The sequence below is a fragment of the Dendrobates tinctorius genome, unplaced genomic scaffold (genome assembly GCF_039654945.1).
Source record: "Dendrobates tinctorius isolate UK_male_01 unplaced genomic scaffold, ASM3965494v1 ptg000019l, whole genome shotgun sequence".
Taxonomy (NCBI): Eukaryota; Metazoa; Chordata; class Amphibia; order Anura; family Dendrobatidae; genus Dendrobates; species Dendrobates tinctorius.
In genome coordinates, this window is record NW_027361687.1 from 64,897,792 (window position 1) to 64,958,739 (window position 60,948).

The following is a 60,948-nucleotide window of genomic DNA, read 5'->3' on the forward strand; positions in this document are numbered from 1 at the left end:
GGGATCCTGATGGCGTCGCCCTGGCGGAATCCCGACTCCGTAGGTATAAGCAGGGAGCCCGAGTTGCTGAGGAGGAGTACTGCTCAGAGTTTAGAAGGTGGGCCACTAACATTCAGTGAAATGACCCTGCACTTAGGAGTCAATTTGTGCAGGGTCTGTCTCCAAAGATGCAGGATACTCTGGTGCAGTACGCCGCCCCCAGGTCGCTGGAGGCCGCCATGTCCCTTGCCATCCGGGTGGATAGACACCTTAGGGAAAGACATTCACAAAATGTGCCCCCTGTAGTCCTCGTAAGGGAGGAGGACCCACCAGTGCGGATGGAGGAACCCAAGCAGCCCGGTGTTGTTGGTACACAAAAGGGGTTGTCTGCGGTTCGCCGTGGTGGGGGGGCATGCTTTTCCTGCGGGAAGCCGGGCAATTTCATGAGAGCCGGCCCAGTGCGTGCCAAGTCTCCAGGTGAACCTATGCAAGTAGGAGGTGCTAGTGTGTGTTCAGGCCTGCCTACAGTTCAGGGAGTGGTGTCGGCATGTTTTTACTGTGGGCAGACTGGTCATGTCCTTAAGGCTTGCCCAATGCGCGCCAAATTATCTGTGTCATCTCAGAAGCCGCCTTCCCCTGGTCGTTTGGAGGGAGATGACCAGGGAGTGTATATTTCCTCCATTTTGCCCTCCCAAGGTACTATGCCAGCAGAGGTGTAGGCTGGCGGCGTACCGGAGGTGATAGATTGGCGGGCGAGGGAAGTAGTCAGCTGGGGGCAGTCGTGTGAGGGCTGCTGCCTAGGGACTACTGTCTCTGCTGTCTCTCTTCAACCGACCCCTTTCTCTCCAGTGAGAGCAGCAGATGTGCTGCAGGAGAGTAGGGGCAAGTCTCAACCCTCGCCATTAGCCAACCCTGGGAAGCGCAGACCTCGTGGTTGAAGGGGTTGGAGGGTGGTGACACAGGGGGACGCCTCTGTTGTCAATCCCAGAAAGAGTTCACCAAATTGTAACAAACGAATGTGTGGCAGTAAACGTTCAGGTCCGGACCTGTGTGTGAAAGAGCATGTATGGGTGGCTACAAAAAATCATCCAATGGAATTGTGTTGCGGAGTCTTACCAGCTCGAGTTACCCCCCCAAACATACACATACACAACTCGTTCCCCAGGTCGGCGCTTCGGAGAAGTGTGATGCCTCCAGAACATACATTGCCAATACCAGTGGTGCTCGTTTGTCATCAACCTGACGTGCAGGTAGTTGCAAGGGTGAACTCTGGATCTGGGAGTCCCCGCTATAGGTGGTTCCCTGATGAGGAGCGGTCTTGAGGGTCCAGAGGCCCCTCATTAAGGGGAGGGTACTGTCATGATCCATGCTAGATGAGGTTTCAGTTCAATGTCTTTCTCCTTCTTTCCTTTTCCGTGCCAGCAGACCCAGGTCACTGAGATCTGCTGCAGTACCTCCTTCCTCCATCCCTCTTCCAGGGATCTTCTTTCCTCACTCCTCTCTGAGTGGCTTCCTCTCTCAGACTGACCTCTAATCCTAAACCTTCCCGCTCTTTTATGCATTCTAAACTCCACCCGCCTCCCAGCACGTTTCGTGTTCCAAGCAGGAAACCACCAAAGGTGCTCTGCTACTCTCTAAGCAAGGAGCCGCAATGTGGCTTTGCTGAACTACTCTGTTAAGTGGGGTGTAGGTGTTGGAGCGTGGTCAGGAGCCTCCAACTTACCTGGATGGTGGGGCACCACACCTCAGGAGGAGGTGCAGTACCTCTGTGGCGACTGAGCCTCAGGGGCGCTACACAGCAGCCAAGTAATTTTTTTCAGGGGTGTTTATGATGCCCAAAAATGTTTACATAGTATGTTGACGTGTACCCCCAGGGGGAAAAGGTTTTTAAGCCCATACACTTAGTGTATGGGCCTTACAAGTATAGGAGACCCGCTCCTTTAAACTGGGAAAACATTTTTCGGAGACCGTCCTCCAAATTTCTTCCTTGGGGGATTGGAGTGTGTGCAAATTTTGGGCAGACCTTGCATTCACTTCATGGGCAAACTTTAGGTGACTTAAAAAATCAGAATAATGGGAACTTTGGTTTCCTGTGGCCATCCAGTACGTGGGTTTAAAGGCTTATTGGGGTGCATGTAACTTTGGTGCAGGGCAGGCCTTGCATTCAATGCATAAGCAAACAGTATGGGAGTACTAAATGAATAATATGAGCTTGGTTTTCCTGTGGCCATCCAGTGTGTGGGTTCAAAGGCTTATTGGGGTGCGTGTAACTTTGGGGCAGGGCAGGCCTTGCCTTCAATGCATAAGCAAACAGTATGGGAGAACCAAATGAATATTTGGAACTTTGGTTGCATGTGGTCATCCATGATGTCTGTTCAAAGGATTGTTGGGGAGCGTCCAAATTTTGGCAGCCCTGCCACTGACTGCATATGCAATAACAGTATAAGGGACCTACTGTTTCATAATGGGAACAGCAATGCATAGCCGGCTTATGGCTGTCTAAGAAAAGTGAGGTCCAACTGCTGTCTCTATAAAAATAGACTTTGTGACTTTCAGAGTCCCTCCTTCATAAATGAAACAGGATGTGTTTGATGATGTGTCACACACCACAAGGCCAAATAAGGTTGTAAAATGTTAAAATGACATTTCCCAGTGAATGCATTTGTCTTGGTTGAAAGCAATGCTAAAGTTGAAAAACACATCAAAAACGCTACGTGTGAACATAGCCCAAGTGGTGGAGAAACATTTTTATTTTGGGTATTTATTCTGTCTGAAATAGAAATAATTACCCTGGAAAGGATGTTCCTTAACATATTTCCCAGGAAAACTGTTTTTGGTTTTGTTTTTGTATGTTTTTTTTGTGCACCTGTAAAAGTGGCATAATACTCTGACAACATTGTTCACAGCTGTGACCTGGAAATGCTTCCAGGGGTATTCCCCATGATGTTGCGATGTCATTTGAGCGCTGTTCCCATCGATTTCAGACGTTTTTAGACCCTAAAAGGACCTCCGGGGATATTGCGGCAAAAATACTCGGTTTTCCCATAGATTTACATAGGGCTCGTTGCTCAGGTCGAGTACCCAAGCAGGGCTGGTTTTAGCAAAGTGGGGCCCTAGGCAAAGTTTAAAATGGAGCCCCAAATGCTAACATATTGCACATCACACAGAAGCATTTCGATTGTATTTACATGCGCTGAGTTCAGACCGCTAAATGAGTGTGATCGACAATATTGAAGTCGTTCAGCACTTGTTTGCCTGGCTTCTTTCCACCATCTGAGAAAGAATGATGGAGACAGAGCAATCACTAATAGATCTGTGGCGCCCCTGAGGCTTCAGTCGCCACAGAGGTACTGCACCTTCTCCTAAGGTGTAGTGCCCCACCATCCAGGTAAGGTGGGAACTCCTGACCACACTCCACAACTGCATTCCACACACAGGATAGTTCAGTGGGGCCACCTAACAGCTTCAGGCTGGGGGTTAGCAGAGCACCCCTCGTGGAACCCTGCTTCGTAACACGAGATGTGCTGGGAGGCGGGTGGAGAGAGATGATACAAAAGAGTGGGAAGAGTGAGAGTTAGTTGGTTAGTTGGAGAGGGAGAGAGAAGAGAGAAGATGGGTGTCTGAAGGACGTGCTGCAGCAGGTCCCAGTGATCTGGGCTGCTGGCACGAGAAAGACCAGAGAAAGAGACTGATAAGATTGGCAACCTAACATTTCATAAGAGAGATAGAACAGATCGGAACGAAGGAGAATAGAAGGACGGTGGAAAGCTGGTTGAAGAAAGATAGAGAACCCTTCCAGTCCAAAGCGCAAAGGCTGGGGCCCGGTCCCCGAGGTTGATTGGATCTTTATGTCCGGCAACAGACACCGGAGGAGTAGTGAGCCACTAACGCCTTGCTCCCATCATAGACTTGGGACACAACAGCAACTGAATAGAGAGCCGGGACGCAGAGAGGAGTCCCCGAAGCAGGCTACAGCTGTCTGTCATACAAGTAGAGACTAGGAACACCTAGAGAGAGGCATTCCAGGGTAACTAAGTACTGGAGTGCTTTGCACCTAAAGGCGCATTGGAGGAGTCGTTCAGTGAAGGTACATATTGGTGGAGTGTGGAAGGGAGAACCCTATCTGGCCTGGAGGTTGGCTGGAGCCCTGACCTGGAGAACACAGTACGGAGGCGGGCGTGTGTGCGAACTGCAAACAGTGAGTAAAGCTTTGGAACCGCACACCCTGGTGTACTGCAGTTATTCCAGCACCGCTACACCTGGGTAACAACATCTATACCATTCTGCGCCTCTCCTCATCCATTGCACCTACACTGCCCTGGGACTACAGCTCCACCTGTGGGGAGCTACACCATCTTTGCTGCACCACACCATCAGTCCCAGCGGATCTGCATGCAACGTTGGCTCAACATCTTACTTGCCAAACACCACAGGTGGCATCACAAACTATCCATATAAACTATATTACAACATCAACGCCATTGATATTGGGCTCCCAGGGCCGCGGACCGAGTCACTGCTGCTGTGACGCATTCCCCCCCTTGACACCGGCCCGGTACTGAGTACCCCGCTGCCCTGGGTGTGAGAGGGGCGACCCAGATCAATCTGTCCCCATACAGTATGATTTTATCAGCAGCATATCTACAGTTTACACCCCATAGTCCTCCATATAATATAATGTGCCCCATAGTCCTCCATATAGTATAATGCACTCCCTATAGTCCTCCATATAATATAATGTGCCCCTTAGTCCTCCATATAGTATAATACACTCCTCAGTCCTCTATATAGTGTGATACACTACTCATAGTCCTCCATATAGTATAATACACTCCTCATAGTGCTCCATATAGTATAATGCACCGCCAGTCATCCACGTAGTACAATTCACTTCCCATAGTATAATGCACCCCATAGTTCTTCATATAGTATAATGTATTCCCCATAGTCCTCGATACAGTATAATGCAGCCCACATATAGTATAAAGCAGCCACTCCATAGAGCATAATGCAGCCACCCTACAAAGTATAATGCAGCAACTCCACAGAATAAATGTAACCCCCCATAGAATATAATGCAGCCCCCCTCATATAGTATAATTCAGCCCCTACCTAGAATATAATGGTGCCCCTTATATAGTATAATGTAGCTGCTTCACAGAATACAATGTAGCCCTCCTCATATAGAATAATGCAGCCTCCATAGAATATAATGTAGCCCACTCATAAAGTATAATGAAGCACCCAGACAATATATTGTAATTTAGCCCCCCATAGAATTTAATGCAGCCCCTCCCAGAGAATATAATGTAGCCTACTCATATAGTATAATGTAGCCCCCTCATAGAGTATGATGCAATCACCACCATAGAATATAATACATATTATACAGCCCCCCATAGAAAATAATGTAGCCCCGAATAGAATATAATACAGCCCACCTCCCCATAGAATATAATGTAGCCCCCCATATTCTATAACACAGCCTCCGCCATAGAATATAATGTATAATGTACCCCCCATTGTATATAGCACAGCCACATAGTATATAGCACAGCCGCATAGCATATAACGCAGCCTGCATAGTATATAGCACAGCCCGCATAGTATATAACACAGCGCGCATAGTATATAACATAGCCTGCATGGTACACTACCGTTCAAAAGTTTGGGGTCACCCAGACAATTTTGTGTTTTCCATGAAAACTCATACTTTTATTATTCAAATGAGTTGCCAAATGAATTTAAAATCTAGTCCAGACATTGACAAGGTTCGAAAAAAGATTTTTATTTGAAATAATAATTTTCTCCTTCAAACTTTGCTTTCGTCAAACCTTTGGCATTCTAGCAGTAAATTTGCTGAGGTAATCTGGAGAAATTTCACCCCATGCTTCCAGAAGCCCCTCCCACAAGTTGGTTTGGCTTGATGGGCACTTTTTGCGTACCATACAGTCTAGCTGCTCCCACATCAGCTCAATGGGGTTGAGATCTGGTGACTGCGCTGGCCACTCCATTACAGGTAGAATACCAGCCACCTGCTTCTTCCCTAAATAGTTCTTGCATAATTTGGAGGCGTGCTTTGTGTCATTGTCCTGTTGTAGGATGAAATGGATCCAATCAAGCGCTGTCTACAGGGTATGGCATGGCATTGCAAAATAGAGTGATAGCCTTCCTTATTCAAAATCCTTTTAACGTGTACAAATCTCCCACTTTACCAGCACCAAAGCAACCCCAGACCATCACATTACCTCCACCATGCTTGACAGATGGCGTCAGGCACTCTTACAGCATCTTTTCAGTTGTTCTATGCCTCACAAATGTTCTTCTGTGTGATCCAAACACCTCAGACTTATATTCGTCAGTCCATAACACTTTTTTCCAATCTTCCTCTGTCCAATGTCTGTGTTCTTTTGCCCATATTAATCTTTTCCTTTTATTAGTCAGTCTCAGATTTGGCTTTTTCTTTGCCACTCTGCCCTGAAGGCCAGCATCCCGGAGTCACCTCTTCACTGTAGACATTGACACTGGCATTTTGCGTGTACTATTTAATGAAGCTACCAGTTGAGGACCTGTGAGGCGTCGATTTCTCAAACTACAGACTCCTAATGTACTTGTCTTGTTGCTAAGTTGTGCAGCGGGGCCTCCCACTTCTCTTTCTACTCTGTTTCTAGCCTGTTTGTGCTCTCCTCTGAAGGGAGTAGTACACACAGTTGTAGGAAATCTTCAGTTTCTTGGCAACTTCTTGCATGGAATAGCCTTAATTTATAAAAACAAGAATAGACTGTCGAGTTTCACATGAAAGTTCTTTTTTTCTGGCCATTTTAAGAGTTTAATGGAACCAACAAATGCAATGCTCCAGATTCTCAACTAGTTCAAAGGAAGGTCAGGTTTATAGCTTCTCTAATCAGCCAAACTGTTTTCAGCTGTGCTAACATACTTGCACAAGGGTTTTCAAGGGTATTCTAATCATTCTTTAGCCTTTGTACACAGTTAGCAAACTCAAAGCACCATAATAACACTGGAGTGATGGTTGTTGGAAATGGGCCTCTATACACCTATGAAGATATTGCATTACAAAGCAGACGTTTGCAGCTAGAATAGTCATTTACCACATTAACAATGTATAGAGTGTATTTTATTTCTGAATCATTTAATGTTAGCTTAATTGGAAAAAACTGTGCTTTTCTTTCAAAAATAAACTTTTGAACGGTAGTGTATATAATACAGCTCGCATGGTATATAGCACAGCACCACATGGTATATAGCACAGCACCGAAAGGTATATAGCACAGCACCACAAGGTATATAGCACAGCACTACATGGTATATAGCACAGCACCACAAGGTATATAGCACAGCTCCACAAGGTATATAGCACAGCACCACATGGTATATAGCACAGCACCACAAGGTACATAGCACAGCACCACATAGCATATAACCCCCCGAGAATGGCCCCACAGTCTAGTACTCACACTGACTGATATATTAAAAAAAAACACTCTACTCACCTCTCCTCATGCCTGCTCTGCTCCCGACTCCTGTCTTAGTGGCTGCACTGCCTGGCAAACAGTGAGTGCGCAATGACATTATCACGCACCCGCCGTGTCAGAATCAGAGGGGAATGATGGGAGAGGGAGCATCAGCTGGTGCTCTCTCCTCCATCATTGCTTTGAATTGTACCAGCGTCATAGACACCGGTATAGTTCAATGCGGTAGGGGGAGTCGGTGCTGGCGGCCCCCCTGCCTCACAGGCCCCATAGCGGCTGTTTGATGTGCCACTAGCTATGGGCCCCTGGAGGAGCGGGGACCCTAGGCAGCTGCCTGATGTGCCTGCCACTAACACCAGCCCTGCACCCAAGCATTCCAATTTGCTCGACTTGAACAAAGAGCACCCGAGCATTTTAGTGCTTGCCCATCACTAGATAACACCAAAACTTGTTCTCTACTCATGGTTAGTGATTAGGTGAAGCCATTTATTGTCAAACTACTGTGTTTTATCTTTTTAAATCATAATGACAACCCAAAACATCCAAATGACCCTGATCAAAATTGTACATACCCTGGTGATTTTGGCCTTATAACATGCACAGAAGTTAAAACAAATGGGTTTGAATGGCTACTAAAGGTAACATCCTCACCTGTGACCAGTTTGCTTATAATCAGTGTGTGTGCATAAAAGCTGAGTGAATTTCTGCGATCCAGACAGACTCTTGCATCTTTCATCCAGCCACTGACGTTACTGGATTGTGATTCATGGGGAAAGCAAAAGAACTGTCAATGGATCTACGGGAAAAGGTAGTTGAACTGTATAAAACAGGAAAGGGATACAAAAAGATATCCAAGGAATTGATAATGCCAATCAGCAGCGTTCAAACTGTGTTTAACAAATGGAAAATCAGGGGTTCTGTAAAAACAAATCTATGGTCAGGTAGATCAACAGAAATTTTGTCCGCAACTGCCAGGAAAATTGTTTGGGATGCAAAGAAAAACCCACAAATAGCATCAGCTGAAATACTGGACTCTCTGAAAACTAGCCGTGTGGCTGTTTAAAGATGCACAATAAGGAGGCACTTGAAGAAAAATGGGCTGCATGGTCAAGTCGCCAGAAGAAAGTCATTACTGCTCAAATGCCACAAAGTATCTTGCCTACAATATGCAAAACAGCACAGAGACAGGCCTCAAAACTTCTGGAACATGGTAATTTGGAATGATGAGACCAAAATTGAACTTTTTGGCAACAACCATAAACGTTACATTTGGAGAGAGGTCAACAAGGGCTATGATGAAAGGAACACCATTCCTACTGTAAAGCACTGCGATGGATCGCTGATGTTTTGGGGATGTGTGAGCTACAAAGGCACAGGAAACTTGGTCAAAGTTGAAGGAAAGATGAATGCAGCACGTTATCAGCAAATACTGAAGGCAAATTTGCAATCATCAGCCCAGAAGCTGCGCATGGGACGTACTTGAACGTTCCAACATGACAACAATCCAAAACACAAAGCCAAATCGACCCCCATCACAGGCTACAGCAGAACAAAGTGAAGGTTCTGGAGTGGCCATCTCAGTCTCCTGACATCAATATCATTGAGTCACTCTGAGGAAATGTCAAGCAAGCAGTTCATGCTAGACAGCCCAGGAATTTACAGGAACTGGAGGCTTTTTGCCAAGAAGAGTGGGCAGCTTTACCATCTGAGAAAATAAAGAAACTCATCCAAAACTACAACAAAAGATTTCAAGCTGTCATTGATGTTAGTGGGTGCAATACACTGTATTAAGAAATGGGGTATGTAAACTTTTGATCAGGGTCACTTGGATGTTTTGGGTTGTCATTATGATTTAAAAAGAGAAAGCATAGTAGTTTGACAATAAATGGCTTCACCCAACCACTAATCATGAGTGTAGAAAAAGTTTTGGTGTTTTCATTCATATTCTCTGAAAAAAGGCCAAGAAAGCAAAAATTCTGCTGGGGTATGTAAACTTTTGAGCACAACTGCATGTAGAAAAATATAACTACTATAATACTGCCCCCTATGTACAAGAATATAACTACTAAAATACAGCTCCTATGTACAAGAATATAACTACTATAATACTGCCCCCTATATAAAGGAATATAGCTATTATAATACTGCCCCTATCTTTAAGAATATAACTACTATAATACTGCTCCTATGTACAAGAATATAACTACTATAATATTGCCCCCTATGTACAAGAATATATCCACTATAACACTGCCCCCTATGTACAAGAATATACCTACTATAATACTTTCCCACTGTACAGGATTATAACTACTAAAATATTGCCCCTATATACAAGAATACAACTACTATAATACTGCCCCTATGTGCAAGAATATAACTACTATAATACTGCCCCTATGTGCAAGAATATAACTACTGTAATACTGCCCCTATGTGCAAGAATATAACTACTGTAATGCTGCCCCTATGTGCAAGAATATAACTACTATAATACTGACCCCTATGTACAAGAATATAAGTACTATAATACTGCCCCATGTACTAGAATATAACTACTATAATACTGGTCCTATGTACAAGAATATAACTACTATAATACAGCTCCTATGTGCAAGAATATAACTACTATAATCCTGCTCATGTACAAGAATGTAACTACTATAATACTGCCCCCTATGTACAAGAATATAACTACTATAATACAGCTCCTATGTGCAAGAATATAACTACTATAATTCTGCTCATGTGTAAAAGAATATATGGTAACTACTATAATACTGCTCCTATGTACAAGAATATAGCTATTAGAATACTGCCCCTATATACAAGAATATAACTACTTTAATACTACCCATATATACAAAAATATATCTACTATAATACTGCTCCCTATGTACTGTACAAGAATATAACTACTCTAATACTGCCTGCTATGTGCAAGAATATAACTACTATAATACTGTCCCCTATGTACCAGAATATAACTACTATAATACTGCCCCTATGTACAAGAATATTACTACTATAATACTGCCACCTATGTACACGAATATAACTATTATAATACTGCCCCTATGTACAAGGATATAACTGCTATAAAACTGCCCCCTATGTACAAGAATATAAATACTATAATACTGCTATATAGCTACCATAATACTGTTGCCTACTTCTTGGCGCAGTCCTGTATATAGATCATGGATGTCCCCTATACTCGGTGGTGTCTTACAGACAGACTGTGATGCACATTTCCAGGTGGATGACTATGAGATGATAATAGTGGCGCTATTGATGCTGGTGCAGTGTAATTAATAGCACATGCCAGAGCAGAGATAAAGCCGCAGTGAGGTTAATCTCAGTGATTATTTGTCATTTGTGGAGGCGGGCGGTACCCAGTGGGGTACACGGTGAGATATGGACTTCGTGGAGCATGTGCTCACATGTAACCACTGCTCAACTCTCACTGACCCAGATAGGTTTTCATGTACGGAACATTCCACAGATCGGCAGCATTCACCATGAAGAGGAATTTCTGATAACAATGCTCAGATGGATAAAGCCGCAAACAACAAGAACGGCAGCATCCATGCTCCAATAGGCCCATACGTGCAGTCCTGATAGCTTTCTGAGACAGTCATATATTTTAGGCTGAGATACACAGCATGCAGTATCACATATGACAGTGTAAAGTGATCGCAGGAGGCTGCTTCACATCGGCCCGACACAAGTGCACACAGAGCAAAACATCTATCATCCCCTGAATGCCAGGCACTCATCCTAGGTCCTGTGTGATAATGTGCAGGTGCAGAGTATGTCACCACGGAACAGACGGACCAACCGTTAAAGGGGAGGTTTATTTACAGGGATTGATACTGGCAAAATAACAGTGCAGTATTGGTATAGAGAACAAGTACTGAAGACAGTCAAAAAGGCATGAACAGAATTAAACAATCTTATAAGGGTTTTTCCTATGAAGGCACTTATCAGTCTGAATGAGGGTCTTGATTGAAAGGTCGAGCTTCTCCCACGTTGGTGCTTGTCATCTGTAGTCTTTCTGTACTCTGTGTCTTTTAACAGTCCCCAGCCAGGGTCTGAGGGGTTACTGCGGGAGCCAGAGGAATATGAGGTAAAACGAGGTTCCTCTGCTCTGAGTCTTTCTCTCCAGCTCTACAGCGAAGCGTATTCTCAGGGCAAAGCAGCACTGCACTGACAGCGCAGTAACCGGGACTTCGCACCAGGGTCAGTACCTCTAGACAGGTCACAGTCTCATCACAGGGCTCAGTCTCAATACAGGGCACAGTCTCATCACAGGGCTCAGTCTCAATACAGGCCTCAGCGCGGGTCTCAGTTTTTCCACAGGGATCAGGACGCACCTTTGCTGTCACTGCAGTACCCTGCCTCACGTACTCACGGACTGGTCTCTCTGCGTCTTTACTCAGTGAATGGGAGTTCTCTCTCTCTCACCGTCTGAATCAGCGTCCTCTCCCGTCTGCTGACCAGGTTCCTCTGAGGAAAGTGCTTTTCCCGCTCTCTGCTCTGCTCTCTTCCTGTGCCCGGCCCCTCTTCTGTCTCCCGGGGAACCTGCTGCCTTGCTCAGTGGTTCTGGGTATAGAGCAGAGGAGGCAACCCTCCCCCGGCTCTTCCTGTACTTCACCCCCTTACATTCTCCCTCTCTTTTAGATTGCCATTCCACAGGCGAGAGTTTCTGGAGCTCCTGTTGGCAATCTTCCAGTCCTTGCACAATCTGTTGCCAGATGAACTCGTCCTGGTTGTAGCGGATGGGGGGGTACACCAGCCGTTGAAAGTTCAGAGCGTCTCAGGTCAGTAGAGGCTGAGGTGTCAATCACAAGAGGAGTGGGGGTCGAGGCCCCCTCTGATACATCAGTAGCTTCAGGCACCAGCCTTGTTTACAGGTTCCCTGAGAGAGATTGAGAGTCTCCCTTGTCTTCATCATCAGCTTTGATCACTGGTTCAGCTGGTGGGGGCACTGGAGTAGATGGTACCACTTGAGGGTCCCGAGACAAGCATGGACTCAACATATTCCGATGCAGTGTGCGGGTGGGAAACTCTTCCCCCGTTTCAGGCTGAATCTTATAGACGGGACCCTTGCCACCGAGCCATCGCTTCACCCTATACAGCCTTTTCTCCCACTGGTACTCCAGTTTATTTTGTGGGTGCTTCTCCCTTACCAAGACCCGATCCCCAGGTTGTAGGGCTGTCCCTTCTTGGGGAGTGACTTGGGAATGTTCCAATTCTCGGAGTCGGTCCTGTACCAGCCGCTGAATAGTCCGCAGCCGACGATGGTGTTCTTGAACCCAGGAGTACAACCCCGTCCACGGGTAGTCCTCCTCAGGTTCCAGCGCCAGCTCTGTCAGCCCCTTCCCGGGTCGGCCGAAGAACAGGGAGTAGAGCGTGAATCCAGTGGTGCTGTGTTTACGGTTGTTGTACGCCCACAACAATTCAGGGACAGACTCAGTGCATCGTGCTTTCTGGTCCTCTTCCAGTGTCCTCAGCATTTGAATCAAGTTGCGGTTAAATCTTTCACAAGCCCCTTTCCCCTGTGGATAGTAAGGGGTGGTCCGGGACTTATCGATTTTATGCTGCTGATGCAACTCCTCCATTACCTTCCCGAGGAAGCAGGCTCCTTGATCGGAGTGGATGCGCTTAGGACACATGTACACCTGGATAAAGTGTTTTCAGATCGCATACGCCGCAGACTCGGCAGTCTGGTCCCATGTGGGCATCACCACGTTAAATTTAGAAAAGTGGTCTAACATTACTAAGCAATGCTCGTAGCCTTGATGTGCTGGTCCAATCGTCAAATAATCTATGGCCAGTAGGTCCATGGGGCCAGAAGATCTCACCGTCTCTGTAGGAGCTCGCTGTTCCGGTGGCTTGACCAGCTCACAATTCCAGCACTGTTGGCATACTCGCTCCACGATGTTCCTCAAGTGGGAGTGTTAAAGCAAACGCTGCAGCCACTGGAACGTTTTCTCCTGCCTGAAGTGTGCTCCTTTCTCATGTGCTTTCTTAGCCACCTGTTCTACCAAGGATGAGGGGAGGATCGTCTGCCAAACCTGATTAAGTTCAGATTGTAGGTACACCTTCCGGTAGAGGATACCATCCCAAAACTGGAGTCTCTCCCACTTCCACGACATCTTCAACACATCAGGTGTAGAGATGAGTGACTTTGCCTTTTTTCGGGTCGAGTCGGGTTTCATGAACGCAATCGGCCGATTATCGTGAAAAGTCGAAGGCCGACTGAAACACGAAACCAAATGCAAGTCAATGGGGAACCAAGGTCGGCAGGGAGTGGAGGACAGGAAACACACCTACAGTGCCCATTTTAATGCCAAAAACATCAATTCTTATTACTTAAGCTTGTCAACCTTAATTTACTTTATAATAATAGTTAGGCATTGAAAACTGGGGGTTATTTGGCTAAAGTTCTGGGGGGGGTAGGGCTGGCTCCAGATTTTCGTGGGCCCTGGGCCAAAGAGTGTCACTGGGCTCCTTTAACACATGCCAGAAATCATGATCCTCTGATACGGCAGAGAAATAGCGGTATAGTACAATGAAAAATACTTCACTTCTTACATCTCATGACTGACATCCATTTTAAATTCTCCAATAGCTCCAAAAACGGACAGTATATTACTCCATACAGTATTATGGCCACTGCATAGTGCGCTATACAGAGTAATGAGGCTCATATATTTCTCCATGCAGAATCATTGGTCCCATATAATGTTTGAAACAGTATATGATGAGCTCCACATAATGCTACAGTATATGTCAGTCCCCATGGATGAAGCTCCACTGTCTTATGGGCCCAAATAATGCTCCATATATAATGGACCCCATTTATAATGCTCCAGTGTATAATGGGCCATGTAAATGCTGTTTCAGTGTGTGATGTCCACCTTTGGAGTACTCCAGTGTATGGTGGGCCTCATATATCATTCTCCAGAGTATAGTGCTCCCGAAAAATTGCTGTCCCAATATTGAAAACAATTAAATAAGTCTCCTTGCTAGGGAATCCCTGTACTAGTCTAGACTCTTCGTTGTCCCCATCTTCCATCTCACTGCACTTGGACTGTTTAGACAGAGGGCGTACAGACGTGATGTCATCGCGCTCTCTGACCTGAATGTCACTGTCAGGAACCGCGGAAGACGTCACGGCGGAGGAGCAGGGAGAGATAAGTATTTCAACTTTGTAAGCGCTGTGATCCTGAGAAAGCAGGGGGGGCCCACTCGTTGGAGACGGCACTGGCACAGGGCCCCTCACAGTACGGCGGTGTGTCTGACGGCGGGTGAGCCCTCCCACCGGCAGAGACACATTTGCATACTATGAGGGGTCCTGTGCCAGTGCCGTCGCCCATGAGTATGCCCCCCCCACCTGCTCAAGGAACCTGCAATCTGCATCTTCCTCTTTGTCACCGTATAAGGTGGTATATTATGCGGGAAGGGGAATCTGAGTTTCATCAAGGTCAGATTCTGGCTGTGTAGAGTGCGAGGGGAATGTAGTGGTCTGGGTCAATGTACCAGCAGAATCATCTAGCAGTGGCTGGGCATCAGTGCACTTGTGGCGCCCCCAGGAGTACGGTCGCCACAGTGGCATTACCTTCCTCCTAGGGAGTGTGATGTCATGCTTGGGAGCAACGAAGGATCTCTCTAACAGTTAAACCAACACACAACACAGTTCCCACTCCAGGTCAGCAGTGAGAGCTCTGAACCTGATTGCTGAGGACCTGCTCTCTGTGGTCGGGAGGAGGAAAGTTAGGGCAGTCTGTGAAGGGAAGGGGAAGTGTGTGGACTTGAGAAGGGGAGCTGAAGGACGAGCAGAGTTAAGGCTCACTCCTAGCTGGAGCGCATGGTCCGGATTCTGGTCTCCGAGTTTGTAGGGACACTGATGGTCCTGTAGCAGAAACTGGAGGAAGTAGCAGCTGTAAATGCTCTGTTCCCAACTTAGGCTCGGAGGCCCCAGCAGTGAGCCAGAAGGAAAAGGCTATGGATGCCTGCCATATGAGAAAGTTCCAAAAGAGAGTCAACAGGGGGAACTTCAGTGAACTCAGTACTGCGAGTACCTCAGATAAGCGCTAGAACGGAGGCCACACTACCTATCTGCAGAGAGAGAATTCCAAATTTGTTTCCAGGCTGACCAACTCCTTCTCCATCTGTACTCCAGGTCCTGGACGGCACTTACCAAGTACAGGTAAAGGAACTGCACAACTGTGTCTGTCATCTTTCTCCTGCGCCTGGCGCACGGCTCTGCTACATCCTGCACTGCACACCATCTACCAACTCTTTCATCTGCCCTGCGACTACGGCCCTACCTGTGCAGGGCTTCTACATCCTAGCTGCACCACAACATCTGTCCCAGAGAAGCGACACTGCAGCATTGGTCAATCTGATCAGAAACCACAGGTGGTGTCATGTATCATTCACCTACAAATGTTATTCACCCCTTTGCATGGACGCTCAGGGCCACGGAATGCGTCATCACCACCAACTTGACACAACTTGCATTACAACAGATATAAAAATCAAATGCAACTTCCCTTTATGGGTGTCACTTTATTTTTTACGTTACAAATAACTACTATATTTATAAATATACATTAATAACACTATCCTCACTATCAAAAACTATCTGAATATAAGCATAGAAAACTTGTAAAATATAAATATTAATATTAAATATTAAATATAAATATAGATATTACATATAAATATACATATGAAACATTTGCAATACAATATAACTACACTATTAATAAAACATTTTCCATCAAATGCATCAAAGTTTAGTGCATCCTGAACCGGGGTAATCTTCATCTTTAGAGCAATATGGGGGACCCGTCTCAAACCCCCAACGTAGGCCTTGGGCGGGCTACAAGGCATGGCTGGTCTCCACATTGGACCACGTCTTCGGCCACGCCAAACGGGTTTTGGTTCTGTGGCCTATTAAGGCAAATGAACTCTCTCTTTCAAGGGTTTTATGTAAAACCAATAGGGAGCACATTAAGAAGTGCTAACTATGTACACTAAAAGTTTTGGGTTATTCATTGTTCATTGCCACATTGTCCCTTTAAAACTTTAATAATGAACAAAACCTAACCAGGTACATTTTAACTATATACAGTCATTTCAATACGATCTGTAATCCTTTATTTCTTTTTCCAAGGTAACTCCTGGTGTCTGCCACTCCCTGGCCAGGAAAGTTCATATACCAAGGTCAATCCTGGTGACAGAAAAGATGTCATGGCCAACGCAGTCATGTCCTGTTAAGTTATGTCCTGCTATTGGCATTTGAGTAGCCTGGGACTGTTCTGCAATTGGCATTGTATAGGCAGTAGGGGCTGGTGTGGCACTATATGGCAAGGCAGGAATTACTTAGGCTTCAGGTGGTGTTGACACTGGCCGTTGTTCCATGCTGGTGTCTGCTGAGCCAGGGGTGGCAGGCCTGTATTTTCTCACATTCAGGGCATACCAGCCTTTCTCACCCCAATGACGGGTGTATGTTACGCAGTCCTCTTGGTAAAGATCCCTGTCCGGGTGTTCCTCCAAGAGGTGGGATTCCACATCCCTGCAGTTGACGAATATCTCTGCCAGCAAGTCGGGCTCCTTTATAAAGCCTCAGCCCCTGCTGAGCTGGAAAACCAGCACAATGCCCTGTTTCAGCGGCCGTTGGTCTGCTCTCCTTGCCTTTCTGGCCTGTTTCATTGCACACAGGTTTCTCTTATCCATAGCCCTGCTCTGGGCATTATGCTCTTCATTTTTCTTTTCCCACTTAAGGGCTACCTGTTTCTGATACTCATTCCAGCTTAAGACTTCCACTCTCCTTCTTCCTTTTGCCCTTCTCCTGGGAACCGAATTAAGTCGGTTCCCGGGTTTCCCCAGCGGTATACTACTCTCTCGGCGTATACCTCCCCTGGTAGACTGGTGGGCTGGAGCGGAGCCCTTATTTGATTCTCTATGCCTGTAGACTGGTCCCAATCCAGATAAGTACAAACCCGGCAGGGTTCACGGACTGGCGGTGCAGCTAGCGGGCCCGCTAAGAGCTCCCCGGCTACCGGGGCAGGGTCGGTGACATTACCTGCCTGCGGTGTCACCTCAGTGCCTGTTTCCTCCTCCTCCTCCACAGGGACTGGGGTTGCTGGCCGCCAGATGGAACGCTGCTCCTTCAACTTTTTCTTTTCTGGCAGGGCCGACTTCCACCAGCATTCCACGGTCAGTGGCATGCCCAGGAGCTGGCGGCTCAGCTCCTCTATTTGTACTCTGAAGGAGTCCCTCCGGGATGTCTTCTAGGTGTTTTGCTGCCATGCTTGCAGCTACATGCTCCGCACACTTCCTATTCGCCCCTGACCTCTTCCGGGGGCAGGCCTTTCTCCTTTCTCTATGCCCACCACAGCAATGCAAGAGGCTGGTCTTTCTTGCTAATGGAACCACCTCCACATCACGTGGGCAGGCATGGTCTTTGCACTTCACTGTGAGGCCCCGCCCACCACACCTCACCCTCCGTGACACAGCATGGTGGTTATCTTAAAGGTCAGGCGCACACCCTCTTGTGCAGTTTTTTCGGTGGCTTGACAGTCCATTAAAATATCTGGCACACCATGAAATAAAGTCTCTAACGATACAGAAAAGTCTGTGGCCCACAGTACAATAAAGCCTCTTGCACACAGTACAATAAAGCCTCTGGCACACAGTACCCAGCTTTGCCAGGCTCTGAAATAGTCCCCAGCTTTGCCGGGCTCCGAAACCCTGTTCGTGACGCCAGTTGGAGCACCCCACAGGGCCTTAGGTTACTCAGTACTGGGCCGGTCGGTTTTTAAAGGGGATGTCAAGGCAACGGTGACCCAGTCTGTGGCTGTGGGCGTCCAGTAAAATTAATAAAAGATGATGATGATGGAGTAGATAAAAGATGTTGATGATGGGGTAGATTGTAGGGGGTTTAGTAGTGACACCACCCGTGGTATTCGGCAATGGTAGCTGACGCTGCAATGCAGATCCACTAGGATGGTGTTAGGGCAGCAAAGATGGTTAAGCTCTCCATGATCTGTGTCCCAGGGCAGTTAGGATGTTATAAGTAACTAGATGGTGGCCCGATTCTAATGCATCGGGTATTCTAGAATATGTATGTAGTTCATTTATGAAGATTTAAGAATAATGTACTGAATACACAGGATTTTCCAGGTAAAATATATACATTATCATTAAATGTTATTGCTCATAGAACTTAATACAACTACAGGAGATGACCCACGGCAACCGTCAGGAGATCAGCGGCTAGCGCTGCAGATCTCCCAACGGTAGGGGTGGCATGCGTTGTTCGAATTCCACACCAATTCGCGGCCTGACTGTGCCTGTCGCTGATTGGTCGCCAGCGCGACCAATCAGCGACGCAGGATTTGCGGCTGGACTGCGCCGGTCGCTGATTGGTCGCAGCCGGCCAGACGTGACCAATCAGCGGCGCGGAATTTCTGTTACAAACAGTCAGACAGACAGAATTAGACGATTATATAGCAGATTGTGGTGGCTGTTGTGGCGAGTGTGGTGCGGGTAGGTGAGATGCAAAATGGCACAAATGACACAGCTGGGTACAGTTTCCAGAGTTTTACTCACAGTTCTTGTGTACACAGGTGCCCGCTTGGTGCCATGTCTTCCAGGTGAGGGATCCAGCAAGCTCCCAGGTAGATTGGGATGCACCTTTCCAAGACTCCCTTCTGTGTATCTCTCTCCTGCCCGTCTTAATATTCTGGTTTCCGCCCTCCATCCCAGCACCTTCACAGTGTCCCAAACCATCAGCCGCGGACCTTGTCGGGCGACGTCCTCTGAGTCCCCTTGTTCCTATCTATGGCTGCTTTTTCGGCGAATGAATGTGGTTGTGACTGATGTACATACAGCTATCCCAGCCTCCGGCTTGCTAGCTGGGCCTTGTAGTCCTCCACTAGTCTTGGGGGCCAGCTCCCCCACTGCGACCTGGCCCTATTGTCCTTCCAGGAGCTTCCTTCAGGCTCCCCTCACAACTCTCTCTATTGCTCTTCCTACTGCAGTTCTTCTCCTTCTCCATCCCTGACTGACTGACTCTTTCTAGAACAATCTTTTTATCTCAGCACTAACTCCTCCCACCAATGGTCAATACTCACTCTCTCTAACCTTCTAAGCTCCTCCCCTTTTCCCTACCTTCCCCACTCATTCCCCAACACCCTTTCCTTGCCAGCCTGGGATGAGGCCATCCTCCCCAAGGGTACACCCAGATGCCCTGACTGAACTGATGTGTGTTGGGTGCGAGAGTTAGAGTCCTGGGTAGTGCTCTCTCCTTACCTGAGAGTAGGATACCTCACCTCTCGATGAGGTGCAGTACCTCTATGACGACTGGACCCTCAGGGGCGCCGCACAATGGCAGTAAGTAATGGAAAAGGGAGAGGATGGCTATGCTGCTGTAGACAATGGTAGTGAGGAAGAAGGTAGAGGGGGATGCTGCTGCAGACAATGGTAGCAAGTAAGGGAGAAGGCAGAGGAGGGGGATGCTGCTGCAGACAATGGTATTAAGTAAGGGAGAGGAGGGGTATGCTGCTGCAGACAATGTTAGTGAGGGAGGAGAGAGATGATGGAATGCTGCTGCTGATAATCATAGTAAGTAAGGGAGAATGGAGAGGAGGGGGATGCTGCTTCAGACAATGGTAGTGAGGAAGAAGGTAGAGAAAGAGGATGCTGCTGCTTACAATGGTAGAGAATAAGGGAGTGGAGGTGTATGCTGCTGCAGACAATGGTAGTGAGAGAGGCGAGCGTGGGGAATGCTGCAGCTGACAATGGTAGTAAGTAAGGAAAAAGGGAGAGGAGGGGTATGCTGCTGCAGACAATGTTAGTGAGGGAGGAGAGAGATGATGGAATGCTGCTGCTGATAATCATAGTAAGTAAGGGAGAATGGAGAGGAGGGGGATGCTGCTTCAGACAATGGTAGTGAGGAAGAAGGTAGAGAAAGAGGATGCTGCTGCTTACAATGGTAGAGAATAAGGGAGTGGAGGTATATGTTGCTGCAGACAATGGTAATGAGAGAGGCGAGAGTGGGGAATGCTGCTGCTGACAATGGTAGTAAGTAAGGAAAAAGGGAGTGGAGGGGGATGCTGCTGCAGACAATGGTAATGAGAGAGGAGAGAGAGGAGGGGAATGCTGTTGCTGACAATGGTAGTAAGGAAAAAGGGAGTGGAGGGGGATGCTGCTGCAGACAATGGTAGTGAGAGAGAGGAGGGGAATGCTGCTGCTGACAATGGTAGTAAGGAAAAAGGGAGTGGAGGGGGATGCTGCTGCAGACAATGGTAGTGAGGGAGGAGGGAGAGGAGGGGAATGCTGCTGCAGACAATTGCATTAAGTGTGGTGTTGAAGGATGAGGTTGTGTGTTCCCATAAGCTATTAAATTCTGAAAACGCCCTCTGGTAAAGATGTATTATTAGAATACAGCTTATGTCACCAGTTTGAGTGCTGCACACCTAAAGGAGATATTCTGTAATGGCCTTAGTCTACGTAAGGGGGTTGTCCAAATCCCTTTTTCAGATGGGTCCCTGATGATCAGCGTACAAGTAACTATCCTGCTGTAACATCTCTTTGATCATCTGTAACCCATGTTGAACCCAGCAGTAAGTGGTCAGTTTTTATGTAGCACCACCACAGGAGAAATAAAGCATTACGCAGTTTTCATTAAAGTCATTTTAATGCACAGATGAGTCGGGTACTCCAGAATAAGATACACTGGAGTTTGCAATTGAAGGCTGAGCTGTAATACCAGACACAGCCTATGGACAAGAGTGGCGCTAGAATAGATATGTGACAACTAGAGTTGAGCGATACCAGCCGATACTTGAAAATATCGGATCGGAATGGATCGGCCGATCTTAAAAAAAAGTATCGGTATCGCCGATTCCGATACCGGGAACCAATGCAAGTCAATGGGGCCAAAATATCGGAATTAAAAAAAACCCTTTCTTTCCTTGTAGGTTAATTCTACATGAAGAAAAACAACTAAGAATAATGTAGAATGTATTGTGGGAGGTGGAGGAGACATTAAAGCCATAGAGGTTTAGCCCAATCAAATGGAATAGCAGGAATTAAACTTTTTTTTTAAAGATGTTAGGAGTTACAAAGATATTGACTATGTAAGCCTCATTTATATTTTGCCAGACATGTATGTCTTCTTCTTCTTTCTTCTTTCTTCTTCTTTCTTATTCTTCTTCCTTTTTTTACCTTCTTCTTCTTCTTCTTATTCCTTTTTTTACATTCTTCTTCTTCTTCTTCCTTTTTTTACATTCTTCTACTTCCTTTTTTTACATTCTTCTTCTTCTTCCTTTTTTTACATTCTTCTTCTTATTCCTTTTTTTACATTCTTCTTCTTCTTCCTTTTTTAAATTCTTCTACTTCCTTTTTTTACATTCTTCTTCTTCTTCTTCTTCTTCTTCTTCTTCTTCTTCCTTTTCTTACATTCTTCATATTCTTCTTATTCAACAATTATTATTCTACATATTCAGCTTCTTCATCTTCTTCCTATTCTTCTTCATCATATTCTTGTTTGTGTCAGGCATTCCTGTAGTTGTTATCTAGAAAAGTTAGAAGTTTACACCTTCCGTTCTGCCTGTCACAAAAGATTTACAACAGGATTTGTCCGCGTTCAGTTTGGCCTGCAGCAGCAGGCCTTTTCCAGGGGCACCACGAGGAGGAACGGACTCACCCCCATACACTGCTTAGTCTTCTTCTGCTTATAAATAAGATAATATCATTTGCTCAGAGTATTAGTCTTATGCTTATTGTTCTTCAGCTTTGTTTTTTTTATGCTTCTTTGTCTTCTCTCTCTTGTTGTTCTGCATCTTGGTGGTTGTCTTCCTGTTCTTTGTCCTCTTGAACCAGCTGACGGTACTGGCACCCGGAGGGGCAGCAGAAGGAACAAGAGCCAATGGCACTACCGAGGACCAGCTGACGGTGCTGGAACCCGGTTACTAAGCAGGAGGTACCTGTGCTACAAAGCACTACCAAGGACCAGCAGACGTTGCCGGAACTCGGATACCGAGATGGAGGCACCTAGGCCAAAGGCTCTGACGAGAACCAGCTGACGGTGCTGGAACCCGGAGGGGTAGCATAAGCTGCAAGAGCAAATGGAAATAGCGAGGACCAGCTGACAGTGCTGGCACCCGGAGGGGCAGCAGAAGGAATAAGAGCCAATGGCACAACCGAGGACCAGCTGACGGTGCTGGAACCCGGTTACTAAGCAGGAGGTACCTGTGCTACAAAGCACTACCAAGGACCAGCAGACGTTGCCGGAACTCGGATACCGAGATGGAGGCACCTAGGCCAAAGGCTCTGACGAGAACCAGCTGACGGTGCTGGAACCCGGAGGGGTAGCATAAGCTGCAAGAGCAAATGGAAATAGCGAGGACCAGCTGACAGTGCTGGCACCCGGAGGGGCAGCAGAAGGAATAAGAGCCAATGGCACAACCGAGGACCAGCTGACGGTGCTGGAACCCGGTTACTAAGCAGGAGGTACCTGTGCTACAAAGCACTACCAAGGACCAGCAGACGTTGCCGGAACTCGGATACCGAGATGGAGGCACCTAGGCCAAAGGCTCTGACGAGAACCAGCTGACGGTGCTGGAACACGGAGGGGTATCAGAAGTTACCCCTGAAAAGCAAAGTTGGCATGCCGCAAGCTGGCCGCAGTTACCGAATCACACAGTCCTACAGGGGGTGCTTGTCCTACTGGCACTATGGAACAAGCCTTTCTTACCAGAACCCGCAGTCCACATAGGAAGCACCTAAACTGCTGGCACCCTAGCCTCGGCTAACCCAACCGCAACACGACATGGCAACTTGGGGTGGCAAACTGACATTGACACTTCCCGGAAACAGCAGGCAGGGCTGGAACCAAGCTGGGCAGGAGGGAGTACCCGTGCCAAAGTCAGTTATGAGCAGCAACTGGCGATGTTGGAGCCCAGGACAAGCACTTAGCAGGCTGAGGCCTGATGTGCTGTCAATTGGGAGGCAGCAGGACAGATTGCCATCAAAACAGCAGGGGAACAGCTGACGTTACTGAACCCCACAAACACAGGAGCTAGTTTTTTACTCTGTGAAGACGGCACTTCCGAGCAACAACTGGCTGTGTTGAAGCCCAGGGACAAGCACGGAGCAGGCTGAGGCTGCATTGAAGAAATTTTAAGATCGGTTGTAGACTACTAATTTGAACCAAGCTCCACTTAGGCCTGTGGCTTCACTGATTTTCGTATTTCCCCTGTCCTCCAACCCCGCCAGTTACAGCTCCGAAGTGGCGTCTGCACAATCCACACTTGTTCCTGTGTTACAGGTGTTCAGTCCGGTCAGTTAATCCCCTGATGTGTGTCCGGCAATGTCGCCTGCTCTGTCCACATTCCCATAATGGGAATGTGGACAGAGCAGGCGACATTGCCGGACACACATCAGGGGATTAACTGACCGGACTGAACACCTGTAACACAGGAACAAGTGTGGATTGTGCAGACGCCACTTCGGAGCTGTAACTGGCAGGGTTGGAGGACAGGGGAAATACGAGAGACAGTGGAGCCACAGGCCTAATTGGAGCACGGTTAAAAATCAGTAGTGGTACGACTGTGTAGGCAGCAGGAGACTTTGCCATCCACACAGCAGGGGATCAGCTGACATTACTGAACCCCACTGAGACACGGGAGCAAGTATCTCTTTCCGTGTGGACGGCACTTCCGAACTACAACTGGCTGTGTTGAAGCCCAGGAAATAGGAGGGTGTAGGCAGAGGCCTACTGTATTTTGAATGAGGTGACAGCAGGAGAGACTGCCATCCACACAGCAGGGGATCAGCTGACATTACTGAACCCCACTGAGACACGGGAGCAAGTATCTCTTTCCGTGTGGACGGCACTTCCGAACTACAACTGGCTGTGTTGAAGCCCAGGAAATAGGAGGGTGTAGGCAGAGGCCTACTGTATTTTGAATGAGGTGACAGCAGGAGAGACTGCCATCCACACAGCAGGGGATCAGCTGACATTACTGAACCCCACTGAGACACGGGAGCAAGTATCTCTTTCCGTGTGGACGGCACTTCCGAACTACAACTGGCTGTGTTGAAGCCCAGGAAATAGGAGGGTGTAGGCAGAGGCCTACTGTATTTTGAATGAGGTGACAGCAGGAGAGACTGCCATCCACACAGCAGGGGATCAGCTGACATTACTGAACCCCACTGAGACACGGGAGCAAGTATCTCTTTCCGTGTGGACGGCACTTCCGAACTACAACTGGCTGTGTTGAAGCCCAGGAAATAGGAGGGTGTAGGCAGAGGCCTACTGTATTTTGAATGAGGTGACAGCAGGAGAGACTGCCATCCACACAGCAGGGGATCAGCTGACATTACTGAACCCCACTGAGACACGGGAGCAAGTATCTCTTTCCGTGTGGACGGCACTTCCGAACTACAACTGGCTGTGTTGAAGCCCAGGAAATAGGAGGGTGTAGGCAGAGGCCTACTGTATTTTGAATGAGGTGACAGCAGGAGAGACTGCCATCCACACAGCAGGGGATCAGCTGACATTACTGAACCCCACTGAGACACGGGAGCAAGTATCTCTTTCCGTGTGGACGGCACTTCCGAACTACAACTGGCTGTGTTGAAGCCCAGGAAATAGGAGGGTGTAGGCAGAGGCCTACTGTATTTTGAATGAGGTGACAGCAGAAGAGACTGCCATCCACACAGCAGGGGATCAGCTGACATTACTGAACCCCACTGAGACACGGGAGCAAGTATCTCTTTCCGTGTGGACGGCACTTCCGAACTACAACTGGCTGTGTTGAAGCCCAGGAAATAGGAGGGTGTAGGCAGAGGCCTACTGTATTTTGAATGAGGTGACAGCAGGAGAGACTGCCATCCACACAGCAGGGGATCAGCTGACGTTACTGAACCCCACTGAGACACGGGAGCAAGTATCTCTTTCCGTGTGGACGGCACTTCCGAACTACAACTGGCTGTGTTGAAGCCCAGGAAATAGGACGGTGTAGGCAGAGGCCTACTGTATTTTGAATGAGGTGACAGCCGGAGAGACTGCCATCCACACAGCAGGGGATCAGCTGACATTACTAAACCCCACTGAGACACGGGAGCAAGTATCTCTTTCCGTGTGGACGGCACTTCCGAACTACAACTGGCTGTGTTGAAGCCCAGGAAATAGGAGGGTGTAGGCAGAGGCCTACTGTATTTTGAATGAGTTTACAGCAGGAGAGACTGCCATCCACACAGCAGGGGATCAGCTGACGTTACTGAACCCCACTGAGACACGGGAGCAAGTATCTCTTTCCGTGTGGACGGCACTTCCGAACTACAACTGGCTGTGTTGAAGCCCAGGAAATAGGAGGGTGTAGGCAGAGGCCTACTGTATTTTGAATGAGTTTACAGCAGGAGAGACTGCCATCCACACAGCAGGGGATCAGCTGACGTTACTGAACCCCACTGAGACACGGGAGCAAGTATCTCTTTCCGTGTGGACGGCACTTCCGAACTACAACTGGCTGTGTTGAAGCCCAGGAAATAGGAGGGTGTAGGCAGAGGCCTACTGTATTTTGAATGAGTTTACAGCAGGAGAGACTGCCATCCACACAGCAGGGGATCAGCTGACGTTACTGAACCCCACTGAGACACTGGAGCAAGTATCTCTTTCCGTGTGGACGGCACTTCCGAACTACAACTGGCTGTGTTGAAGCCCAGGAAATAGGAGGGTGTAGGCAGAGGCCTACTGTATTTTGAATGAGGTGACAGCAGGAGAGACTGCCATCCACACAGCAGGGGATCAGCTGACGTTACTGAACCCCACTGAGACACGGGAGCAAGTATCTCTTTCCGTGTGGACGGCACTTCCGAACTACAACTGGCTGTGTTGAAGCCCAGGAAATAGGAGGGTATAGGCAGAGGCCTACTGTATTTTGAATGAGGTGACAGCAGAAGAGACTGCCATCCACACAGCAGGGGATCAGCTGACATTACTGAACCCCACTGAGACACGGGAGCAAGTATCTCTTTCCGTGTGGACGGCACTTCCGAACTACAACTGGCTGTGTTGAAGCCCAGGAAATAGGAGGGTGTAGGCAGAGGCCTACTGTCTTTGTAATGCGGAGACAGCAGGAGAGACTGCCATCTCCACAGCAGGGGATCAGCTGGCAATGATGAACCCCACTAACACTTGAACGAATGTGTTTGGCTCTGTGGAGACGACACTTCTGAACACCAACTGACGCTGTTGGAGCCCAGGATTAGGCGAGGAGCAGGCTGTGGCCTACTGGATTTTGGCAGGTGAAGGCAGCAGGAGACTTGCCATCTCCACAGCAGGGGAACAGCTGGCAGTGCTGAACCCCACTAACACTCTAACGAAGGTGTTTGGCTCTGTGGAGACGACACTTCTGAACACCAACTGACGCTGTTGGAGCCCAGGATTAGGCGAGGAGCAGGCTGGGGCCTACTGGATTTTGGCAGGTGAAGGCAGCAGGAGACTTGCCATCTCCACAGCAGGGGAACAGCTGGCAGTGCTGAACCCCATTAACACTCTAACGAATGTGTTTGGCTCTGTGGAGACGACACTTCTGAACACCAACTGACGCTGTTGGAGCCCAGGATTAGGCGAGGAGCAGGCTGGGGCCTACTGGATTTTGGCAGGTGAAGGCAGCAGGAGACTTGCCATCTCCACAGCAGGGGAACAGCTGGCAGTGCTGAACCCCACTAACACTCGAACGAATGTGTTTGGCTCTGTGGAGACGACACTTCTGAACACCAACTGACGCTGTTGGAGCCCAGGATTAGGCGAGGAGCAGGCTGGGGCCTACTGGATTTTGGCAGGTGAAGGCAGCAGGAGACTTGCCATCTCCACAGCAGGGGAACAGCTGGCAGTGCTGAACCCCACTAACACTCGAACGAATGTGTTTGGCTCTGTGGAGACGACACTTCTGAACACCAACTGACGCTGTTGGAGCCCAGGATTAGGCGAGGAGCAGGCTGGGGCCTACTGGATTTTGGCAGGTGAAGGCAGCAGGAGACTTGCCATCTCCACAGCAGGGGAACAGCTGGCAGTGCTGAACCCCACTAACACTCGAACGAATGTGTTTGGCTCTGTGGAGACGACACTTCTGAACACCAACTGACGCTGTTGGAGCCCAGGATTAGGCGAGGAGCAGGCTGGGGCCTACTGGATTTTGGCAGGTGAAGGCAGCAGGAGACTTGCCATCTCCACAGCAGGGGAACAGCTGGCAGTGCTGAACCCCACTAACACTCTAACGAAGGTGTTTGGCTCTGTGGAGACGACACTTCTGAACACCAACTGACGCTGTTGGAGCCCAGGATTAGGCGAGGAGCAGGCTGTGGCCTACTGGATTTTGGCAGGTGAAGGCAGCAGGAGACTTGCCATCTCCACAGCAGGGGAACAGCTGGCAGTGCTGAACCCCACTAACACTCTAACGAAGGTGTTTGGCTCTGTGGAGACGACACTTCTGAACACCAACTGACGCTGTTGGAGCCCAGGATTAGGCGAGGAGCAGGCTGGGGCCTACTGGATTTTGGCAGGTGAAGGCAGCAGGAGACTTGCCATCTCCACAGCAGGGGAACAGCTGGCAGTGCTGAACCCCACTAACACTCTAACGAATGTGTTTGGCTCTGTGGAGACGACACTTCTGAACACCAACTGACGCTGTTGGAGCCCAGGATTAGGCGAGGAGCAGGCTGTGGCCTACTGGATTTTGGCAGGTGAAGGCAGCAGGAGACTTGCCATCTCCACAGCAGGGGAACAGCTGGCAGTGCTGAACCCCACTAACACTCTAACGAATGTGTTTGGCTCTGTGGAGACGACACTTCTGAACACCAACTGACGCTGTTGGAGCCCAGGATTACGCATGCCGCATGCAGAGGCCAATGGGCAGCGGTTTTTATGGAGGTTGTGGACTACTACTGATTCTAACCATGCTCCACTTAGGCCTCTGGCTCCACTGTCTCTACTATTTACCCTGGCCTCCAACCCCGCCAGCTACATCTCTGAAGTGGCGTCAGCACAATCTACACTTGTTCCTGTGTTACTGGTGCTCAGTCCCGTCAGTTGATCCCCTGATGTTTGTCCGGCAAGTTCGCCAGCTCTGTCCTCATTCCCACTACTGGTTATGGGAATGTGGACAGAGCAGGAGACCTTGCCGGACACACATCAGGGGATAAACTGATGGGACTGAGCCACAGGAACACAGGAACAAGTGTAGATTGTGCTGACGCCACTTCAGAGATGTAGATGGCGGGGTTGGAGGTCAGGGGAAATAGTAGAGACAGTGGAGCCAGAGACCTAAGTTGGGCACGGTTAAAAATCAGTAGTGGTTTGAATGTTGATGGAGCTGGTGACTTTGCCGTCCACACAGCAGGGGATCAGCTGGCATTACTGAACCCCACTAACACAGGAGCTAGTGTGTTTCTCTGTGCAGACGACACATCTGAGCGACAACTGGCTGTGTTGAAGCAAAGGGATTATAGTTCAGGTGGTAGAAAAATGAACACACCAGCAGACCTGGATACAGTTGCCAACCACTAATTTAGTCTGTAAGAGGAATGGCAAAGTCTTTGGAGATCCAGGCCTTGTTCATTTTCAGAAAAGTCAGCCGGTCAACATTATCGGAAGATAGTCGCGTGCGACGGTCTGTTAGTACACCACCTGCGGCACTAAAGACACGTTCCGATAATACACTGGCAGCAGGGCAAGCCAGCACCTCCAATGCATACTGGCTAAGCTCTGGCCATGTATCCAGCTTAGAGACCCAAAACTTGAAGGGGGAAGAGCCATCTGGGAGTACAGCGACAGGGCAAGACATGTAGTCTGACACCATCTGACGGAAGCGTTGCCTCCTGCTGACTCGAGGCGTCGCTGATGGTGTAGACAATTGTGGTGGACACACAAAACTTTGCCACATTTGGGCCATAGTGGTCTTGCCTTGTGCTGCGGCGCTGCCTCTGCTCCCTCTTTGTGCAGAGTTTCCTCCACTGCCTCGACGCACAGAGCTGCTTTGTAAAGCACTAGCAACAATGCTGTCGGGTGGAATGGAAAACATTATGGACTGCACCAGTGACTCTTCGTACTCCCGCATTTTACGCTCCCGGTTCAACGTTGGTATGAGCCTTTGTACGCTGTCCCGGTAGCGAGGATCTAGGAGGGTGTACACCCAATAATCAGCCGAGACGAGAATGTGGGCGATGCGGCGGTCGTTTCTCAGGCACTGCAGCATGAAATCAACCATGTGCTGCAGACTCCCAACTGCCAAAGAACCGCTGTCCCCTGTTTGAGGCGTGACCTCGGCCTGCTCTGCATCACCCCACCCTCGCTGTACATACTGAGTAGAGGTTTGTGTACCTCCCTCCTCTGGAGAGATGTCTTCCTCCTCCATCGACTCCTCCTCATCCTCCTCACAAAGTGTCCCCTGCCTAGGCCTTTGTGAGGAAACACGTAGCGCAGACTGTCCAGAAGCAGATGGCATTTGGGACTCCTCATCCTCCACCTCTTCTGAAACCTCATCCCTTAGTGCTTGCAGTGTTTGTTGAAGCAGGCAGATAAGGGGGACAGTCATGCTGACTAGTGCATCATCTGCACTCGCCATCCGCGTGGATTCATCGAAGGCACGCAAAACGAGGCAGATGTCCTTCATAGAGGCCCACTCAATGGTGCTGAAGTGTGAATGGCGCACAGTGCGACTTGTTTGCGCCTGATGCAGCTGGTACTCCATGACTGCTGCCTGCTGCTCACACAACCGCTCCAACATATGTAACGTTGAATTCCACCGGGTGGGTAGGTCACATATGATGCGATGTTCCGGAAGGCCAAATCGTCGCTGCAGAGCAGCGAGGCGCGATCTTGCCGTGCTGGAACGTCGCAAGTGAGCGCACTCTATGCGGACCTTGTGCAACAGTGCAGCAAGATCCGGATAGTCCCTCAGAAAGCTCTGCACGACCAAGTTAAGAACATGTGCCAGACATGGGATGTGTGTGAGGTTGCCTAGGCCAAGAGCTGCCACCAGATTTCGGCCATTGTCACACACTACCAAGCCCGGCTGGAGATTCGCTGGCCCAAACCACACATCGCTCTCCAGCTTGATAGCATTCCAGAGCTCCTGCGCTGTGTGGCTTCGATTCCCCAAAGAAATTAATTTGAGTACAGCCTGTTGACGTTTGGCCACGGCTGTGCTCATATCGGTCGTAACAGGCTCCTGCTCTGCTGTTTCTGAGGAACTTGAGTAGGAGGAGGAGTCTATGTGTACAGACTGGAGTCCTGCAATCCGTGGCGTTGGAAGAACACGTACAGCGCCACTCTCCAGATCCGTACCCGGCTCCACAACATTGACCCAGTGGGCAGTGAGGGAAAGGTATCGTCCCTGTCCATGGTTACTGGTCCACGCATCGGTGGTCAGGTGGACCTTGCTACTAACGGCGTTTAGTAGCGCATGTTTTATTTTGCCCTCAACATGTTTCTGCAGGGCAGGGACGGCTCGCCTGCTGAAATAAAAGCGGCTGGGCACGTTGTATTGGGGGACTGCCAATGCCATTAAGTCCCGGAAGGTGTCAGTGTCCACCAGCCTGAATGACAGCATTTCAACTGCCAGAAGTTTGGCAATGCCAGCATTCAGAGACTGTGCTCGGGGATGGTTTGCCGAGTAAGGGCGCCTTTTATCCCATGCCTGTGCTACCGATGGCTGTGATGGATGGGAACGTGCTGCTATGGGTGTAATCTGACAGGGTCTCCGGACAACAGTGGCAGAGGTTCTTCCTTGGCGATCCTGTGAGGAAGCCGAACCAGCAGTGTGTGAGCTGGAGGAAGAGGGCCCAACACGAACTGAAGAGGTGGTAGGTGGTGCTGTACGTTGGCCTACGTCTTCAGGGTGTCTCTGCAACTCCAACTCGTGCTTGGTGCGCACATGTTTCCACATATTTGTGGTATTGAGGTTGCTGACATTTCTCCCTCTTTTGACTCTCTGATGACACAGCTTGCATTTGACAAAGCAAATGTCATCTGCAACTGTGTCAAAAAAGGACCACGCACTGCAACTCTTGTGAGCGCCCGGTTTGCCTTTGGAAGGAGGAATGCTCCTAACGGGTGCCGAAGTGGAGGGTACAGGCAACCAAGTCTTCCCCCTCCCTCTGCCTCCTGTTTTGGCCGGTAGGGGAATCTCTTCCTCCGAGCTGCTCCCACCACCTTCCTGTTGCTCACGCCATGATGGGTCAAGGACCTCATCATCTTCCCTCCCCTCTTCAAACAGCTGCTTCTCCGGGGTTGTCTCGCCAGCACCGTACGCACCAGAAAGTGGCAACTGAGTCTCGTCATCATCTGATGCGTACTGAGGTGTGCTGACCATAGGCACTGGCCCACTCGCCTCTTCAGATTCAGAGGGACAAAGAAGTTGCGCATCACTGCATACTCCCTCTTCTTCACATTCAGGAATGCTGCTTGGCTGGCCCCCTCTTTCCAAGCCAACAGATTCCGAGAACAGAAGTAGAGACTGTGATGGCTCCTGTCCATGTCTCTCTGACTGCCTGGGCACTTTGGCAGGTGGTGAAGAGACAGATGGTTGCTCTTCGGTGCTCTGACCCTGAGAGGATGCGGAAGTAATTGAAGTCGATGCGTTAGCTGCCATCCATCCGACAACGGCTTCAATTTGTTCCTCCCGCAGCAGTGGGGTACGTTGAGGTCCTACAAAGCTGCGCATAAAGGACTGTTGCCTGCTAAAACTGGGGGATGCTGATCCACTGGTGCCCGCAGCAGGCCCAGAATCCCCACGTCCTCTACCTGTAGAATCCCCACGTCCTCTCCCTGCAGAATCCCCACGTCCTCCCTGCTGAAACTCCACGCCCACGCCCACGCCCACGCGCCTTACTCCCTGCCTTCTTCATCTTGCAAGACTGCTTAAGATAGGCAAAAAAGTACAAAGGGGGGCCTTAGTGTGCTTATTCCTGAACAGCTGGTTACAGGTACAAGAAACACTAATTTTATGAAGTGTGTGTGTGTGTGGACTAGACTTTAATAGGAGCTGATGTGGCCTACACAAGTTCAAAATGTAGTGTTTGGTGAACTTTTTTTGTGGTTTCTTTGTTGGAAACAAACTCAAAGTATGTGAACAAAGAATTGAAACTGATAGTATCACCAACTTTTTGGAGCTATTACAATGCAGGCAGGTAACCTACAATGCAAAAGATGAGGCTCCAAAAAAATTGGGTAATACTAATCTGGCTGCGCCGGCAGGGCACAAGCCAGAAAAAAAGGCTCCTCTATCTACTCCTATATAGTGTTTGCAACCAACCAATGTTGATGGATACGGATGGATGCACACTAATAGGAGAAGAAAAAATGAGCTGCACTCAAAGACAAATATGTGTGAGGCAGTGACGCACGTTGAGCGTCCTACAACCAGACGTAGCTGCAGGACACTCTACTCAGCGTGAGCTGCACTCACACACAGTCAGAGGCCTCTCAGACAGCCGTCAACAGTGCAGCTAAGTGGGCACTGGCACTGACAGGCTGCAGAAAGGCTCCGCTGTGTACTCCTTTATAGTGTTTGCAACCACCGTAGATGGAGACGGATGGATGCACACTAATAGAAGAAAAAATGAGCTGCACTCAAATAAAAATATGTGTGAGGCACTGACGCACGCTGAGCGTCCTACAGCCAGACGTAGCTGCAGGACACACTACTCAGCGTGAGCTGCACTCACACACAGTCAGAGACCTCTCAGACAGCCGTGAACAGTGCAGCAAAGTGGACACTAGCACTGAAAGGCTGCAGAAAGGCTCCGCTGTCTACTACTAGTGTTTGCAACCAACGTATATGGATACGGATGGAAGCACACTAGATTGAAATTATGTAAAAAATGCAGCTCAAAAAATAAAAGATGTATGAGGCAGCAGTGATCACACTGGGTGGCCTACAGCCTGACGTGGCTGCAGGACCCACTCCACAGCGTGAGCTGCACTCACACAGCCCTTGCAGACAGCTGTGAACACTGCTGCTAGGGCAAAGAAGGCTACAGTGGTGGTTTATGTAGCCTGGGTAAAGCACTAGATGTTTGGTGGAATCGCTATTTCTAACTGTCCCTCACAGTCTTCTACAGCAGCCTGTTCCTAACTGAATTCACAGCAGAGTGACCAGAAATGGCGGCTGCGGTGGCTTTTATAGTGCATCATGACATCATTTCGGCAGCCAATCACAGCCATGCCAATAGTTAACATGCCTACATGCCTAACAGGATGTGCCCACACTTCGGAGGATTCCCATTGGCTTAATCAAAGCAAGCAGGCTCATAGCATGATGGGAACTTCCTATTCCGATTCCGATTCCGGAATCCGATATGACAAAAGTATCGGAACTAAGTATCGGAATTCCGATACCGCTAATATCGGCCGATACCCGATACTTGCGGTATCGGAATGCTCAACACTAGTGACAACTAATATGCCCACCATTACAGCTGACTTAGGAGACAGTCACACAGCTTTCTCAGACCCATGAATGGCAATCTTTGGTGCGCTCAAAGTTTCTCATTGGTTCCTACCCAGGTTTCCCAGATATAACTTGCTATCGGGAAGAATAGTCAATCTTTTCATGTAGTCGCTACAACCATCTGTTTGAGGAATCAACAGCCCCATCTTGTGTTCAATATGTGGATTACAACATTTTTGCCAGACAAAAACCAGGCATATTCCCGTGACTGCAGCCGCCGGAGGTCGCTCCACTCCGACTTAGCATCTCTTTTTTTTTTTTACAACTTTCAAAATCTCTGCTTGCTATCAGTGAATGGGATCATTATTGCTTCCATCCAGAGGCTGATGTGTCTGTACAGATCCAATACTTCTAACAGCTGAGGATTTGTTACATTTGGCTGCTTTCAGTCTCAAAGGGGGTAAACAGCCTTATACTGAATCCAGTTTTCAGATCTCTGCTTGCTGTTAGTGAATGGGAACATTCTTCAATGGTTGTCATCCTCCTGATATAATTGGGGTGACTGGTGTCGGCTGGGATTGGGGGACGGTTTGCAGGTGCCGGATGTTATGTTATTGCTGCTGGAGATCGAGGCCTCCAAAGGTTACTGGGAACACTGGGCTCCTTTCTAGTCTGTGAGTGGGACACAGGGCTTTACAGAGGTGTCTAGATCCTCCAGCCACATGCTGACATTTCTCCCCAGTCTTCAGCCTGTGTATTATAGCTGGTCCAGACAGTCCAAGCATTGAGGTCCCGGACCCTCAACAAAGGCCCATTGTCCCCTCAGCCATTGTCATCTCCTCACAGGGGAAGTGACCGACAGGCACAAAATGTTTACTGACCACACAACAGAAGGGTGGTGGGAGAAGACACATGGGACATCTGAGGGACAGGAGCAGCCCCGGGACCACAACTCACACATAGGGAGCAGGGATTGGAGCAACACTGGACTTACACAGGGACCAAGGACCTGAGCCACGCTGGACCAGGACTCATACATAGGGTCCAGGGATTGGAGCGACACCGGACCAGGACTCACACAGAGACTTACGCATAGGGACCAAGGACCTGAGCCACGCTGGACCAGGAATCACACAGAGACTCACACATACGGTCCAGGGATCGGAGCAACACTGGCCCAGGACTCATACATAGACTCGTGCATAGGGTCCAGGGATCAGAGCAACATCGGACCAGGACTCGCACAGAGACTTATACACAGCAACGAAGGACCTGAGCCACGCTGAACCAGGACTCACACATATGGACCGGGGACTGGAGTGATACAGAGGCCAGGACCCACACAGAGGCCCATATTTTGCGACCAGGGACTGAAGCATCGCTGGACTAGGACTCGCACACAGGGACAAGAACGACACTGAGTCAATACTCACAAAGAGATAACACATAGGGACCAGTGACTATAGTGACACCGGGACCAGGGCTCAAACCTTGAGACCAGGAACCGAAGCATCCCTGGACCAGTACTCACAAAAAAGACTAAAACATAGGGACCAGAGGGACACCAGGACTCACAGAGATTCTTTCACAGGGATCAGGTTAACACCAGGACCAGGACTTATACAAAACTCACACACGGACCGAAGTGGCATCAGGACCAGAACTCACAGGGACTAGAGCGACACGGGGCCCATTGATCAGGATTTGGATCATTACCGGAACAGGACTTGCACTCCAGGACTGGAGCGATTCTAGGCCAGTACTCACAAAATGACTGAAACATAGGAACTAGAGCAACACTAGGCCAAGGGCTCACACTGAGACTTACCAACAGAGAACTGGGATCGGAGGGACACTTGACCATTACTCACAGAATTATACACTGGGACCAAGGACAGGAGCAGACGCCAAAATCAGAGATCCCAAAGAGATTCACACTCGAGGTCCAGGGACAGGAGGGACACTGGAATCAGAAATCGCAGACAGGACTCAAGTACTAAAGTGGCACTGGGACCAGGACTCACCGCATCCACTATATCCAGAGAGGAAGAGGTTGGAGAATGGCGTAGAAGTGGTATTACACGGTAAGAAGATGATACTTACTAGCGCTTAGTACATCGGCTCATCAGGCACTATCATATATGATAGGAAAGGATCAGGGTTGTATATAGAAATGATGGGGTCTATATGAAAAATCCTAATTAAGTCCCACTTCCTTCCCCACCCAACATTTGGATGAGTAGGTTGGTCATGTTGCTTAGGTGCAGTTATAGAAGGCCATACCTCCCAACTTTTAAAGCCCCTTAGATTTTACACCCACTACGATACCTCTTTCATGGCTCCTATAGATGATGATTGCCACAAAATGCCCGCCCCATACACTATGATACCCTTACAATAAATTCCCCCACATTACCCCACCACACACACAGTACGATGACCATCAGTGCCCCTGGCAAAGTTTGCTGCTCTCACAGTGCTCCCCCAAAATTGATTCCCAATCTAGTCAAATCACCGCATCTGCAATGCCGAGACTCAGACGTACAGTCTGAATGATGTGATATTCAATTTTAAATAGTATTAAATAGTATTTTCAGGACTCCGGGATAGTTGGTGACCATTGATCATCTGTCGTCGCACCCAGCGGTGCATCTCCCATCCCTCTGTATTGTTTAGAAGTTCAGCAGTACAGCATCCAGGGAAAGCCGGGTGACGATAAACACCTGTAAATCTTAAAGTGTTAAAATATCATTGTGGCAAATCAGCGTAACATCTCATCTCATCATCCTCCAGCTTCTGGACTGAGTCATTTCTTGTCTCTCACAGACATCGAGGTTTTCCTTCAAGGATGGAATTATCATACATTCTTCTGCTCCTACTCTTTGCCTTGGCCTCCCTCCAAGATCACAGTGTCTATCGCAACGTCAACCGGAATCAAGGTCTGAGGGTCCGGGCTTGATTTATTGGGTTCGCTGTCCAAAATGGGGGATATATTATACTTTGGGTTTTTTTTAAATTAAAGGGTGCTTCCACTTTGAATTCATTGAACTCCCATTGATCTCCCAGATCTCTGCTCTGTGACATGTCATTGTGACGTCCACCAATTGCAAAACGGAGATGAAGAGCACTTTAGAGCCCCAAAAAATGCTGAAATATCATAATAATGCAGGTTTGAAAGTCTCATGGGGGAGTTTTTGAGTAATGAGAGTGCTTCAAGGGCTTCAAGGGTGGTACATAAATGGTGCCCCATAACAAAGATTAAAAGGGACCGTCTTATAGAGCTTGTTAACACTATCGAATACTTATTAATCTGGGACATATCCTTGTCCCACCTTCTTTACATGATCCTAGGCCTGACTGTTAATGCATTAAAAGAGAGCCTGTTACCTGCCAAAAAAATGTCATTTTTTTACCTGGTGTTAATGCTGTTGTGTTCCTGAATCTGACCATTCAGTAAAAAAAAAAAAAAACAATAAAAGAAAAACAACATTACACCGGCATTTACACCAGGCAAAAATTACATATTCATGGAAAGTGAAGGGGCTAACCATGATTAGAAAGACATGGCTGCTTTGTCTCAAAAACAGCTCCACCTTGACCATGGTTTGTGCGTCGTATCTGTGTTTACATGCATTAATTTCAATGGCGTTTACTTGCAATACGAGACTCATCACATGGTTAGGGGTGTTGCAGTTTCATAATAAAATAAGACATGTTTTTCTAATCCTGGACAACCCCTTTGGGTCTTCCATGGTCAGGGGCGGACATACCGCTTGTGCAGCTGCACAGAGGCCCAGAGGCTCTGGGGGGCCCCTGCAGGGCAGCTAATAATGAGGGCACTCTGGCCTGTTTATCTGGCCCGAGGCTCTGGGGGCCCCCTGGCCAGATTGCCCTCATATGCGGCGGGCAAGGAGTGATCCCTGCAGCTCCTCTGCCTACAAGAGAAAATGACAGCTGAGCTGCAGCGATCCGTCCTGCTCCCTGCCATTGCTTCCTGTCTCACAGCAGTCAGCTGAGGGGAAGCTGCCAGTGATGCTGCAGGAGAGAGTGCGGAGAGGTGAGAGGTGCTGTGTGTGTGTACATATGGGTGTGTGTGTGTGTTTAGCGATGAGGGGGAACATGCAGAGAGGTAAATGGTGCTGATTGTGTCTGTGTGTGTGTAGGTGGAGAAAAGGGCAATGACGGGGGTGATAGGGGAGAAGGCAATGATGGGGGTGACAGAGAGGGCATTGATGGGAGTAGTGGGGGAGAAAGCAATGATGGGGTGGTGGAAAGGACAATAATAGGGTGGTGGGGGAGAAACCAATGATGGAGGTTAATATAGAAGAGTTAATGGTTTGCCTTTATATCCCTTTAATTGCCTTTAATTCTTGATTTGCCTTTTGCCTTTCATTTATTCTTATGATGCTGAAGTTTGCCTGTCTCCTCATCAAGGGAAAAATGCTTCTTATCATATATATATTCTCAATAGTCAGTAACAACATGTTCTGGGTACATTGTAAACAAGGTATGACCCCGAGGGGTGGAGGGCTACATGAGCTCCATAGAGTTACATTTGTTGTAAATGGTATAAAATATTGCCTTGTATTTCATTACATCAGATAAAGTGATTTGACCACGGCTCGTGTGTGTTGAGTCTCTTTATCTCCAAGCGCTTGTGAATTAAAAGCGAAAAACTCCTAATCCGGCCTCACTGGTGATCTGGCATACTTGACTCTTGGTAAGAACAAAAAGCAGCTACGACAAGGTGGTGGAATGGGCAATGATGGAGGTGGTGGGGAAAAGGAAATGATGGTGGTGGTGGAAAGGACAATGATGGTCGTGGTGGAAAGGGCAATGATGGTGGTGGTGGGGGAGGAGGAAATGATGGAGGTGGTGGATTGGGCAGGTGGAGAGGTGCTGTGTGTGTAGCGATGTGGGGGATCATACAGAGAGGTGAATGGTGCTGGTATTGTCTGTGTGTGTAGGTAGAGAAAAGGGCAATGATGGGGGTGATGGGGGTGATGGGGAGAAGGCAATGATGGGGTGACAGAGAGGGCATTGTTGGGAGTGGTGGGGGAGAAAGCGATGGAGGTGGTAGAAAGGACAATGATGGGGTGGTGGAAAGGGCAATAATTGGGGTGGAGGAGGAGGAAGCAATGGTGGTGGAATGGGCAATGATGGGGATGGTGGGGGAGGAGGAAATGATGGAGGTGGGGGAGAAGGCAATTATGGTGGCAGTGGAAAGGACAATAATGGGGGTGTGCATTGCCAAGTTTTTAACACTAAGGTTCGGATACAGCTTTAAAGAAGGCTACTGCTTGCGATATAATGCAATTTTATTTCAAGGTACAAAATTAAAGGAATAGTATGATTGGATAGTATGATTGCGTACACTTTTGTATATTTTAAGATACAAAGGTTAAGTACATATAAACATTGAATACATATAATGATTAAGTATATATGAAGATTAACTATATACAGTATACTCACATCATCAATCACCAAGAAGCTTTTAAACATCATCCATCTGGAATATCAGAGAAGCAACGCCAAGACAGAGAACCCCTGGGAGATTCAATACACTGCATGGGCCTCCCTAATTATGCAGGTATCAACACTGTACATGTGTACAGGTATCCAAGTTGTGCTTCTGTCTTAGTCATGTTTCTCTGGCCTTAAATACTAAATTACACTTATGTGTAACTTGCTTTACCCAACCCTTCCAGTGGCCAGCCTTCAAGGTCGGATGAAACAAACAACATGGTATTATCAGACAATGGATCGTAAACCCTTACAATATAAAAGCCACATGGATTTAGATAAAACCAACACAGACAGAGGTTAAATAAACCTTAATATTTTACAATGACAAACATAGAAACTTAGAACTATTTGTGAAACAACAGTTCTCAACATTGTGTAGCTGCGGAAGCATTGTCTGTCACATCAGAAATGTAGCTATCTAATGGTCTGATAAACCCACCACAGACAGAGATTACATTAAACATCATCCGTCTGGAACTGTTTGACCAGAAATGCAGCTCTGTCATGGTCTGAATGCATTTTGTATATTTCAATATATGGACTCAAAATAGCCATTTTTATATTTGCACTGCAATATTTCAATATATGGACTCAAAATAGCCATTTTTATATTTGCACTACAGGGTGGTGGGGAAGGAGGCAATGATGGAGGTGGGGAAGAAGGCAATGATGGGAGTGGTGGGGGAGAGGGCAGTGATGGGGGTGGTTGGGAGGAGAAAATGATGGAGGTGGTGGAATGGGCAATGATGAAGTGGTGGGGGAGAAAGCAATGATGGAGGTGGTGGAAAGGTCAATGATGGAGGTGGTGGAATGGGCAATGATGAGGGTGGTGGGGAAAAGTCAATGATGGTGGTGGGGAGAAGGCAATGATGGAGGTGATGGAACGGGCAATGATGGGGTGGTGGGGGAGAAAGCAAGGATAGAGGTGTGGAAAGGGCAATGATGGGGGTGCAGGGGGAGAGGAAAATTATGGGATGCAGAGGGAGGAGGACAATGAGGTATGTGGGGGAATTGGGAAGGGAGGAAGGGGGATTTATAATGGATTTAGGAACAGGGGGAGGTGGAGGAAGATGTTATTATCGCTTATTATGTTTAACACAGTCCCTTAGTATATAGTGCACTCACTTATTATACATAACACAGCACCTTAGTATATAGTGTACTCACTTATGTATAGCACAGTCCCTTAGTATATAGTGTACTGACTTATGTATAGCGTTATCCCTCAGTATATAATGTAGTCACTTTCTATGCATTGCACAGTCCCTTAATATATAGTGTACTCACTTATTATGTCTAACATAGTCCCTTAGTATATAGTGTACTCACTTATGTATAGCACACTCCCTTAGTATATAGTTTACTCTCTTATTATGTATAGCACCATCCCTCAGTATATAGTGTAGTCACTTTTTATGTATAGCACAGTCCCTTAGTATATAGTGTACTCACTTATGCATAGCAAAGTCAGTATATAGTATACTCACTTATTATACATATCACAGTCCCTTAGTATATAGTGTACTCACTTATGCATAGCACAGTCCCTTAGTATATAGTATACTCACTTATTGTCTAACACAGTCCCTTAGTATATGGCATACTTACTTATTTTGTATAACACAGTCCCTTAGTATATAGTATACTCAATTATTATGTATAACACCATCCTTAGTTATATAGTTTCCTCTTTTGTTATGCATAACACCGTCCCTTATTACATACCATCCTATCTAGTTATATGTGGTTCTGTCCCTTATTATATAGCTTTCTCTGCTGTTATGTACAGTGCTGTCTCTTACATTGTGTATTCTTGTTATTTTTGTTATTAACAGCGCCCTCTTTGATTACATAGTCCCCTCTCTTGTTAGATATAAAATGACTGCTGATGGAGGCGCCGGTGACCAGACTACCAGTCCATCATGACCTCCATTAGAAAACAAACTTTCCCATGCTCCATCAGCCAGCATTGCATTATACAGCTAACAAGACAGGGCGGTATGTAATAAAAAAAACAGGGCTCTATATAATCCAATATGTATGGGACAGTGCTGTACATAGCAAGAGAGGGCACTCTATAAGGGACGGCAATATACACAACAAAGGAGACTATGTAATATATACATGCATGTGTGTGGCTATATATATATATATATATATATATATATATATATATATATATATATACACTACCGTTCAAAAGTTTGGGGTCATCCAAACAATTTTGTGTTTTCCATGAAAACTCATACTGTTATTAATCAAATGAGTTGCCCAATGGATTTAAAATCTAGTCCAGACATTGACAAGGTTCGAAAAAAGGATTTTTATTTGAAATAATTTTCTACTTCAAACTTTGCTTTCGTCAAAGAATGCTCCCTTTTCAGCAATTACAGCATTGCAGACCTTTGGCATTCTAGCAGTTAATTTGCTGAGGTAATCTGGAGAAATTTCACCCCATGCTTCCAGAAGCTCATCCCACAAGTTGGTTTGGCTTGATGGGCACTTTTTGCGTACCATACGATCAAGCTGCTCCCACAACAGCTCAATGGGGTTGAGATCTGGTGACTGCGCTGGCCACTCCATTACAGATAGAATCCCAACTGCCTGCTTCTTCCCTAAATAGTTCTTGCATAAGGTGTGGTTTGGGTCATTGTCCTGTTGTAGGATGAAATTGGCACTAATCAAGCGCTGTCTACAGGGTATGGCATGGCGTTGCAAAATGGTGTGATAGCCTTCCTTATTCAAAATCCCTTTCAGGCTAGTTTCACACTTGCATTTTTTTGCACTGAGTTTTTGCGCACGCATGGGTTTTTTTTTTCCCTATACTTAACATGGGTGCACATAGTAATGCATTTGTACGTGTTTGTACGCGTTTGTATGCGCATGTGTTTTTTTGTAGTGTTAGCCCGGGCGCACAAAATGCATCCTGTTGCATTTTTTGTGCGTCCGACCTGTCTCAAAAAAACGCATGTGCACGCAATGCGCAAAAAATTCACCCAAAACCCATTAAAGTCTATGGGAGCGCTGGCGTGCGCATGGTCATGTGCACGTCAGCGCAAAAAAAGCATGCTTTTTTTGCAAAAAACATGCGCAAAAAACAAGAAGACACATTAAAATGCATGATGCGCATTTATGCGCATTTGCACTGCGCACGCAGCGCAAAAAAATGCAAGTGTGAAAGTAGCCTAACTTTGTACAAATCTCCCACTTAGGCCGGTTTCACATTAGCGCATTTTCAGCGCGCGCACGGCCGGGGGTAGCTCCGCCCCCGAGCCGGCTCTCTGCCCGGCGTGCCCGCCCCTTCCTTGTAGCGCCGCCTCCTAGCGGACAGCGGCGCCTGCGATCGGCGCACCCTATCTTTAGCATAGGGTGCGCCGATCGTGCGCAGGCCGTGCGCTAGTTGCGCTTTGACCTGCGCTGCGCACTTTTGACGGTGCGCCGTGCGCGCCAAAATCAAACTTTTCGGATTTTGGCGCACACGGCGCACCGTCAAAAGTGCGCAGCGCAGGTCAAAGCGCAACTAGCGCACGGCCTGCGCACGATCGGCGCACCCTATGCTAAAGATAGGGTGCGCCGATCGCAGGCGCCGCTGTCCGCTAGGAGGCGGCGCTACAAGGAAGGGGCGGGCACGCCGGGCAGAGAGCCGGCTCGGGGGCGGAGCTACCCCCGGCCGTGCGCGCGCTGAAAATGCGCTAATGTGAAACCGGCCTTACCAGCACCAAAGCAACCCCAGACCATCACATTACCTCCACCATGCTTGACAGATGACGTCAGGCACTTTTCCAGCATCTTTTCAGTTGTTCTGCGTCTCACAAATGTTCTTCTGTGTGATCCAAACACATCAAACTTGGATTCGTCTGTTCATAACACTTTTTACCAATCTGTCCAATGTCTGTTTTCTTTTGCCTGTATTAATCTTTTTCCTTTTATTAGCCAGTCTCAGATATGGCTTTTTCTTTGCCTCTCTGCCCTGAAGGTCAGCATACCGGAGAGGCCTCTTCAATGTAGACGTTGACACTGGCGTTTTGCGTGTACTATTTAATGAAGCTGCCAGTTGAGGACCTGTGAGGCGTTGATTTCTCAAACATTAAAGAGAATGATGTGCACTCTGTATATAGCGGGAGGTGGTGGCTGAACAATAGCAGTCCAAAAATTTGAAAAAACAGCCGCATTCAATTAATGCCAAAAACGAGAATTGCTTTATTTATTATTTACGCGTACAGACATCACCGGGTGCATAAAGGTATGAAATATATTTCAGATGCAGGTGAAGAAGGGTAACGTTTCGACCAGTAATGGTCTTTGTCAAGACCTCACTTTATAGAAAAGAATGGGATAGCACTTAAACTCAGTAAGAGGTCCCCAATGTGCACTGAGGGGTTAACAGATGTCCTGCACGTCTGGTTCGAAGGTGTAGCCCCTGTTCCTGCTGCTAAAGATAAATGAGTATTCACGCCTTACCACGCCCCCATGGGTGTGGAGAGGCGTGAATACCATTTCTCTTCAACAGCCGGCAGTGTTAGGCTGGTTTCACGTTTTTTAGAGCAGCGCATCGTGCGCGTCCATGCTCATGTGCCATGCGCCCCTATGTTTAACATGGGGGCGCATGGTCTAGCGTTGGCACGCGCTTGTATGTGTTTTCACGCGCATGCATTTTTTTTCTGTGTGCGCCTAGGCGCGCCCGACGCAACCTGTTCCATTTTTGGTCCGTCCAACCTGTGTAAAAAAAACGCATGCGCACAGAATGCGCCGAAATAACACATTACAGTCTATGAGAACGCAGGTGTTTTAAGAGTTAACATGGATAGAAACGCATGCGCCTAAAAAAAAGCAAACGCATGATGAGTTTTTTGCATGTGTTTCTATTGCGCATGAAGCGCATCGCTAAAAATGCTAGTGTGAAAGTAGCCTTAGCCATCAAGCTGCGGCTAACACTGCCCACTGGTGCTGCTGAATCGGGGCCCTGGAGGTGGGCCCACTAAAGGGAGGCGAACCCTAATTACGCTCCCTGCAGATTTTGACTGGAGCGGAGCTGCAGGGATCTGATCATCCGAGTCATGATCTGACACTGTCCTCCTCTTACAGGCCTGCCCGGCACTTCCTGTCTGACTCAGCAACGCAGGATGACATCATCATTCAGCCCGGCTGTTTCAGAGAGGAAGCTGCCAGCATGTGCTGCGGGGCACCTGCGGAGAGGTGGGTGTGTGTGTGCGGTGCTTTGTTGTGTGTGTGTGCGTGCGCATGTGTGTGGTGTGTTGTGCGGTGCGTTTGTGTGTGTGTGGTGCGGTGCTGTGTGTGTGTGGTGCGGTGCTGTGTGTGTGTAGGGCGGTGCTGTGTGTGTGGTGAGGTGCTGTGTGTGTGTGTGGAGTGGTGCTGTGTGTGCATGTGAGGTGCAGTGCTGTGTGTGTGTGTCGTGTGGCGCGGTGCTGTGTGTGTGGTGCTGTGTGTGTGTGGTGCGGTGCTGTGTGTGTGTATGTGGTGCAGGGCTGTGTGTGTGTGGTGCAGTGCTGTGTGTGCGGTGCGGTGGTGTGTGGGTGTGGTGCAGTGCTATGTGTGTGGTGCTGTGTGTGTGGTGCGGTGCTGTGTATGTGTGGTGCTGTGTGTGTGTGCGGTGCTGTGCTGTGTGTGCGGTGCTGTGTGTGTGTGTGGTGCGGTGCTGTGTGTGCGTATGTGTGCGGTGCTGTTTGTGTATGTGTGGTGCTGTGTGTGTGGTGCTGTGTGTGTGGTGCGGTGCTGTGTATGTGGTGCGGTGCTGTGTGTGTGGTGCATTGCTGTGTGTGTGTGGTGCAGTGCGTGTGTGTGGTGCGGTGATGTGTGTGTGGTGCTGTGTGTGTGTGGTGCGGTGCTTTATGTGTGTGAGAGAGTGGTGCAGTGCTGTCTGTGAGGTGCTGTATATGTGATGGTGTGGTGTGGGGGAGACATTGATGATGGTGAGGAGGCAATGATGATGGTGGGCGGGAAGCAGTGATGATGGTGAGGAGGCAATGATAATGGTGATGAGGCGATGATGGTGGTGGGGAAAGGCAATGATGATGGTGGTGAGGAGGCAATGGTATTGGTGGTGAGGAGGTGATGATGATGGTGGGGGAGGCAGTGATGATGGTGAGGAGGCAATGATAATGGTGATGAGGAAGCGATGATGGTGCTAGGGGAAGGCAATGATGATGGTGGTGAGGAGGCGATTATGATGGTGGTGGGGGAGGCAGTAATGATGGTGAAGAGGCAATGATGATGGTGGTGATGAGGCGATGATGGTGGTGGGGGGAGGCAGTGATTACGGTGAGGAGGCAATGATGATGGTGGTGGGGGGAGGCAATGATGGAGGTGTTGGAATGGGCAATGATGGGGGTGTGGGGGGAGAAAGCAATGATGGTTGTGGTGTAAAGTACAATGATGGTAGTGGTGGAAAGGACAATGGTAGTGGGGGAGGAGGCTATGATGGAGGTGGTGATGAGGACAATGGTGGAGGGGTGCTGCATTATACCCTTTGAGGGGGGCTGCATTATACCTTATGAGGGGGCTACATTATATTCTGTGGGGGGGCTGCATTATACTATATGAGGTGGGCTGCATTATGCCATATGAGGGTGCTACATTATATTCTATGGGGGGCGGCATTATAACTTATGAGGGGGTTGCAGTATATTTTGTGGGGTTCTGTATTATACCCTATGAGTTGGGTGCATTATATTCTATGAGGGGGCTGCATTATATTCCATGAGGGAAGCTACATTATATTCTATGAGGGGGGCGACCTTATATTCTCTGAGGGGGCTACCCCAAACCGTGCTACATAATTAAGACGTGTACTACCATATATTATACCCTGATATTAGCGTGTTTTACCGCACAATTGGCGGTCTTGCATTTATTTCTATGTGGCTAATAGAGATGAGCGACTTTGCCTTTTTTAGGGTCGAGTCGGGTTTCATGAAACCCGACTTTCTCAAAAGTCGAGTCGAACGAAATCGGCCGACTATAGGGAAAAGTCGGGAAAAGTCGAGAAACATGAAACCCAATGCAAGTCAATGGGGAGAAAAGTCGGCAGTGAGTGGAGGACTGGAAACACACCTGGCATGAATTTTAACCCTAGAGGTGGCGAAATCTCTCTCTTCTCTCTCTCTCTCCCTCTCCCTCTCCCTCTCTCTCCCACTCCCACTCCCGCTACGTTCCGCTTCTCTCATTTTATCACTAAATACAGTTTAAACATTCATTTTCATAAACCTGCAGAAAGAAACAATGACCTGCAGGTGGCACCTCAACTGGAAGACTTTTTTTGGCCTCTACTTATCAAACCAATTTATTGTATTACCAATCTACATATATAAATACCTGTCTGTGTTCATCAGCTCATGAAATACATTTACATTTGATCAGCTTGCTTTTTGTGAAATTGTCTGCTCCCCCGACAACCAATGTGTGAAAATTTGGTCAATTAGTATATATATTTATATATGTAGCTTTGTCGCCATAAAAGGATGGGGGTCCAGACACATTTCTTGCACAGGGCCCCAAGCTGTCAGTGTCCACCCCTGGCCAGAGTGGTAATTAAACCCAAACCCACTTAGTTAATATCTTTTGGTATGGCCCTATCTGGCTGAGAACAATTTCTCTAAAGAACGCAATCTCTGTGTCCTTATTCCCTTAGACCACACCACAGGGAACCAGTATCTGCTGAATCCTATCCACAGTGTGATTCACAGCACACGAGGAGCCAATGTCACCCTTCCCTGTATCATGAGACGACGACCCAGGAGCTATAAGGTCAAATGGAGCAAGGTCAATCCCGAAGATCCCCTGGAGAACCTGATTGTCATCTCCAATGGTCAGCATCACAAGAATTATGACAAGCTGAGAGGTCGGGTGAGACTGAGGAGAAGCCATAGACTGGACGCTTCTCTCATAATCACCGGCGTGAGCTTAGAAGATGAAGGAAGATACAAATGTGAACTGGTCAATGGCCTAGAGGACCAAAGCTTGACTTTATCTCTGCAGCTAGAAGGTAAGCCTTCAGTTTGTTAAGGCACAGTTGCCAGAGATCCCGGGTAGAGATGAGCGACTTTGCCTTTTTTAGGGTCGAGTCGGGTTTCATGAAACCCGACTTTCTCAAAAGTCGAGTCGAACGAAATCGGCCGACTATGGGGAAAAGTCGTGAAAAGTCGTGAAACATGAAACCCAATGCAAGTCAATGGGGAGAAAAGTCGGCAGTGAGTGGAGGACTGTAAACACACCTGGCATGAATTTTAACCCTGGAGGCGGCAAAATCTCTCCCTCTTCTCTCTCTCTCCCTCTCTCTCTCTCTCCCTCTTCCACTCCCACTCCCACTCCAGCTACGCTCTCGCTACGCTTCTCTCATTGGCTGAAAAAAGTCACGTGCAAGCATTCGGCGAAACCCGACTTTGGCACTTGGGTTGCCGACTGCATGGCCGACTTCACACTGTGGTTGGGTTTCGTTTCAAAAAACCTGACTTTGGCGAAAGTCGGCGACTTTTGAATCTGACCAACCTGTTTTGCTCAACTCTAATCCCGGGCATTCCCTATCCCTAAAGCTAGGGGTGCCTGTTGTGAGCTCATTTTCGGGTTTGCCTCTGGCTTCTGGTGAGGGTTATGGAGCTGGCTGTGCTGACAGAGGAGTAGTTAGTTCTCTATCTGAACTCCCTCTGTTGGTGAAGGGAGGTAATGAAGCTGATCTAAATGGCAGAGACCGGCCACCTGAGGAAGAGGACTGCGATTGGACATCAGGAGTTTCTGATTGGATTTAAGGCAGTCGAATACCTAGTTTCTTGCTGGTGATTTTTCCTGACTGTGGCTTCTGGTTTCCAGTTTGGTTCCTGCCTTCCTAAAGCTAAGTTTTCTCTGCTATTGTTCATATGAGTTTTGTCTGGTTTACTTAGTTTTTGTGTCCAGCCAGCCCTGGCTGGGACTGGGCTGAATCCCCATTTTGTCTCTGATCAGTTGATCTCTTTTGCTTTGTCTTCAGAATATACCTGAGTGCTGATATAGTGATTTGAAGTCTAGCGACTTCAGGGGCTTTTTCTATCAGACGTGTTGGACATTTTTTTTGTCAGGGTTTTTTGCGTGATTGCAGACAGCAGCTTTTCTTTCCTGTCCTTTCTAGTTAGTGAGGGCCCCATCGTTTGCTCAGCCTATCTTTCTATCTTTGTCTGAGTTTTCATCTTGTTTCACTGACAATACATGTTGGGGACTGTCTATTGCTTTGGGGTCTGCTCTGGGGCAGTTTAGATTTTCCCTTTCTTTCTTTAGGCTTATTTAGTTCTCCGGCCGTGACGAGGCGTCTAGGACCACCGTAGTTGCTAGTTGCTGTGGATAGGATCAGGGGTCTGCAATCCGCTAGTTCCCAACCTCTCCGGTTTTCTGGGCTTAGTTTGCTTTTTGTTTTTTCCTCCTCGGTGACTCATTCATAACAGGTGCCCTAGCTATCTCTGCTCCCTGGATTAATTCTGATGGGGAAGATGCCAGGGTCATGTACCTTATTGAGCTTCTAAATCAGCCCTTATCTGTCCCCTCCCACACCCAGGGAAGTGGGGAGAAGCAGTGTATACGAACACAGAAACCAGACCAACAAGGGAAGATGTACAGGGATAAATGAAAATATCAGTCATACAAATATGCACTCATAAGCAACAGAGTGGAACATCCAGAAGTAATGGGAGGAAAAACTAGATAAGACAAGATAAGGATATGCACACAAGCAAATCACTAAGCAATAGTCATTAGATCAACACTCCAAATGCATCCTGTCAACCAACACCTCCAACTCCAGAACCAGGCAGTATAAAACTAACACTGCTAGTCCCTGATTGCCAGAGGCCATAACATACAGCAGAGGGGAGTGGCCAACACTGAACAGCTGAGACCATCAAAGCAGGGAAGCTCCAGGAGCTCACAACTGAACAGATTAACCCCTGCACTGCAAGCAGAAACCTGCACTGTTAATATGAAGGTGAAGTGCTTCTAATCAGTGCACGAGTATGAGAAATTAGGCTCTGCTGTTTTCTGGCCCCTCGCTGTTGACACAGATTATATGGATAGTTTGAGGTTGTGTGAAAACAATATGTATAGATATGTCCTAGATGGATGATAAAAGCTAAACTTGGGAGAAAAAAGGAGGAAAACTGAGTCACGAAATACTGCAAAAATAAATACAATTTTATTGAATACAAAGGGACATATAATGGGATAAGACAAATTTCATAAAATAGTAACATAGTGAATATAAGATGATACGAAAATAATGACCATTGCCTGAAGAAAAAAGACTGGTGTAACCCTGTTGTAAAAATCCCTGGGTAAAAAGTGCTGGGGCTGGTCAAACTCCAAGGAAAACGAGCAATATGTAACCCAAAAATGGTGGTTAATCACATGCATTAGGGAGTGACTTCTCTGCTCATCAAATATTTATCCACCACCAAAAAGCAGAAACTGACCAAACCCAGCACACAAATACTAGACTAATAGCCCCAAAGAGGGCGCTCAGTGTAACATGTGAAATGGGGTGGAAGAAGCCTCAGTGCAAAAAGTCAATGTAAGAAAATTCCTTATTAAAGAAGAGGCTTAACCACACCACCCACAAAAAAAGACATCAGATAACATTAACAGAAAAATAAATTACCCATTGTAATGGCTGTAAGGGTGCACCAGCCACCCCAATGTACGTTTCACCCAAGTGATATTAGCTTCTTCAGGGGGCATGGCTAAACTTGTGGCTGTCTGAACGCTGAAACCCCCACTGATCAATCATCAGCAAGAGTTTGAGGAGAGCGCTAGTCAAGACTGAGTTATGCTAAATCTTTAGTAGTCTATGGAGTCCACACAAGCGTTTTCAAGCTTTGGAGATCAGTGGTGGTCTCAAATTCTGGACACAGATCTACAGTAGATAGAATATCTCTTAAAAGGAAATCTCCAGCCAAAACAAAAAAAATGGGAATTTGGATGTAATAGGATGGGTTTAATCATATAGCAACTTATGAATCACTTTCCACTCTTGATCTTGACCATATTCTACTATATGTTTCAACTGATCTGGTCTGTATCAACTCTCATTCATTTACTTAAGCATGAGTAGTTGTCATCCTTAAAGAGGATTCACCAGGTTAAAAGTGGACAATTTTTGCTCTTGTCTTAGTTTCATTGTTCCCTTGAGTATTCTGCTTTTTTTTTGTTTTTAAATCAGTCATAGGATTCCAGAGATATGGAACTTTTTATTTAGTGCTAAATAGATATTCAGGTGGAGTTCTCCTTTAAGCTCATCTATAGCACTAATATTTATAGAAAATAATCCACATATTGAGGTATCGTTTATAAAAGTTCTGTTGTGGGGGCAATCCAATAGCTTGAAAGAAATGTCTTATATTCATTTTAGGGGTCGTCTTTCCATATCAGTCCAAAGAGGGGCGCTATCGCTTTAATTACATTGAGGCTCGTCAAGTTTGTGAAGAACAAGATGGAAGACTGGCCACTTACTCCCAGCTCTACCAAGGTACTGTGGTGTCATATTGTTGTAAGCGGTCAACTATCACATACAGTGGGTATGGAAAATATTTAGACCCCTTTAAATTTTTCACTCTTTGTTTCATTGCAGCTATTTGATAAATTCAAAAAAGTTCTTTTTTTTTCTCATTAATGTACACTCTGTACCTCAACTTGACTGAAAAAAACCAAAATGTACAAATTTTTGCCAATTTATTAAAAGAGAAAAACTGAAATATCACATGGTCATAAGTATTCAGACCCTTTGCTCAGTATTGAGTAGAAGAACCCTTTTGAGCTAGTACAGCCATGTGTGTTCTTGGGAATGATGCAACAAGTTTTTCACACCTGAATTTGGGGATCCTCTACCATTCTTCTTTGCAGATCCTCTCCACTTCCATCAGGTTTGTTGGTGAACGTTGGTGGACAGCCATTTACAGGTCTCTCCATAGATGCTCAATTGCGTTTAAGGTCAGGGCTCTGACTGGGCCAGTCAAGAATGGTTACAGAGTTGTTCTGAAGCCACTTCTTTGTTATTTTAGCTGTGTGCTTAGGGTCATTGTTTTGTTGGAATGTGAACCTTTAGCCAAGTCTGAGGTCCTGAGCACTCTGGAAAAGGTTTTTCATCCAGGATATCTCTGTACTTGGCCGCATTCATGTTACCTTCGATTGCAACCACTCATCCTGTCACTGCAGCTGAAAAACATGCCCATAGCATGATGCTGCCACCACTATGTTTCACTGTTGGGATTATATTGGGCAGGTGATGAGCAGTACCTGTTTTTTCCACACACACCGCTTAGAATTATCATGAAAAAGTTCTATCTTCGTCTGATCAGACCAGATAATCTTATTTCTCATAGACTAGGAGTCCTTCATATGTTTTTTAGCAAACTCTATGCAGGCTTTCATATGTCTGGCACTGAGAAGAGGCTTCTGTCGGGCCACTCTGCCATAAAGGCCTGACTGGTGGATTGCTGCAGTGATAGTTGACTTTATGAAACTTTCTCCCATCTACCTACTGCAACTGTGGAGCTCAGCCACAGTGATCTTGGGGTTCTTCTTTACCTCTCTCACCAAGGCTATTCTCCCATGATTGCTCAGTTCGGCTGGAAAGCCAGGTCTAACAAGACTTCTGGTGGTCCCAAACTTCTTCCATTTAAGGATTATGGAGGCCACTGTGCTGTTAGGAACCTTGAGTACTGCAGAAATTCTTTTGTAACCTTGGTGCTAGCGTGGGTGGTTTGGAGCAGGAAACTCCTAGAGTGGACCCTCTGGACCGTGGCACGGAGGGACCCCGGGCCAGCTGCCAGGTGGAACCGACCCCTATACAGGGACCGTTAGGAGCAGGCCCAGGGGTTCGAGTACCACGGTAGCCGGTACCGAGAGGGGCGGCTCAGGATGCGTCGAGGTAGTCCGTGAAGTCTGAAGATTTGACGAATGAAGGTTTTGGCCAGTTCCGGCGCTGAGGGAAGACCGGGCAGAGGGACGAAGTGAGCCATCTTGGAAAAACGATCCACCACCACCAGGATGACTGTGCAGCCCACAGAGCAGGGTAGGTCGGTGATGAAATCCATGGCGATGTTTTCCCAAGGAACCATAGGGACGGGCAACAGAAGCAACAAGCCGGACGGAGGTCTCCGTGGCACTTTGTTTTTTGCACAGGATGGACAAGAAGCCACAAAGTCGAGTACATCTTGGCGAAGCGTGGCCACCAGTAGTGACGCGTGATAAGGTCAAGGGTCTTCTTAGTTCCGGCATGGCCGGCCAGTTTGGAGGAGTGCCCACATAGAAGAACCTTTCGCTTGAGATTCTCTGGCACAAGCGTCTTGCCAGGTGAGGGAGTACGCCAGTTCACCGGAGCCACGGTGATGATCCTAGTGGGATCAATGATAGGTTCTTCCGTGGATTCGTGTGGCTGGAAGACCCTGAACAGGGCGTCGGCTTTGGAATTCTTGCTGCCAGGACGGAATCGGGGCTTGAAATCAAATCGGGTGAAAAATAAGGACCATCTGGCCTGGCGAGTGTTAAGTCTCTGGGCAGACTGGAGATAGGCCAGATTCTTGTGGTCCGAGAAGATGACAAAAGGATGGACAGCTCCTTCCAGGAGGTGGCGCCATTCCTCCAAGGCCAACTTGATGGCCAAAAGTTCCCGGTCGCCGATCAAGTAGTTACACTCGGATGGAGAAAAGGCCTTCGAGAAGAAGCCACAAGGGTGCAGGCGACCGGAGGCGATTCTCTGGGACAGTACCGCCCCGGCACCTGTCGAGGAAGCGTCCACCTCGAGTACAAAAAGTCGATCGCTCTCAGGGCGACGCAGGACCGGAGCCGTGGAGAAAGCCCGTTTTAGGGTCAGAAAGGCCTCCTCTGCCTCAGGAGACCAATCCTTGGAAGAAGGCCCTTTACGGGTGAGCACAGAAATGGGTCTTGTGATCGCGGAGAAGTGAGAGACAAATTGCCGGTAATAGTTGGCGAACCCGAGGAATCGTTGTATCGCCTTTAATCCGATGGGGCGAGGCCATTTGAGGATGGCAGACAACTTCTCGGGATCCATCCTTAGACCAGCGTCGGAGATAATGTATCCCAGAAATGGCAGAGAGGTCTGTTCGAAGAGACATTTCTCGATCTTCGCATACAGGCGGTTCTCCCGAAGATGCTGAAGCACCAGGCGGACACTCTTTCTGTGAGACGAGAGGTCCGGCGAGAAGATGAGGATGTCGTCTAAGTACACGACCACACAGGAGTACAAGAGATCCCGGACGATCTCATTGACGAACTCTTGAAAGACTGCAGGAGCATTGCAAAGACCGAAGGGCATGACCAGGTACTCGTAATGGCCATCTCGAGTGTTGAAAGTGGTCTTCCACTCGTCACCTGCACGGATACGGACCAGATTGTAGGCTCCTCTGAGGTCCAGCTTGGAAAAGACCCGAGCCCCTCTGAGACTGTCAAGCAGCTCCGGAATGAGTGGAAGAGGATACCTGTTCTTGATGGTAATCTCATTCAAGCCCCTATAGTCAATGCACGGCCGTAGAGTTCCGTCCTTCTTTTTGACGAAGAACCCGGCTCCTGCGGGCAAAGAGGATTTCCGTATAAAACCTTTGGCGAAATTCTCTCGGACGTACTCGGACATGGCGGTGGTCTCTGTCGGAGACAGAGGGTAGATTCTGCCCCTTGGAGGGGTTGAACCGGGAACAAGTTCAATTGGGCAGTCAAATGGCGTGGAGGAAGGACCTCCGCTTCCTTCTTATCAAAAACATCGGCGTAGGAGCTGTAAGCTGGAGGAAGACCCGGGAGGTCTGGAGGTGACCGAGGAGCAGCCGCCAGGCAGACAGGAGTCAGACAGCGAGCTTGGCACGGGTGCCCCCAGCAGAGTATCTCCCCAGAAAATCAGTCGAGAACTGGCTGATGAGTCCTTAACCATGGAAGACCGAGTAGAATGGCATGAGAGAGCTTAGGCAAAACATAAAAGGCTATCTTCTCTCGATCTAAGGCTCCAACTTGCAACTCCACCTCTTCAGTGACCAAGGTGACGGTCACCTGTAGCGGTTTGCCATCCACGGTGGCAATCTGAATTAGGTTAGGTAGAGTGACTACAGGAATTTGGTATTTGTCCACCTCTTCCGGCTGAATGAAGTTACCCGCTGAGCCTGAATCCACGTAGGCCACCTCGGAACCAAGCCTCCCTCCTGAAACCAAAAGCACAGAAATCGTAAGGAGTTGAGAGGGATCATCATCACCAAGGAAGGCCTCTCTTGCCTGACCTAGGTGGAGTCGTTTCCCTGTCTCTTAGGACAGGTGCGGACATAGTGTGACGAATCACCGCAATAGAGGCACAGACCTTGTGCCCGTCTCTCTCTCTGATGCAACTCGGCCAACCTGAGACGATCTATCTGCATGGGCTCACCCGAAGAGAAGGAAGAGGACCCGACCGAACAGGAGGTGGCAGACCGGGTGAAAGGAGAAACTGACCTGGAGGGCCGCCTGTCTCTCGCTGACTCCCGAGCGCGCTCCAGGAAGCGCAGGTCAATGCGGGTAGCCAGCGAGATAAGGTCCTCTAAGGTGGATGGGTTATCTTGACCTGCGAGTTCATCTTTTATTCTAATAGAAAGGAGTAGAACCATCTCTAGGAGGATCACAAGGAAATGGACAGCATGTGACTTAAATATGAGTGTCTGAGCAAAGGGTCTGAATACTTATGACCATGTGATATTTCAGTTTTTCTTTTTTAATAAATTTGCAAAAATTTCTACATTTCTGTTTTTTTCAGTCAAGATGGGATGCAGAGTGTACATTAATGAGAAAAAAAATGAACTTTTTTGAATTTACCAAATGGATACAATGAAAGAGTGAAAAATTTAAAGGGGTCTGAATACTTTCTGTACCCACTGTAATTAGGAGGTAGCATTTATTTATCTCTTCCACAGCCTGGACCGATGGCCTCGACTGGTGCAACGCAGGGTGGCTCTTGGAAGGGAGTGTTCATTACCCAGTCATTGTCACACGGGAGCCATGCGGGGGTAACCTACCTCCGGGGATACGCAGCTATGGCCCCAAAGACAAGCTGAAAGACAAATATGATGCATTTTGCTTCACCTCGGCACTTAAAGGTATAGTTTGAATTATTAGTCTATGTCATAGGAATACTGAATGTATGCACAGAAGCACGGAAACTTTTTATAGTGTCCAGCTCACATGTTAATATCCAGCCACTACAGCACTTAGTCTGGGCCTTTAGTCTTAGCTGCCTTAGTCTTTACTCAACTCCTTAATATAGTGCCTAGTCTTTGTTGCTTTTGACCAGGGGTGGAAAATCTTTTATCTGCCAAGGACCAATCAGATATTTATACCGCCCTCCGGAGGCAGTACAAATTGCACGCTAACTCTGCTCGCAAAGTACGTCCTGATGCTGGCCCTGATGTCAGGATATAATCTTTCATTACAGCGTTTAGTAATGAAAACTGCATGTATGTGCACACAGAGCAAGAAGAAATTAATGGAACGTGGACATCAAAATAGAGCTGCCAGTCCACGCTGTGCGGTGCCTGGCTAATTGCCCGGGGGCCGGATAAAAGGTCATCAAGGGACATAAACAGCAGGCGCCTGATGTTTCCCACTCCTGCTATAGACATTATTCTATTCCTTAGTCTTAGTTACTCTGGCCCTTGGTTTTAGCTGCTCAAGTGCTTAGTATAGCCATTAGTCTTTGCTGCTCTACCCCTTAGTCTAGTCCTAAGTTTTAACTGCTCTTGCCTTTAGTCTAGTCCTTAGTCATAGTTTCTCTAGCCCTTAGTCTTAGCTGTTGTAGCTCTTAGTCTATCCATTGGTATTATCTGTTCTTGCCCTTAGTGTAGCCATTAATCTGGCCTTTAGTGAGAGCTGCTCTAGCCCTTAGTCTAAACCTAAGTCTTAGCTACTTGGTCCCTTCGTTAGCCCTTAGTCTTGCTGCTCTAGCCCTTAGTCAAACCTAGGTTTTAGCTTACCCTGGCACTTAGTATCTTGCTGTTCTTGCCCTTAGTCTAACCCTAAGTCTTAGCTATCTAGGCCCTTAGTATAGCCCTTAATCTTGCTGCTCTTGCACTTAGTCTAACCCTAAGTCTTAGCTGCCCTTGCCCTTAGTATAGTCCATAGTCTTAGCTGTTTTATCCCTTAGTCTAATCCTAAGTCTTAGCTACCCTGGCCCTTGATATAGCCCTTAGTCTTGCTGCTCTGGCCCTTAGTCTAACCCTAAGTCTTAGCTGCCCTGGCCCTTAGTATAGTCCATAGTCTTAGCTGTTTTAGCCCTTAGTCTACCCCTAAGTCTTAGCTGCCCTGGCCCTTAGTATAGTCTGTAGTCTTAGCTGTTTTAGCCCTTAGTCTAATCTTACATCTTAGCTACCCTGGCCCTTAGTATAGTCCTTAGTCTTCCTGCTTAAGCCCTTAGTCTAATCCTAAGTTTTAGCTACCCTGTCCCTTAGTGTAGTCCTTAGTCATGCTGCTCTTGCCCTTTGTCTATCCCTGGTCCTTAATATAGTCCATAGTTTTAGCTGTTCTAGCCCTTAGTCTAGCCTAAAATGAATGAAAATGTGTAGACCATCTTTCTAAATCCAGCCTAAGTGGAGTTAAAGTGAAACCATGGTAACATTGTAATATGTATCATTCTCATTACATAAAATAATGCTTGATTACAACAGGGTGATCATTTATACATTTCAGGTGCAATTGCCTTTAATTATTAATATATTATTTTTATTTGATAATAACTACTAAATAATTTGCCTAATTTTTCTGTCAAATATACATTTAGCCACAATTAATAATGTTTGGATTACATAGGTCCAGGTCCAGGCCTCATGTGATCCACAATAAACCTGAGTCACCTTATTTACCACAGAAACCAAATCTAAATCCAAAAGTCACACACATTTCTTGTGCATTTTCACCGTGAAATGCGTTCCCCTATAATGGGATTTTACTATGAAGAAAAGCGTAGGGCATTTACTAGGGGCTCTTTTCCCTATATTGTCATCGTTCTCACCAGCTGCTGACATATTTTGTAGGATACGTCTACTTTGTCCAGGGCCCGATGACCTTCCAGGAAGCTTCCACCACTTGCCATACTCGTAAGGCTGAGATCGCCAAGGTTGGACATCTTTACGCAGCCTGGAAATTTTTTGGCCTGGATTACTGTGATGGAGGCTGGCTGTCAGATGGCAGCGTTCGTTACCCCATCACGGACCCTCGGGAACGATGTGGAGGACTCCCTGACCCCGGAGTGAGGAGTTTTGGTTTCCCCAATAAGGAGGAGAGATTGTATGGGGTGTATTGCTATGCTACTACATAGGCCTTATCATGGCGGGTTCAAAGGATTTCTACTGGACGCAGTGATCTCCAGATGTCCGACTACAAGGATATAGACAAGAGGCCAAAAGATGGACATAGGTCAAGGACATCGTAATCTAACTGTCAATTAATGAGCTGTATGAACGTATTAATAAATCAGGGTCACCTTAAAGGACAGCTCCATTTTTCAACACCATGTTAGAGCTTAAATATCCATATACTGCTACATAAAATAATTGGTTTTATCTTGTTTTGATCTAGGCTTTCTGGATACTCCAAATATACATCCAGAGCTGCAGTCACAATTTTTGAGGCTGAGGATTGGAGTGTAAATACTTTCTTATGCTGCTGAAAAAAATGTCTTTTCCTTTCCTTCTCCTCCTGAGACTACCCTCTTCGCTCTCCTCACTAACATCAGCACATGACTCTACAGGTCACTGTCCCCAAACTGAAATACTCTGTGTAATGTCCTCTGTGCAATGCTTTCTTGCTCTTTGTTGCTGGGAGAAACAATTGCCTTAAAATGTTGAAAAGAAAAATATAAAGTGCTCGGACCATATTAAAGCGCAACTTAACAATAATGTTATTATAAAAATCACTATAAAAATTGCAATACGATATAGTTACCATAAGATGTCACAGTAGGGAAAAAAGCTTACACTGCACAACACACTAACAACCAAATATAATTAATACGGAAAATATAATCGTTCGGTTTATAAGGTCAAACTATTGTTTTTAGACTCATTTATAGATGTTTAAATGATCTTTATTATATTATTATCTAAAATATTCTAACTACTATAATACTGCCCTATATGTACAAGAAAATAACTACTATAATACTGCCCCTATGTACAAAAATATAACTACTATAGTACTGCCCCTATGTACAAGAATATAACTATTATAATACCACCCCTATGTAAAGAATATAACTACTATAATACTGCTCCTATGTACAAGAATATAACTACTATAATACTGCTCCCTATGTACAAGAATATAACTTCTATAATACTGTCCCTATGTACAAGAATATAACTACTATAATACTGCTCCTATGTACAAGTATATAACTACTATAATACTGCCCCTATGTACAAGAATATAACTACTATAATACTGTCCCTATGTACAAGAATATAACTACAATAGTACTGACCCTATGTACAAGAATATAACTACTATAATACCGTCCCTATGTACAAGAATATAACTACTATAATACTGCTCCTATGTACAAGAATATAACTACTATAATACTGCTCCTATGTACAATAATATAACTACTATAGTACTGCCCCTATGTACAAGAATATAACTACTATAATACTGCCCCATGTACAAGAATATAACTAATATAATACTGTCCTTATGTACAAGAATATAACTACTATAGTACTGCCCCTATGTACAAGAATATAACTACTATAATACTGCCCCTATGTACAAGAATATAACTACTATAATACTGTCCCTATTGTGGGGATGTGGCTCGCTTAGGTGCAGCGGGAGACAAATATGAGACAGGTTCTTCAACAGTGCTTGCGGTTTATTTACGGCATAAACGCACAAGGCAACGTAACACCAAACAAATAGCTTTTTAGCTCAGGCAAAATAACACAAAATGTCCGTAGTTGTAGACTCAGAGCAGGAGTCTCAGCACACATGGGAGGCTTAGTCCTCCCCACACACAACTCCCTGGTTCAGGAGCAGGCCACATTATAAGGCTGTAGCCACACCCACAAACTCAGCAGCTGACTGGTTACCTGACTGTGACCTCACCACAGGTCCTTCAAACAACCACAATAATAATATCTGGTACGCTTTACTTATGCCTTACATTATAGAGACAAGCCATTTATGAGGCACATATCTCCCATCAATTACACGACCCTTAGCCCTGCCACATACCTCCCCCCTCTGCCTAAAGCCGTGGGGCTTGGCACTTTCACCTACCAGGCAAGGGATTCTGGAGAGGGCATCGGCATTCCCATGTAGCTTCCCGGCCCTATGCTCTACATGGAAGCTGAAGTCTTGTAGGGCTAAGAACCAGCGGGTGACCCTAGCATTCTTGCCCTTTGTTTCCCTCATCCACCTGAGTGGGGCATAGAATCATCATAGAATCGTAGAGTTGGAAGGGACCTCCTGGGCCATCTGGTCCAACCCCCTGCTCAAAGCAGGATTCGCTAAATCATCCCAGTCAGATGTCTGTCCAGCCTCTGTTTGAAGACTTCCATTGAAGGAGAACTCACCACTTCTCGTGGCAGCCTGTTCCACTCATTGATCACTCTAACTGTCAAAAAGTTTTTTCTAATATCTAATCTGTGTCTCCTCCCATTCAGTTTCATCCCATTGCTTCTAGTCTTTCCTTGTGCAAATGAGAATAAAGATGATCCTTCTACAATGTGACAGCCCTTTAGATATTTGTAGACAGCTATTAAGTCTCCTCTCAGTCTTCTTTTTTGCAAACTAAACATTCCCAAATCCTGCAACCTTTCCTCATAAGACAGGGTTTGCAGACCGGTCACCATTCTGGTCGCTCTTTTCTGAACTTGCTCCAGTTTGTTGATGTCTTTTTTAAAATGTGGTGCCCAAAACTGGACACAATATTCCAGATGAGGTCTGACCAAAGAGGAGTAGAGGGAAATAATGACTTCACGTGATCTAGACTGTATGCTTCTGTTAATACATCCTAGAATTGCATTTGCCTTTTTTGCTGCTGCATCACACTGTTGACTCATATTCATTCTGTGATCTATTAGTATACCCAAGTCTTTTTCACATGTGCTGTCACTTAGCCCTATTCCTCCCATTCTATATATGCTTTTTTCATTTTTATTGCCCAGATGTAGTACTTTGCATTTCTCCCTGTTAAAAACCATTCTGTTAGTTGCTGCCCACTTATCCAGTTTATTTAAATCTTTTTGAATCCTCTCTCTCTCTTCTCTAGTATTAGCTATCCCTCCTAGCTTTGTGTCATCAGCAAATTTAATCAGTTTACCCTCAATTCCTTCATCTAAATCGTTGATAAAGATGTTGAACAATACAGGGCCCAGGACAGAGCCCTGTGGTACCCCACTTGAGACATTCTTCCAACTGGATGTGCAGCCATTTACGACCACTCTTTGGGTCCGATCACTAAGCCA

General features: G+C 47.2%; 1 protein-coding gene across 1 annotated transcript; it reads left to right on the forward strand.

Moving 5' to 3' along the window:
* The first annotated feature begins 34,861 nt into the window (after nucleotides 1–34,861).
* HAPLN2 (hyaluronan and proteoglycan link protein 2) lies at nucleotides 34,862–58,046 on the forward strand. Its single transcript, XM_073567151.1, has 6 exons — nucleotides 34,862–36,039; nucleotides 36,782–36,894; nucleotides 47,133–47,486; nucleotides 50,868–50,984; nucleotides 55,402–55,584; nucleotides 57,514–58,046. The coding sequence occupies exons 2-6, from the start codon at nucleotides 36,804–36,806 to the stop codon at nucleotides 57,795–57,797; spliced, it is 1,029 nt and encodes a 342-aa protein (XP_073423252.1). The 5' UTR covers nucleotides 34,862–36,039; nucleotides 36,782–36,803; the 3' UTR covers nucleotides 57,798–58,046.
* The last annotated feature ends 2,902 nt before the right edge of the window (nucleotides 58,047–60,948 follow it).

Bases quoted from the DNA above. Each gene is read 5' to 3' on its own strand.
- HAPLN2 (XM_073567151.1), top strand. From the start codon at position 36,804: ATGGAATTATCATACATTCTTCTGCTCCTACTCTTTGCCTTGGCCTCC. The intron at 50,985-55,401 runs GTACTGTGGTGT...TCTCTTCCACAG, and splicing joins TTACTCCCAGCTCTACCAAG to CCTGGACCGATGGCCTCGAC. The intron at 55,585-57,513 runs GTATAGTTTGAA...CATATTTTGTAG, and splicing joins CTTCACCTCGGCACTTAAAG to GATACGTCTACTTTGTCCAG.